Raw genomic sequence first — 66,062 nt, 5'->3', positions numbered from 1 at the left:
ATTATTGTTGGATCGTGACAGATTGATGAGGCCACTGAAACACAATCTTCGGGAAGCTCAGCATTGCATGGCCCAAAAAGCCAATGCCAAAAGAAGCGAAGTGGAATTTTCAGTAGGAGATAAGGTCTGGCTTCGTCTATAACCATATAGACAGATATCAGTAGCACGTAGAAGCTTTAACAAACTAGCACGACGCTATTATGGTCCATTCAATATCTTGGAAAAAATAGGGAAAGTTGCATACCGCCTCGAGCTACCACCACAAGCAAGAATTCATTCAGTATTCCATGTCTCACAACTCAAGAAACACATAGGAACTGAAGAAAATATAGAGGTCCAATTACCGGAAGAAATTGTGGGCCAATCACCAATTTCAACTCCACTAGCACTATGTGGGGAACGGAATGTTCTAAAAAATGGAAAAATACAACGCCAAGTCTTGGTGCAATGGTCAGATAGTAATCCAGAAAACGCCACTTGGGAAGTTGCTAATGAAATGGAACGATGGTACCCGAATCTCCACCTTGAGGACAAGGTGGTCGTCGAAGGGAAGGGGAGTGATACGAGTATATCCACAGTAGAAGAAGGTGAAAATCAAGAATTGGGAGAAAGAAAAGAAACAACCCATGCTACTACGCCAAGGAGAAAACGAAAGAAACCGGCATGGATGACTGATTACATTTGTTAGACTAAGTTTATTCGTAATAGGATACATTAGTTTAGTAATATATTATTATATCATATTAATTAGGAATCATAGTCCTAAACATAATAGGAGTAACTTAGTATATAATCACCCTGCATGCTAGGCGGAAAGACATGCGAATTATTATTATCTTTTTCTTCTCTGCTATCATCTTTCTTCTGTGAAATCTCTCTCTCTCTCCCTCTCTACCTGATTTTCCCCTCCCCTAATTCCAACTCTGGAGTCTGCATCCACTCAAAGCGGTGCCGGCTTGATACGGGTTCGTATCATATATATATATATATATATATATATATATATATATATATATATATATATATATATATATATATATATATAGTAACCGTGTCGCTGGTGAGGGATCGATCTCTAGTCATTCTTCTAAAATTTCACCCTATGTGACCAGCTGACATGTCCATGCAATGTATTGATATCTATGCGATGGTGTGTTTAACCAGGTCCACTACAAAATCGAATATTTTTAATCTAATACCATTTGATATATAGAAATGAACAAAATTTATATATATATGCACAGTACAAACTAAACCTTAACTAGATCCAGTTAATGTTTGGAACAAGAACCCGACCACATGGTCTCATAGACGGAGCCAGAGGGGGGGCAGGGGGGTCAGCTGCCCCCCCCCCTCACCCCACCCCAACCCTATCCTATATTGTATATAATATGTATATATAGTACATTATTCATATAAGTATTATAAAACAGATTATGTAAACAAAAGTTGTGATAGACAAGGTGGTAGCTAATGTCTATGAGTTTCAAAATGGCTTGGGTTTGAGTCTTTACATTGACAATGTCACAGTCTTCTTCACTTTTTTGATTAACACAATTAAATTTTGGCATGATATATATAACTTTCTTTATATTAATAATGGAATGTGTAATTTATAATGTGTTTTATATTTGAATTATTTTATCAAATTAATTATGTTTCATATTTTGTTATAAATATTTTTATAAAGTTTTAATATGTTTTATTTTTCGCTATATCCAACAATATTTATTGTTATACTTTTTAAGTATTTCATTTTTTTTTAAACTTTCTCTTTTATTTTAATTTTTTTCCCTCACTAAAAAAAATTTCTGAATCCGCCATTGAATCCATCCTTACTTCTTTGCCCCCCTCAACATATTTTCTGGCTCTGTCCCTGCATGGTCTTAGTTTAGGTTCATGGGTTCTTGAAACTGAATTGCCAGTTCCGATTTTGAACTTACATTTAAAAAGGCCATGCTCGATCTAATGCTCTATCATATGATGTTATAAAAATATTTTAATATATATGCCAATAATTGGATGGACATATATATATATATATATATATATATATATATATATATATATATATATATATATATATATATATATATATAGTAAGCCCCCCAAAAGGAAATATAAAATATTATGAAATTATGTGTATAGTAGTGGTGATGAATATCGTCAAGTGGAGCATATCCTAAAGGTGGGCGTCGTCAGATATCTGAAATATATACAGTAAGTATATTGAATTGGTATCATATATATTGAATTGGCATGCATATATGATAGGGAAATGCGTCAAATAGGCTCTCGAACTTTAGCTTAAAAGTCAATTAGGCCTCTAAACTTTTTAAAGGTGTAATTACACTCATCAATAATTTATTTAAGTGCAATGAAATCTAAAAATAAATTAATGACCTGGTATTACAGGTCATTAGGGTTCAGGTCACGCACCTTCTGGCGAATTTTTCGGCAAAAAAAAAAAAGTGATCGGCAAAATTTTCGACAAAAGAAGTGACCTGCGAAATTTTCGGCAAATTTAGGTCGGTTGCTTGTCACCTTTTTTTTTTTTTTGTCGGAAAATTCGCCGGAAGGTGGCCTGAACTCTAATGACATGTGATAACAAGTCATTAACTTGTTTTGGGACTTTATTGCACCTAAATGAATTGTTGATATATATAATTGAACACTTAAAATGTTAGAAACTTAATTAACTTTTAAACTAAAGTTCGAGGGTCGGTTTGATTATTTTCCTATATGATATGATGATGCGATCGATACGATATTCATCACTTTCCAAGCTCTATTACTGCACCCAGTAAGTATATACATAAGTATATACATGAGTGTATAGTGCAGTAATAATTAAAAATAAACGTACTGCTGACGAGTGACGACGTTGCCGGTTAAGAATTGAAGCGTACAATGTTGCCTTATCCCTTTAGGCCAAAAATATAATTTGGAGTTTTGTGCTGCCTGCCTGCCTGCCTCAGCTACATGTTAGTTGGGGCCCGGAGAGCCTGCATGCAGGGCCAACACTATCGCCATGCAATTGTTATGCCGTGGCCGGAAAGGTGGACAGAGTTCTATGTTCATAATTACTGAATTCTATTTTCATAATTATAAAATTTTATGTTCATAATTTTTGAATTTCATATTCAGAATTATTGAACTCTACTAGTTCTTTTTCGGACTTTGCGCGAATAGAATAATGCTCAATGATTATTTTTAAATAAGTATTTTAAAATATATCAATGCAATATTATTCAAAAATGTTCATACATAGGTAAATAAATATTGAATTTGTTTATTTAAATTGATAATTTAAAGTATATAAATGCAAGATAATATATGAGAGATTGATTATATTGTCACTAAAATAAATGTTTGCAACTTTGTAATATTTATTATATTTGTATAAAATATACTTTGTAAATAAATAAGTATATATATATATATATATATATATATATATATATATATGTATGTATATAACATATTTTGTATTATAATTTTGATATTTAATTACAAGATAATGTAAAAAGACAATGGACAATGTATATGTAGTGAATATAATTAATTAATAAATTTGAAGGTAATGAATCTTTGAATGGTAGAAAATAAAGATAATATAACTAATGAAATGAAATTATATCTCTTTTAGATTTTTTATAATGAATATTTTTTTAAAAAAATAAAGACATATAGACATCTAATTCTAAATTAATTAAATGAATATATATTATTTTTTGTTGTAGCTGCTAGTTTATTTAATTTAATAAGAGTAATAAAGTGGCGTACATCCATTTTATCAACAATAATGAAATCATTGATTTTTTATTTTTTTTTAATTTACATTCGTTGTTGAGACAAAATGTTTTGAGAGTTTGTCAATGACAATTGTTACAATTATTGTCAATAGAGGATGATAGTAACTAATTCAAAATATATAGTTACAAAAGATATTGTTATAAAGGAAAATTGTAAAAAATGCCCCTCTATAATATGCCAATTATCAATGTCACCCCTGAATTATGAGTGGTGTACATGTTGTCCCTCAATTATCAAAATGGTGCACATATAGCCCCTCCGTAACGGACCTGTGGTTCCCCATCGCTGGTACTTCGAATCGAGGGAGGAAAAAACAACTAAATTACATATTTACTTCGACTTAACAGTGTCGTACACTAACGGGGAACCACATGTCCGTTACGGGAGGGGCCATATGTGCACCGTTTTGATAATTGAGGGGCAACATTTACATCACTCATAATTCAGGGGTGACATTGATAATTGGCATATTATAAAGGGGCATTTTTTACAATTTTCCCTTGTTATAATGATATAGTAAAAATTAACTTACAAATTTCTTTTGAAGTTTTCATGCATTGATAAAATTCTGATGTGTAAACTTGTTCAATTGGAGCCAGTGGAATGTCAACGTTGTCAATTCTTTGAAAAATGGTCCTACCATTTTAGAGTCGAGATGTAATTGTATTTATGATCAACAACTTTGTAGTTAAGTCGTGCAGATCTGACAATGATGTAAGAACAATTTTGTCCATAAAAAAAAATAACAGTATAATATTTGTAAAGTAATGTACAATTGTACCATTATAAAAATAAATACAAAACATATTAATACCATAACGACCTAAATCATAGCAATAATGCAAAAGTATAATTGAAATATTAAGTTTTGTTCTCATCTAAATAATCAAAAGAAGATTAATTAAACGAAAACAAAAAAAAAAAAAAAAAAAAAAAAAAAAACTTAACCTAATTTTTTTTATAAAAAAATGCATAAAAATCAAATGATTTTTAAAGTTCTTGATTTATAATATTTGATGTTTAACTTTGAATGTTATGTATTTATTCAGACTAATTATTTGACTAAAGTTTATGTTAAAATTTATATTATATATATTTTTTAATACATTTTAATATATTCGTAGTATATATTTAACAATTATGCCAACTCTAATTGGGATGAGGTTCGAACCTAAGACTTTTTTTTTTTTTTTTTTTTATAGAAATTAATGAGTAAGTTAATTAAAAATAACTCCATTACTAAAGTTTATACTAACGGAATTTAGGTTATTTAAGGGTAAATAAGGAAATCATTAAAAAAATTACTAAAATCTAAATAATATGAACCATTCATTTTAAAAAACATTACAACCCACATTTTTTTTGTTCTAGTTAAGGCCTAACATTATTGACTCTTATTAGAATTGTAGATGTAGATGTAGATGTAGATGTAGATATTCACAATTACATAACTCTATGTTCATAATTTTTGAACTTTATATATATTCACAATTACAGAACTCTATATGTTCATAACTCTATATTCATAATTTTTGAACTCTATATTCACAATTATGACAGTTTTGAAACTCTGTCCACCATGCAAGGTGGACAAGGTTCCACAGCATAATTTGCCATCGCCATGTTTGGTAACATTGTTAACTTATTATCAATTTTAACATATTTTTTACACTTATTTGATTATTATTAGCTATTTGACTTGGTTAAATCGTTAATATAAGTGTTTGATTAATTTGCTTTTTGTAACAACTTATTGTTCTAGAATACTAAAATTCAAAAAGTTGCTTGAAGAAACTTTTTGGGAAAATCATTTTGCATGTAATCAACTATCAATTAACAATTAATTTATCAAACATTTTGAGCTTTCATCACTTTGAGAGATTCTCATACCTTCTTGATAGTTTAAATTGACTATGGGTCAACCCACATTTTAATATGAATAATAGAATAAGGGTAACGAGGCAAAGATCTTCTACATGAAAATTAACTTGAAAGCTAAGGGGAAAAATTACAATTTTTTTTTTTCTTTTTAGGCTGGGTTATGCCAAATCCACTAGTATTATTGAATAATACAAGTTCCGACTTACTTTACTTAATGATATTCAAATTCAAATACTCCGTATATATTAAATATAAAGGGAAAAATATCGAACTACAAAATACAATCAGAAGCTAATATTTTTTTTGAAAGCAAACAAAAGTCATATATTAATGAATGAACAAAGCAATAGAGTCAGGAGTGATGGAGTCCCAATACATTAAGGCTCTGTTTGGCAACGCTAAGCTAGGAGCTTATAGCTTATTTTAAGCTACTAATAAGCTATAAGCTCTGTTTGGTAATGTTCTCAAAATAAGCTCCTAGCTTAAAATAAGAGCTTATTTTGGAACGCTACTTTAGGTAGCGTTTCAAAATAAGCTACTAGCTTCCTAACTTTTTTTTCCATTTTTACCCTTATTATTTTAAAGTAATAACATATTTTAACCTTATGAATTAAAACCCTTTCTCTTCCCCTATCCCAACTTTCACGTCAATTCCTTTCTTAGTCTTGTTTCCTGCTAAACAATTATGTTTGAAACTTTAGCTTATTATTATTATTATTATTATTATTATTATTATTATTATTATTATTATTATTATTAATGTTATTTTAAAATTAGTAATATGGCTTTAATCTCAAATTGAACAAGAGCCGCCAACTAATGCTCAAGAAGCATTCAATCGTGCACATTCTTCTCTTCAAAGTTGTATTGAGAGGTCGTTTGGAGTATTGAATAAGAGATGGAAGATACTTGCTAAAATGTCGCAGTTTAGTGAGGAGACCCAAATTGATGTTATTATGGCCACATTTACGCTACATAATTATATTCGGAAGAATTCACAAGATGACATGATGTTTAATGTGCTTGAGCAGCATCCAGATTACATACCGCCCGATGTACTTCAAGATTCAAGTAGTAATATTTCCATCAACGAAAATTTAAGTCACACCTCTATGGAGATGAAGGAGATTCGCAACAATATTGCTACTTCATTATGGGATGGTAGATCATGATCATGCTAATAGTTTTATTTTTAAAAGTGTTTACTTTTTTTGGAAGACGAAATGTTAAATTTTAATATGTAAACAAACTAATTTAAATTTTATGAAGATGTCCTTTTTAGTCTTTTTACATTTATCAGCTTATCAAAAAGCTAATTTTACCAAACACTTTCAATCATAATAGCTAGCTTAACAGCTCTTCAATTTTCAGCTCCGAGCTTATAGCTTTTCAGTTTTCGGCTCCTTTTCAGCTATAAGCTCCTAGCTTGTAACTTTTCAGCTAGGTTTGCCAAACAGAGCCTAAATAATCCTGATCTAAAGCTACCGAATGAAGCTAAAGTATGAGCATGCAAATTAATCGATCTAGAAATAACACTTAACGAGCAATGATTAATTAATAAAAACATTGACGTCCTACATCGGTCCACAACGACCCCAACATAGGACAAGATAGTCGTGGAGCCCGAGTGTAAGTAATTTCGTAACTCTGAGCAATCCGTTAGGAGATCCACATCCAATACGTTCCGTTCTCTGAGTCAAGATAAAACCTCCTTGCAAGTGAGTGCCTCCGCCATAAGAGGTGAGAAGCAGCCCGATAGCTAATATATATAGTCTAAATACATGAACAAAGAAAATTTTTCATCTATCACTGTCAAATTTTACTATATATTTCATAATATTCATATAAATACTTATATATTTTGATTTATATTTTTTTATGTTTATATTCATAATATTTTTTTTAACAACAAGTTAATAACGAACTACTATCCGCAACAACAATTTGGGCTGCAAACAGTAGCACCTTGTTGTTGTTCGCAATCCCGAATTACTACTGCAAATAATAGCTCTTTGCTTGATGCCTATCAATATATCTAATTATAATTTTTTATATATATATTACTAATATTATATTTTTGTTTTTTAACTTTTATACAACTAGTAATTATATTTTTAAATATTTTATTTGAACAATTCTGTTACTATAAATTTTAGTGTTCAATATCATTATGAATTTCCTATGAATTAGTTTTTGTTGTTGTTGTTGTTGTTGTTGATATGCTTATTAATAATATATAAGTAATTAGCATATAAGTCTCACCATACTATATAATAATGTTGAGAATGTTGACGTGGGTGAAAAACTATATAATAAGAAGAATTTTATGATATATGTCATAACATGAATGTTGGCATGGTACAAGTTGGGAAAAGAAGCCCCCTCACACTGGGTAGAATGCCCTAAAAATGTATACTAAGTGGCAAGGGGATCAGACATAATGATTGTAAAGTGCTAACATAGCTAATGTGATATCCACTGATTAAGCACTCCGATCGGTTATGCCACATGGCTATTATATTGATGTGGCGTCAGAGTTGATATATCTAGCAATGATGGTCAACAAGTCTATTGATATGTATAGAGGTTGATAAGTCTATTAGCGAGAGGTTGGTGAGTCTATTGACATATAGGTTAGTAAGTCTATTGACAAGTTGTTGGTGAGTCTATTGACATGCATATATAGGTCTATAAGTCTACAGACCTACAGGTCTATACCTACTGACATCGAAGTCGAGAAGTAAACATGTAGACCCTCTGCATTGGGAAGTGCACATGCAGATCCTATGGGTTGAGAAGTTGATTCAAAAGGCATTTGGAAGGACCCTTAAGTAGGGATGTATGTTGCGTAGGGCAAGTAGAGGCGTAGAGTGTCCTATACCCCTATCACTTCTAAACTAATTAATCTTTTGAGTTAGACATCTTTTCTTGAGCTACTAAGGCCATCCCCATTAGTTGATTTTTCACCGTTTTTGAGAATGACATTGCTGATGTGGAAGAGAGAAGTGGAGGAAAGAGAAAGCTTGGAATCCCCCGGCAAAATAGGGATTTTTATCAGAATGGTGGGACCCACCAAAATTTAACAAAATATGATGTTGCTTGCGTGCACTGCAAAACAAGCGCCCAATCGAGCGCGTGCACTCCACGCGCTCGTTGGGCGCGTAAATATGCATGTTTTATCTCTTTTTTTAAAAATTAAAAAAAAAAATCTTTCCATATTTTGTTTTGTTTTTGTTTTTTTTTTCTTTTGCCTTTTTCCCTTCTTTTCCATTTTCTCTTTTCTAATCTCACATGTTTAAACTCATCAAAAACCTCACACTATGAAGGATGCTCTACTTAATGCCCAAAAAAACTTTAATTTTCTAGGGTGCAGTAGAGTTTCCTGTTTGTCCGTTGCATGCTATATCATAGAGGAGATCAGAGTGTCCATTCCTCACTTCCACGAGTTTCTCATTCGTTCAGCAAGTGTCCATTCCTCATTTCGAAATCTGCCAACCGGAGGGATCGGATAGATTAGAGACTAAATGGAAAAAAAATCAGTCACTTTAAAGCCAGGCTCATCTTCCATTGTACTTTTTATAGAAAAGTTTATGTTAATTTTAAGCATATATAGGTGTTTTATGAAGACATAGACAGATGTAGACTAGTCTGCGTGTGGACAGCGAAACAATAAATAGAAAAATTAAATTTGTAGGGAGTAGAAAGAATCAATAATAATTACTATACATTTCATATCCTCAGATACTGCAACATAGAGATATGCATGCAGTGGGTATTATTATTGAAATCACACGCATTTCAATCAATGCTTGTCCAGTTACGACACGCCCCCACTGTCCAAACCATGCACCATTATATTGTACGGAGAATTTATTACTTACATATAACACATGTTTAGTTTACAACTATATATTTATTATTATTACAATACCAAACATATACAATGAATCAAAGTACAACTATAGATTAACTATCACATTACTATTATTTGTACACACAAAATGTTACAAACTATTTTATGTTTTACTCGATATATGCAAACAAATTAAATGGGACGAGACATTTCTTTTTCTTCTTCACTATGAGGATGCATGGAGTGACATGCTCTGATATCAATTGTCAAAATCAAGCACTTATCTCTGTCCAAAATGTATAACTAGTAATGAAGACACAACTTTATTTTCTTATACTTACATAGCGGTTATAGAGTAATACTATCTCCGTCCCATTTTATGTGTCTGGTTCGGTTAACGAGGTTTGACTGAAGTTATTTTTAATTAAATTTTTCATAATATTAAGTTTGGTATTAGTATACAAAATTTATGTATTTAGAAACTACGCTAAAAATACTATTAAACACAAAAGTCAAATTTTAAAATAAGTAAAAAATACTAAAAAAATAAATAAATAAATAAGAAAAAGTTGATTTGACCAATGAATACTAAATATGACAGATAAAATGTGACAAATGACGTAATAATTAGCACGCATTTTTTATTTTTGATTTTTAAAAGCAATCGCATTATTTTGGACACCGCATAGAGAGAGAGAGAGAGAGAGTGTGTGTTTAATGGATGCGGCTCACCTCTAGCTAGGGGCTACGCGTTGACTAGTCAATTTTATCAACCTAGCTAGTAGCTAACCCCTCTTTATTTTATTTTATTTTATTTCCATATATTCATGAACAAAGATTGACATAATTTAATTTAATAAAAGTTATAAAATAAATATGTTTTGTTTCAAATTTTGAGTTATGACTTTTCTGACAAATAGTACTCGACGTAGTTAGAAAATATTTAATATAATTAATTTTTATAAATATAAACTTGTTTATATTAAGGGTAATAAACATAAAGCCAAAATTTAATAAAGCTGCTGACAGAAAAATAATAAATATACTCCCAATGCATGCAATAATTGTTAGAGCATCCATATCAGTTGGAGATATTAGGGGAGAATGTAAGAGTGAGTAGGAAAGAGAATAATGTGGGAGGGGAGGGAAAAAAAATCAAAATTGATTTTATAAAAAAAATATATAAAAAATAAGCATGTCATTTCTCTATTGGTTCTCTTTCCTCCATCATTAATTTTTTTTCTTGGGCAGAGTAATATCCCAACATTTGCAGATGCTCCCCACCCCTTCTCTCTCTTGATTCTCTCTCTGCCACCATGACATTTTGGCCTCAAAAGTAGTGAATTCTCCCCCATTTCTCCTTTGATGTAGATGCTCTTATCTCATACGGACTGTAGTTCGTAAAAGTTCGTGTCAACAACTCAATATAAACATATGTGATATACCATTGGCTAAATATTCATTTCATTCTAAATTTGTAAAAATTATATCATGTTAACAAATCTCATATCAGTTACTATAAATAAAAGATGGTATAATTTTTTACAAATGAAATAATAATTATTTTAAAAAAAGTAATTTTCTTTATATTTATAATATAACGTAAAATTAAATATTCAATTGGCAACCACGAAGGGAAATTTATGGCAGCCAAGAACGGGCGTCTGAACTGTGACCAGGATCCCTTCACAGCGAGGCTACCGCGATTAAGGAAGCGCTCAAGTGGTTGCTCAGCTTTGGCAGAGGCAATTTGATTATAGAAACGGATTGTTTAAATTTTTGCAAAGTTTTCAATTCCAGTTCTTTAGATTTTTCTTATGTTAATTCAATTATTCAGCAATGTATTCTAGTTGCTAATGACATCGGGACCGTGTCCGTCCAGCATGTCAAGAGATCAACTAATCAAGTAGCTCATGCTCTAGCACGGGCGACTGATTTCAGGACTGACTCACAGTCGTGGGTTGATAACCCACCGGGGTGTATTTCTGCTTTGCTTCATCATTAATGAAAGTTCTTCGTTTTGCTTCAAAAAAAAAATGAAAATATTTAAGTGAGATAAATATGAGTTCTTAAAAAAAATCTAGATTTGTTGGATAAAAGTTTGGAGTGTCGAGTCTAACATCTTGTCATTAAAACATGACGTTGGCTGCAATGTTACAGGGGTAGATCCAAAAATTTTGCCAGTGGATGGGGGCGGAAAAATAAAAACCAATGAGATATTAAAAAAAAAAAAAAACAAAATACTTAGAGTTGAGCCATCAATATTGTTGACTATGGATGAAAAATTAAAATACAACAAAATGAGATTAAAAAATATTCAAAATAAAATATAAAATATAATTAATTAGATAGAATAGTTCGAATAGAAAACATATAATAAATCACTCATATCACTATTAATAGTAAGAAACAAGAAAAGAAACACAATGTTACAAATAAAAAATTTGATTAAAATTAGAAATTAATCTTACTATTAATATTAAAAAAATGCCAAAACCAAAATTTCATGTCGTAGGATTCGAACCCTTTAAGTATTTATAAGTTAACTATGTATATACAAGGGACCTATACATATAATATATATATATATATATATATATATATATATATATATATAAAGGATGGGATAGAGGAGTGGGGGAAGCTACATGCCCCCATTGCTCTCACTATAGATCCGCCAATTGCAAATTGCAATGTAAGTATAAGGAAATAAAGTTGCGCATTAACTATATATGTTGTGCAGTTGGGTTAACGTCACAAGAGGTTATGTGTTGGGCTATGGATTGGAACGTAGAGTTAAGCATCCTGCCATCAAAACATGATGATGATTGATACACAAGTATACGCAAATAAAGTTGCGCATTCTCTATTATCTATAACTTAACGTAACTTTTGGCGTAGTGATAAACGTTCGATCCTAACATCATGGTCGATAGATTTTGCACTAAGACAATTGCATCAAGATAGATCGTGGGTATATTTGATAAGCGAATTGCTAATGCAACTGTAAGGTTGAAGTAAGATGTTAACTCTATGGCTGAATATAGATTAGATATACTAACATCTAATACGGATTGCATTGTGGGAATATCGGATAATATATCATATATAATAATAATAATAATAATAATAATAATAATAATAATAATAATAATAATAATAATAATAATAATAAAAGAGGATGTTGGGAATAATTATTTATCTAGCTAGTAAATGTGGTAGTTAAAGTGAGATAGACATAATGTACTGATCTGTATCTCCCATGTATTAAAGTTTTGGCCTTTGGGCAAGCTGTGGCTGCCATCCCCATTGTACCGGAGACAGCTAATAAGTAAAAGTTGTTATTCTTTCACAGTATATGTTTATATTTCTCTATTCTTTTGGTGTAAACAATGAGGTGTACGTTTCGAGTGTTTTTCTATCTGGATTATGATCGAGTTCATTGGGCTAATATCTTCTCTCTTTGAGAGGCATAGGAGCTGGTCCAGAGAAACCAGTCATTTGTGAAAATCAAATCCGGATTATCTCAAAATTTTTTTCCTACAAAAAGAACTTATTTGTCACTTAAGCTACCCATTGGGTTGTTTATATTTCTCTATATATGCGAAAACTATTCACTTTATTCACGTTTATGCGTGGTTTTCAGTGACGAATTGAAGTGCATTCATCAATTGCATTTCTCACATTATCGGTTATGGATTAGATGACACGAATCTCTTTTAGCTTATTCAAATGTAGTGTTTTGTCACCTTTTATATGATTCTACTCAACTCAAATAGGATTACTCTGAATGTATAGTCTTAAATGACTGAAGGGGTAACCGGCCACAATCAAATTGGTCAAATTGTTAATTTAATTGGTAACTACAATGTTTCAAGTTCAACTTTTAGTGGTAATTGCTTATTGGTCTTTATGATTTGAGCTAGTCAGCTATATATGGGTAACCTAAAATGGTTTACTTTATTGTGGTTCTATACCAGCTAAAGTTACAAGATAGTATTTACTCAATGAATATTTTTAGATAATAGTTGCAGGTTTTCTTCTTTTAACCAAAAATGTTAAACAATTATAGTGAATCCCACCATTATTAGAGTATTCGAAGTATCTTATATAATATTTGTGAAGACAAGCCCGAGTCAAATTAAGGTAGTGTAGTATGAACTATGAAGTATGGTTTCCACTAACGTTGGTAGATTCTTTGACGTCATTTTTAGCCTCTAAGTGAAATTTTTTATTCATGGAATGTTTTGAAAACATAAATTAAGCGTATATATATAAGAGTTGACCTAAAAAGTCTTGTAGTCAATCTAATAGGTAGTCCCCACCAAACACCACTAAAGACAATTCGCTTATTATATTGTTACTTTTACAAAGCACATTAATTAATTAACTACGACAGAATTCAGAAGTAAAATATTAGAATAATAGATCGACTAACATGTCACGTACTATACTGTGTTTTGTCGCTGGTCCAAATTAAATACGATTTAGCCTTCATTGTCCTAGCTTAATATTAGGAGCCTCTGATCTTTATATTATTTTTTCTCTTCCTAATTAAGTATCACCATTTAGGTTTTTTATTTTTATTATTATTATTATTATTATTATTATTATTATTATTATTTTATAATAAGGTAAAGTGTCTAGATAAGATAATTATATTATATTTTGAAATTAAATTATTAAAAATTTTATTTAAAGAGATTCAATAACCCTTTTAATTGCTAATGGTTTTGATCAAAATTTAATTTTTTTTTAAAAAAATAAATAACGCTTTCAACTCAAACGGTAAGTATATTGCTACATGTCGTTTGTAAAGTATTACGGTGCATGCATGAAGAGGACGATCAGGGATAACTCGAGTTCGATTCTCACAAGTGACAATTTCTCTTGGCCAGCTCTCATGCCTTTCGGAGCGAACGATGATTAGTCGGGTGGATCCAGATTGTAAAATGGATAAAGAAAGATTTGGAACACCTGGTAGTTTAGACTCAAAAAAAAAAAAAGAAAAAAAAAAAGAGAGAGAAGGTATTACCGTGCATGGATAATGCATTGATGTCCATATCATGCGATTCATATATATATTGTCAATCTAATGTAAACAAATTTAAAGCAGGTGATAGTACAACAAGTCACGTTAATTTGTTGCAAAATTAATTACGGCTAATAGTAAACTAAACTAGGGGTTTATTTTTGACATGTGAACACACACACACAATTTCTTTGGTCGAACTCATCAGATATAGTCTTATATAGTTTACTCTCCTGTATGATTTTTAGATTATTATACATAATTATAATTTTTCAAGTAGATATATACCTGGTAATTGTGAGTTTTTGTTGTCACCGGAAAAAAAAATGCCCAATAATGCATGCATTAGAATAGCAGGAGCTAGCACTAACAACAAAACGTCTACAAAACTACAACTACACTAAATGTTTAATATTCCAATTTATTAATAAGAAGAACAAATCCATTTCTGGATAGCTAGCTAGCAAGAAGATACAGGAGTGGAAATAGTGGTGCTTTCGGCCTTGATATTGGTTGCCTGGAGGGGGAATAGTTGCAGGGTTATGGGTGTTCTGTCCACCCAACGAGGAACACAAGATCTTGTTTCCATCAACATCATCCAATCACGGTCAAACATCCTCGTCGTCATGCTACTTCCAGCGTCGTCGCAGGATGATGTTGGAACACCCATGTTCACTATCTTCTCACCGCCGCCACCCTGCAGAAACAAGAATATATGATCCTTATAAGCGATATCGAGCCATAAATAGAAAATGATACCCCATCCACCACTTCATTTTATTGGATAAAGATTGTAACTCATTTTGCACTGCCCACACGAATAACTCAGTTGGTTCATAGGTGAATTGAAAGAATATAAACAAAGACACAGAATCTAGCCTTGACAGAAGCTGTTCGAGAGTTTTACCCTCTTAGCTTGTGGAGTGATTTCTTGTGAGCACCAGACACTAGTTCTTCTACCTAATAGGATAACTGTGGACATTAAACACTGGTCCTCTTACTTATTTCGCCTTATGCGGGCAAGAAATGAGAAAGTGGAAGTTAGGTGATGAAGTATTTACTCAAATGAAGCTACTATACTATACCTGATGAAGAAATGTAGAGAAACGAGGCGATAAGTGATCAGAGAAAGCGGAGCAAAAATCAAGGCTGCTGCGCCCATCCAGCAACTGATGATGACAACAATTCTGAACCTGGGCAGCAGAGTGCGCAGGTTGTTGGGGTTCTTCTTGTCGAGCAAACACCGGTCGATAACGCAGATGTTGCTTGATGAGCGTTTTCCTGAGCCTCTGCCTGTCCCTAGCTTTGTGGTTCTGGAACCAGTAAAACACGTTCTTGGTTTCGATCTTCCCGTACAGCGCCAAGTGGGAAGTTATGGTTCGGACCTGAAAACCATTGGGGTTTCTCAGTCCTCTCCGGTAAAGCTCCTGCAACACCATCAGTTGCTCCGGCGTCGGACTCCATCTCCGCGGCCGGCACGTCACTTCACCACCAACCATTCTCTTCTCTTTCCGGCCGGCCTGTTAGTTATTGTTATCTTAGCTTCGATCTTTTTCTTTAGTTTTGCTCTAATGGCGATGAATATTCTGGGTTTCCGTAGTAGGGTTTAAATAGATGGAAGGAAGAAAAAACGGTATCAGGCTGACGTATTTTGTTGGGTGATTATATTGGATGACACACGTATATAAACTGCCAGGGTCTTATGTAATAAGGGCATTCTTGTCCAGACTCTTATATGATAGGGATATTCTAGTCTTTTCTCCCTCATGGCAGTTATAACCGCTAGCTAGCTTGCATTTATATTCTCAGTTGTATCTCCTTCGTTGATAACAACCATCAGAATAATAAACCATTTCTTCCTTTCTTCTCTCTTCAATGTAATCCGTCATGGTATCAGAGCGCCAACACTCCTATGCCGCCGTCGTCACCGGCGCCGGCAGCACCAGTCAGGGAGGACAGACAGCTACGCCTCTCGTCCAATCACCGATTCAAACAACTCCTGAAGTGATTCCGCAGAGGAGTCCATCGTCTCGAGCTCGGAGGAATTTCAATACGGAGGATCTGGAGAATCCTCTGTTTCTCAGCGCAAATGACAGTCCGTCTCTCGTCCTTGTGAGTCCGCCGCTAACAGGCAGCTCGAATTACGGCACATGGAGCATTTCGATGCGGATAGCGCTCGAAGTCAAAAATAAGTGGACCTTGGTGGACGGGAGCACCAAGCCGCCGAGCAGGGAGCAAGCTCAGTATGCCGCATGGAGGCGGTGCAATCTCATGGTCTGTGCGTGGATCTTCAAGTCCGTCCACGCATCCATAGCACAGAGTATTATGCACCTCGACAGGGCTGATGATGTCTGGGAGGATCTGAGAAGAAGGTTCTCGCAGAGGGACGCACAACGCATATCGATTTTGCAAAGTGAGATTCACAATCTACGGCAAGGTTCGCTCTCTGTTAACGAGTACTACACAAAATGCAGAACTCTATGGGAGGAAATGAACACCTTAAGGCCAATTCCTCTGTGTAAGTGCACTCCTAGATGTTCCTGTGATCTGGTTGAAACCATCCGGAAGGAAAAAGAGATTGATCAGGTAATCTTATTTTTGCAAGGCTTGAATGAGGACTATAACAACCTGAAATCGACTGTTCTAGTGTTAGATCCTCTACCTGAGGTCTATAAGGTGTTTGTGATGTCTGAAAAACTAGAGAGGCAGATTATGACATCTCATTTGAATCTAGGAAGCCTGGATATAAAGCAATCTAATGCTGTTCAAACATGCATGAATGAAGATACTGTTGCTGCTTTGAATTTCTATAATGGCAGGAAAAATAACAATGTGAAAGCCAAGTGTACCTACTGTGGTATGAACGGACACACAATTGATAGATGCTACAAGAAACACGGGTATCCACCCGGCTGGGTGCAAGGTTTTAAATCAAAAGGGAAGCAACAAGGAACAGCTGCATCTGTCAACACTCCTGATGATCTGGGAATGTCTCCTGAACAATTGCACAAACTAATCTCATTCCTTCAGACACAGCCGGGTCAAACATCTGGATCTTACAGTTCAAATAGCACTCCTAGCACTCCTGGATCACATGTCACAGCTACAACTGCCCTGATCCCAAAGTTTGATAAATCTCATAATCCTGAAGAAGGCAAGTTCTCTGTATGTTCATCAGTTTTAAATTCATGTACCTGGATTCTCGATTCAGGGGCCACAAATCACATTGTGTGTTCCCTTGGTTCCTTAGTTAATCATCACACGGTTAACAATGTTGAAGTCAATCTCCCTACGGGGCAGTCCATTACAGTTGAAAATGTAGGTGATGCTAGACTGTTCAATGGAAATCTATGGTTGAAAGAGGCATTACATATTCCTTCTTTCAAATTTAATATTGTATCTGTGAGCAAGTTAATTCAAGATGATGATTATAAGCTAACCTTCATGTCAAAGCAGTGCATGATTCAAGGGAGTCATGGCCAGATAATTGGTTTAGCTAGAGAAGAAAAGGGGCTCTATCTAATGAAGGAACCACAACAGGAGCAGAATGGACAGTTTGTTTTGCAGTGCAGTAAGTCTGAGGTCTGGCATCGAAGGCTGGGACATTTCCCAATCAACAAGTTACATCTCATTTGTGATATTGATGTTACTAAGAACAATAATAGCAAGGCTTGTGATGTATGTCATTTGGCTAAACACAAGCGTTCCCCCTTCCCAATAAGTGTTACTAGTTCACATTCCTGCTTTGAATTAATACACATTGATATTTGGGGGCCTTTCCCGGTTTGCTCCTTGAAAGGGGAATACTATTTTCTTACTGTTGTTGATGATTATTCAAGATTTACATGGCTTCATTTGATGAAAACCAAAGCTGAAACAAGGTCACTCGTAAAAAGGTTTCATGCTTATGTTCTTACCCAGTTTGGGATTTTGATTAAAACCATTCGCAGTGATAATGGTTCTGAATCCAAGATGGATGATTTCTTCCTTGATAATGGTATTGTCCATCAGCGCTCTTGCGTTAATACCCCACAGCAAAATGCAATAGTTGAGCGTAAGCATCAACACATTTTAAACGTTGCTAGATCTCTTCGTTTTCAAGCCTGCCTTCCTCTAGAATTTTGGGGACATTGTGTCATGCATGCGGTATTCATCATAAACAGGCTTCCCTCTCCTATTATTGATCTCTCTAGTCCCTATGAAAGGCTATATGGAAGAGCTCCAGACATCAATAACCTAAAAGTTTTTGGTTGCTTATGCTATGCAGCAACTCTGTCAAATGCAAGAAATAAGATGGCACCAAGAGGAAGGAGATGCATGTTCATCGGTGTTCCAGCTGGGATTAAAGGCCATATGCTATATGATTTAGAAGATGGCTCGACATTTATATCACGAGATGTTACATTCTATGAATCTCAGTTTCCAATGGCAGTGAAGGACTGTTCCAAACATATTAAGTCTCTTACTGAACCTCCTTTACCTAACATCCCTATTTCTATGGACCAGGTGGTACTTGATCATTCTCCAGTTCACTCTGGACACAGAAGCCAAACTCACAGCCTAGCAGAAGGCAGCATACCGTCATCACAAGAGGTTGATGATAACCAGCCTCATATTTCTGAAAGGGAGCTCCATAATGATCATGCAGAACACACCCAAGACTCTGTGGAGTTTGCCTTGCCATTAGAAGACGAAGATAATCCCAGTGATAATAGAAGCGTCCAGAATCAGCCCCGACGCTCCAATAGAAGCCGGATAATTCCAAATAAGCTGCTCGATTATTACTGTGATACTGTGAGCAGAAAGGGGTCATCTCCTCACTTGTTAACCAAGGTCATCTCTTATGATCATCTTTCCACTCCTCACATGAAGTTCGCCATGGCAGTCAGTGCTCTTAATGAGCCATGCTCCTACAAACAAGCTATAGAACATGACTGCTGGAAAAATGCAATGGCAGCAGAAATAAAGGCTTTACAGGACAACAAGACATGGACCATTGTTGATCTTCCACCCGGAAAAGTGCCAATAGGTTGTAAATGGGTATTCAAGACAAAACTGAGGGCGGATGGTACTGTGGAACGACATAAAGCTAGGCTAGTAGCCAAAGGCTACACCCAACAATTGGGAGTGGATTACATTGACACTTTCTCCCCAGTTGCTAGAATCACCACCATTCGCACTCTTCTGGCTGTGGCTTCATCTCTGTCTTGGCACACTCATCAACTTGACGTGAATAACGCATTCCTCCACGGGGATTTAGACGAAGAAGTCTACATGGTTCTACCTCCAGGCTTTCAAGGGCAGAAACCGGGTCAAGTGTGCAAGCTTTTGCGATCCCTCTACGGCTTGAAACAAGCCAGCAGGCAGTGGAACTCCAAGTTAAGTACTGCTCTTATTCGCAAAGGCTTTACACAATCTCAGTCTGACCCCTCTTTATTCATCAAAGGCAGTGGCACATCTTTTATTGCTCTACTGATATATGTAGACGACATTCTAATAACTAGTCCGAATTTGCCTCTCATCCAAGAATTCAAGTCTGCTTTGAATGATATCTTTCGAATCAAAGATCTGGGCTCCTTGGGGTATTTTCTGGGAATTGAGGCAAGAATTGATGACTCCGGTTTAAATCTCTGCCAGCGTAAATATGCACTGGATATATTGGCAGAAGCAGGCTTCCTCGACTGTAAGCCAGCTGACACTCCCCTTGTTCCTGGACATCATCTAAGCAGAGACAGAGGAACTCCTCTTGATGATATCTCTAGTTACAGACGGTTGGTAGGCCGATTGCTTTATCTTACTGCAACAAGACCTGACATCGCATATGCCACTCAACAACTCAGTCAGTTCATAGATACCCCAACCACTGAACACATGATGGCAGCTCACAGGGTCCTTCGTTACATCAAGAAAGCTCCCGGCCAAGGATTATTCTATCCCAAACACAATGATTTGCAGTTGAATGTATTCTCCGATTCCGATTGGGCAGCCTGCACTGAAACTCGACGGTCCATTACTGGCTTCTGTGTGTTTTTGGGATCTGCCTTAATATCGTGGAAGTCGAAGAAACAAGTGACAGTTTCTCGCTCATCCTCCGAGGCCGAATATCGTGCCCTTGCTACTACTGCATGCGAACTTCAATGGATCACTTCTTTGATCCGTGAATTGCAAGTTCAAATGGACAAACCAGCAGCCTTGTTCTGTGATAGCAAGTCCGCCATCGCCATAGCCGAGAATCCCGTCTTCCACGAACGAACAAAACACATTGACATTGATTGTCATATTGTTCGAGAAAGGCTCAACCAAGGTCTATTCAAACTTTTGCCCGTATCCACTTCTGCACAAACAACTGATGGCTTCACTAAAGCTCTTCCCACTTCAGCCTTTCAGCAATTCACATCTAAACTGGGCATTCAAGATCTCCATGCCCCAGTTTACGGGGGGGTATTGGATGACACACGTATATAAACTGCCAGGGTCTTATGTAATAAGGGCATTCTTGTCCAGACTCTTATATGATAGGGATATTCTAGTCTTTTCTCCCTCATGGCAGTTATAACCGCTAGCTAGCTTGCATTTATATTCTCAGTTGTATCTCCTTCGTTGATAACAACCATCAGAATAATAAACCATTTCTTCCTTTCTTCTCTCTTCAATGTAATCCGTCAGATTATATTTGTATTTTACTGTGCGATGCCGTCATCAACAGTACTCAATGCGCAGTATTATTTACTCACTTTGCTGGGCAGAATGCATTAAATTTGCAATAATTAAGGTGGAACGTATAGTAACAAACATATATATAGATTTATATATCGAATGCTAGTTGAGTGTTTTAGCATTTCTTCGTACAATTGTCATATATTAATGTTGCCATTTAACACTCTCAACTGCAGTTGTCAGTTCTATATGTATATATGTTTGTTCCAAACAATTAATCCCCTATTACATCCGTTCAAATTCAAATTTTTTTTATGATCCCTACATATAATAAATATGTTTTTCTTTAGTTTTATGATACTGATCAATACTGGTGTCAATTGTATTACTCATGATATAATATCAATTGTCATATCAAATGTTTACCATTACCTCATGCTATAGCTAATAGAAAAAACACAACATTATTTATTTATATTTACATCGCAGTTGACACCATATTTAGATGACAAGATGCTGAATTCGACTCTCGAGTCGCCGTGTAATAAATAAATAAATAAATATATATATAAATAATATTTTTCTCCCAATTATGAATCTCACTATAGGTTTGGACGTACAAAAGAAGAAAGGGTGATGAATTTCATTAATAACAGAAGGGCCAGGGAATCTATGACTAGAATCCTAGCTAGCTAGCTTAATAAAGTCCAAACAGTATTTAACCATATCAAGAATAGTAAACCATGGGAGCCAATGAACCAATGAGCCTCGGGCGTAATAACAACTAGCTACTTACCAAGACAACAACTTTTGGTTGTTTATATATGAATCTTCATATATAGATCTTATGCTCTACCATATACTATAAAAAGAAATAATAAATAGTTGTGGATGTGTGTGTATATATATATATATATATATATATATATATATACCATATTAAAGGTCTTTTTCAAGTAAAAATTAAACTTTGTAGGTATAATTCAAGTTGAATTTGAATTAATTTTAAAGTGAATGAATACTATATGAGAATTGAACTAACCTTTTCATGAGTGCATGAGAACCAATCTCATCCATTTAAAAAAATAGATTGATAGATGAGATTAATAAAATATTAGGAATTATGATGTGTGCATATTAAGTCTGTGCATGTGCATATAAAGTATGTGTTGTGTTCAACGTAGGGACATGCTTAATACGCAAATTATGCAGTGGACTCGTGTCCACAATGCATTGTGGACACGAGTCTGGACATGAGTCCAAAACGACGTCGTTTTCAGGAAAAACACGTCATTTCAGTTTAAAAAAAAATTGATTTTGTCTCGCCGTTAACGGCGTTATTCGTTTGTGCCACTATGAATGTACAGTTATGGAATTATGAATGTAAGTATAAAATTATGAACACAGAGCTCTGACATTATGAACTTACAATTATGAACATATAGTGATAAAATTATGAACATAGAGCTCTAAAATTGTGAACATCGAGCTTTGAAAATTATGATTTTACAGTTATTGCATTATGAATGTACAGTTACGGATTTATGAATGTACAGTTACGCAATTATGAATGTACAGTTATGAAATTATGAACACAGAGCTCTGGCATTATGAACTTACAATATGAACATATAGTGATAAAATTATGAACATAGAGCTCTAAAATTGTGAACATAGAGCTTTGAAAATTATGAAGTTACAGTTATTGAAATATGAATGTACAGTTACGGAATTATGAATGTACAGTTACGGAATTATGAATGTACAGTTATGGAAGTATGAATGTACAGTTATGGAAGTATGAATGTACAGTTATGGAATTATGAACATAGAGCTCTGATATTATGAACTTACAATTATGAACATATAGTAATAAAATTATGAACATATACTCCTATAACAAAGCGGTCTAAAGAAAAAAAAAAGAAGAAGATAACCGTGCCTAACGGCACTGTTACCTATGTCCAGCATGTATGCTGGACACGGGTCCATAGCATAACGATTGTGCTTAATATGCACATATCATAATGCCTAATATGCATTCCCGTGTTTCTAATCCCCACTTAATCTAATCCATATATTTTTTTAATAGATGATATTGGTTCTCATTTACTCATGGGATGTTATCGCATCCCCATAGAATCCTAATCATCTGGAACCATTCCCCAAGTGAAAACTTGTGAACAAATCCAAACCATTGATCTGCAAGATCGGATGATTTGAAAATTAAATAAAAAATGGGTAGGGTCATTTTCATAAATATTACATTTATATATATATATATATATATATATATATATATATATATATATATATATATATATATATATATATATATTACCTAAACCCAAACCCAACACTAATGTTGGCATGCATCGCAATTATTAAATTGTTGGCTATAGGCTACTGCTGGTCCTAATTAATGGATAGAGATAGAGTATACTAAATGTTGGTAATAATTACCAAAGTGCAGCGAGCTAAGTAGTGTCGCTATTGGATTGTAGACACCAAGCCATTTGCCTGATATGTGACAATAATTTAACTTTTCTCCTTTTAAAGTTGCATTGTACAATTCTGGTGAATCCACCTAGCTTCTTTAATATTTTGTGAATTTCTTGTCTACCTTTTATATAGAGACATACCTAGTATAGCTACCATTAATTATTATTCAAGAATCTTTACAACGTACAATAATATTGTGATTTGACAATATATAAAAAAAAAATCTTCTTTTGTTTTCAATTATATATATATATATATATATATATATATATATATATATATATATATATATATATATATATATATATATATATATATATATATATATATATACACACACACACAAAGAAGGGATCAGTGCAAAAGCTCTCTCAAGTGAAATATGCGGATTATAATCATAGCAATTGATCTTGTCAAAATCAACACTTCGAAATGATTTTTTTAAAAATACGGTGGTATTATGTTAATTTTGCGTATTGTCGAAAGCAAGTTCATATTTTCAAAGCTTAAGGTGAGTCATGAAAGTGACTTGTAGATTATGATTCCTACGTACATCTTCTCAATTTTTTAGTATTTTTTTTTTTCAATCGTATAGATTTGTTTATATCTAGTAGATTATACTTTTTAACTTGAGTCATATTTCCTTTATTTTGTATTATCTCGTTATTAATATGTGTTTGTGCTATTCTGTTTAGTTATCATTGTCTTAAACTTGTTATTGATTGCTTAACTAGTTGTTTATTCCCTTGTGCTAGTGGTTTTTTTTTTTTTTTTTTTTTTTTTTGAAAATAAAGTGGCTAGTTTTTTTTTTTTTTTTTTTTTTTTTTTTTTTGTTGGAAAGTGGCTAGTTAATTATCGTCACATATTAGGTGTCGTATCCCAAAATCACTATACAACAATATAACACTTATACTGATCTCTATGCTAAATCACTAATCTTGTAAGCTAGACTAGTAATCTATCTTGTAGGTTATCATCACTATTTTTTTTAATTATTTATCTGGCCATTGAGCATTTGAACCTAAACTATCAATAATAATATAATACCTCATTCGAAAATAATACGACATTGTACTATATATATATATATATATATATATATATATATATATATATATATATATATATTTAACCAAAAGAATTCCAATAAAGAATCTAGTATATTTTCCAAATCAGATGTCCTATCCAAAAATAATGTCTATAATTCATCGAGAAAATTTATCACTGTGTTCGACGATGAAAATTCTAAATACACCCAAAAAAATCTAGTATATGCAAATAGTAGAGTATGCAGAACTTAAAATACAAGAGGTGCAAAATTGAGTTGGAATATATTATCGATATATTCGTGAATTTTTACGGGGCGTTTGGTTGGGAGTAAGGAATTAGGGTGGAAAGGAATTGCAATTCGGTGGGAAAAGAATAAGGTGGGAATAAAGTAGAAATTCAAATTACATTGTTTGGTAGTGATGAATATAATTATTGGGTAGGGAATGAAAGAAGTGATATAAAGACTAAAATGTCCTTGTGTAATAATAATAGTAGTAATAATTAAGAGTACTTTTGTCATTTCATTACTTTTTCCTTTTCCCACAACCACCGAATTGCAATTCATAGGGGGTGCCCATGAATTGTAATTCAGCAAAAGGAGGGAATTGCAATTCTGTGGAATTGCAATTCCCACCAACCAAACAGCGTAATTATGACTTCCACTGAATTGCAATTCAACTACAGCCAAATTACGTCCAACCAAACAGACCATTAGTTCTTTAATTTGATGTATTTTATATTATTATATATACACTCATACAGAGTTTGAAATTTTCACTATAATTATTGAAAATTAGTGAAAAAGTGAGGGACGAAGCTACAAATATCAGTCCAATACTAATGCATACGCTTTGGGGGGAGATTATATCGTGAACCATGATTCACAGTGAATGGTGAATCATTAATAAATGTTCATACTAAAATTGTTTATGCTTAATGTACTGAATATTTATTTTTAAGTAATATATGAAAAAATAAACTTACAATCTATTGAAAGTTTATTAAAAATGAATTTTCAGTAGAGTAAATACCCAAAATGGTCCTCGACTATAGCTAAAATCACAAATTAGTCATTGACTTTCAATTTTAACCAATTAAGTTCTTAACTTTGTAATTTTGACACGATTTGGTCCTCCATCTATTTGACCGTTTGTTGACCGCGATCTTTGAGGATATATATGTAGTTTCACGTGTAAAGCTCAAGAAAACGCTCTTGGAGGTGACATCGTTGTTTCGAAGGGGGAAGTGCTTCTCCGCTTGCTGCTTGGGGCTCACGAGCCGGTTAAGCTTAGAGAACGCTCTTGGAGGTGACAACGGCGTTTCGGAGGGGGGAAGTGCTTCTCCGCTTGCTGCTTGGGGATCCCGAGCCGGTTCAGCTTGCCTACATCGCTTGGAGTCACGGCTTTCTCGAAGAATCACTCCAGGGACTTCGGCGATCTATCTATCAAAAGCTATAATCTCTCCGGCATGGGGTGCAGCGCCGGCAGTGGATTCAAATGTAATAGTGCGGTCTATAAATGCAACCGGAACCTTAAAAAACCGACGATGGACCATGAAATTACATATATATATCCTAAAAAGTGCAGTCAACAAATGGTCAAATAGACAAAGAACCAAATTGTGTTAAAATTACAAAGTTAAGGACTTAATTGATTGAAATTAAAAGTCGAGGACCAATTTGTGAATTTAGCTATAGTCGATGGACCATTTTGGGTATTTGCTCTTTTCAGTATACTAAAAACAAACAATATCTCAATGATATGAATAATGGTCTACGGTATAATGATCGACAGAGGCTGCTTGTCAACCTTAGCAATTATACCGTTGACCGCGGTCTAAAAACGGCGCCGTTTCTTTAAGTAAAGAAATGGCACGCCGTTACAGTTAACGGAGCGCGCATATTTGGTGTATTAATTACCAACTGAAATTATAGTGTATCTAAACTGACACTGCCTCATGTATTATTTTTATATTATCAAGTGAAACTGCAATTGAAATGAAATGAAACCGTAGTTGTGTTGAAATGAAATTGCAGTATATACAAAATAAAACTGAATAAAACTTTCACATATTTGAGTGTATATTACCTAGCGAAACTGTAGTTATATCAAAATGATATTGTAGTTGTGTTGAAATGAAACTGCGGTGTATATAAAATTAAATTGGATAACATTTCACATATTTGAATGTATATTGTGCAATGAAGCTGTAGTTATATCGAAATGATCATGTATTTATGTTTTAATGAAACTATAGGGAATATAAAATAAAATTAAATAACATTTTCACATATTTGAGTGTATAAATATTGAATGAAACTGTAGTTATATCGAAATGAAACTATAGTTGTGTTGAACTGAAACTGCAGTGTATACAAAATGAAACTGAATAACAGAATTACTTTTTGCGAAACGGGTAACGTTTTTTTTTCATTAAATAAAACGACATCGTTTAGAAGCTCGGTGTATAATTCATTATGCACCGTGGTGCACGATATAATTTGCATGTCAACCTGTGTTGGGCCAGATTGAATTTGGACGGTCCAATCAAACAGTCGAAAATTTTAGAAGCCTAATTCATATTGTTCTTGTTCAGCCTCAATTGAAATCCAAAACTAGTTTCTCCTTCTGCCCTTCCCGGTAGAGTGTGGCAATTTATATCCTACACCACGGCGCGCGTTGCACTATGCGTCCAGATGCAAAACGACGTCATTTTAATTTTTTTTTTTTTTTTTGGAAATTTTCCGCCCCAGTGAATGGCAGTAGTTTTTTCTTTAAAAAAAAAAACCCGCTGTTCAAGAATGTACATAATGTTATACTAGAATACACATAATTGTATACATGAATGTACATAATTATATAACAAAATATACATACTCTTTTTAAAAGATAATACACATAATCTAACGTAATACAAAATAAACATAAACTTTTAACATAATACACATCAACTATTAATATAATACACACAAATTTTCTGATTCGAATGTACATAATTGTATAAAAAGAATGTACATAATTGTATAAAAATGTACATAACCGTATGAACCAATACACATAACTGTATGAACAAATACACATAACTGTGTGAACAAATACACATAATCCCAGCAACTTACTACCGCGCCTCCCAAAACGACCCCAAAACGACGTCGTTTTGGGAGGCGCGCGACGCACAGTGCTATGTGCGCCGTGGTGTAGGATATAACGATTGGTAGAGTGTAGGCAAATTATTCTGTGGACTTGAGTTTAAATATTCACAATTTACTTTTTTAATGTACATAATTTACCTTTTAAAAATTTATAATTTGTATATTATGAACACACAATGTTAAAATAAATATAATTGATTACCTTATTTTGTATTCATAAGTTCCTTTCAAATATCACAATCATACAATATTAACAGATTATGATTTGATAATCTTGTATTGTATTCACAAATTCTATGTTATATATTATTGATAATTCTATGACCTTGTTTGGTAAAATAGTTAGCATATAGACCAATTTTAGCTTATTTGACCACTATTAGCTTTTTGATTTGGTTAAAAAATCAATATAAATGTTCGATTAATTAGCTTTTTGTAACTTTAAAATGCTAAAATTCAAAAAATTGCTCAAAACAACTTTTTCAATTAATTTTTTGAGAAATAAAATTATACTAAACAACTATCAGCTAACAGCTAATTTACCAAAACACCTTTTTACAATCAACTAATGTTATCAACTAGTTATACCCTCTAATTAACACAATCAACTAACAGCTATAAGTAGTAAGTATATTTGTATTCGCCGGCCGACCAATCACAGTCTGCCGCCCAAACACAGCCTTTAGCCTGGAGTTGCCGGCGGCCGGATTTATATATTTCAGTATCCAAAGTCACAAAGAATATAAACTATGTTCCACAAATAATCTGTCCAAAAATTGTTAACATAAATGCATCATCCTGCCTTGCACCTTTCTGCAAACCATGGACTCCTTCAAATTCCTCTTCACTCTCCTCCTTCTTCAATCACTGTCAGTAAATTCATCCAATCTTTTCAGGGAATACATCGGAGCAGAGGACAAGAATGTCACCTTTTCCGATGTGCCAATCCACCCGAAACTCGACTTTCACTTCCTCCTTTCCTTCGCCATTGATTACACACATGATGTTTCATCTCCACAGCCCTCCAACGGGGTTTTCAGCCCGTTCTGGGACACCGGAAACCTCACGCCATCCCGAATTTCTTCCATCAAATCCCAACATCCAAACGTCAAGGTTGGAATGAGCCTCGGTGGGGATTCTGTTGGGGGTAAATTCGTGTTCTTCCAACCTAAATCAACAACTTCTTGGGTCAGAAACGCAATATATTCAATCACTAAGCTCGTGAAAGAGTACAACCTGGATGGAGTCGATATCGACTACGAACACTTCAACTCAGACCCTGAAACATTCGCGGAGTGCATTGGCAGATTGTTGTTCTACCTTAAACAGAACAACGTTGTTTCATACACATCTATAGCGCCATACGATGATGACAGTGTGCAGCCTTATTACTTAGCACTCTGGAAGAGATACGGTCATCTAATCGATTATGTCAACTTCCAGTTTTACGCCTATGCCAAGGGCACAAGCGTTTCTCAGTTCATACAGTATTTCGAAACCCAGACCTCTAACTATGCAGGAGGAACCATTCTCGTGAGTTTTGGCACTGATGATAGTGGCGGTTTAAAACCCGAAAACGGGTTTTTCCAGGCCTGCAGCAAGTTAAAGAATCGGGGGAATCTTCACGGGATCTTTATTTGGTCTGCAGATGATTCCAAGAAGGATAATTTCCTTTATGAAAAACAGTCACAACAGTTTCTCGTCAATAATACAATTTGATCTTCATTCCAACATTCATAGTGTTGAGCATATAGTCATTAATGTGCAATCCAACTATCAGCTTAGGATTTTAGTTGAGATGGAGCACATGCTTCAATTCATAGTACTGTAATAAAGATACTTATTTGTCTTTTTCATGATTGAATGGCAACACAAAAGTACTTATATATTCATTCTCTTACAATTTATGAATAATTTCAGTGGAAAAAACAAATAATGGTACGGATAAACAGAAAAAGAATATCATCTTATATGTACATTTGTCTAATTCGAAAAGACGATAGAACGTACCATCAATTTGTGTAATCACAAAGAGCTATCTGTAGCTGAGACTCGGGCACATACTGCTTAATAAAAGCCCGTCTCCACCAGACTTGAAATGCTTTCTGAATGTTGGGGCAATCGTCGCCCTTATTAAGAAACCGGTCGAACCAATTAAGCATGATTGCTTGTTGTTGGGGCAACGGAAGGGTAAGAATCGTTTGGCTCAATCCATCCTCGACTAGCGTCTTATCGATCGATCTACACGCTCTCCTCATCCACCCGAAGTCCTCATAGAGTGCTTCCAGCCACGTCGATAACAAAGAGAATCGTGCGTCTTTTGGCACCAATAAATGCCCTCGACCAATTGCCACACAGAGCTGTGCCGTGATCCTGCTAATTTCGTGTCTATACATGGTGGGAATTTTGGAATGAAGACTCGCAAGCTCCTTTTGGTCCGCCCATAAGTCCACAAATTCGTCCCCCATCTTCCTCTCAATCAGGATATCAACGATCCACTGAACGTTATCCGCCTCGCGAGCTATCTCCCCCATCACGACTCCCCGATCCTTCCCGCTTTCATCCACACACGTTGCCTCGGACGCACAGAGTAATAACGAATTAAGACACCCGTGACAAAGATTATAGAGCATGTCCCTCGAAATAGTATTGTCAGGGACGTCTTCTCTAAGCAACCGAGAAATTACAATTTTCATCTCTTTACGGGCTCGGTCATCCTTGGCCTGTAAAACGCTGCTTAGCAATCTCAGCAAGACGTCATCAGTTCCCGAAGACGTTGAAGGCTCGGGCACTACTCTATGAAGCAAATCGGTTGCTGAATCGGGAAGGTGAAGTTGAGTCAGAAGAGTTATTACTTTCTCCTCTTCGTCTGAAGACCATGGAGCTGCCTCCAGATACTCCAAACAAGCCATTATTCCGGCATCGAACATGATAGCTGAAGATACCTGGAAAACACTAATTTAGAAACACCATTCCCCCCAATAAATACAATAATATGAACAAGAACTTTATATCCCCACTTAATCTGCAAAACTGGAACTTAGCAGATAATTCAATCAAATCAAACTCCCCCCAATTCATCATAACTTGCCAGATTATCATTACAAAAATCGATTTTGGGACAAATTGTCCATCCACGTAAATCTTGCCTTCTTAATTGAAGCATGTGCACCATCTCAACTAAAAACTTAAGCTGATAGTTTGATTGCACATTAATGACTATATGCTCAACATTCTTTACTTTCAGCCATTATTTTCGATTCTTGTTCTTGCTAATCTCAAGACTTGGAGAGTTGCAGAATTATAAAAATGGCTAGGTTATCAAAATTAGTAGAAAATGCAGTAAAGGGCATTTAAAACAGAGATTAAGAAGGAGAAAGATGATACCTTTAGGAGCCCTAGGACCTTAGAAACACCCTCACCAATCAATTTCTTCTTCAAGTCCTCACAATACATAAGCACCACAGTCTTCACATACACCTCCACGTCATCGCAATCCAGGATCTCCACCGAGTGCGACCCGCTCCGCCGGAGCTTCTCCGCGAAGAATCTGCTCCGGCCGGCCAGCACCCTCCGATGAACGTCCATAGAAACCTTGGGCCACCCATCACGCGCCGCAATCGTCAGCTTAACATCACCACCACTCCCAGAACCATCAATAAAATTACCATCGGCGCGGCTGGGGCTTTGGAAAGGTGCATGGGCCAAAACCCGGGAGATTCGCTCCTGGACTCGGTGGCGGGCCTCGGGGGATTGCCGGAAGTTGCGAGACTGCTCCTTGGACATCATATCGAAGAGGGTCTGGGTGGGCGGAGCCGGCGGAGGCGAAGCAGGGGTGTACGCCGGCGGCGGAGAAACGGCGGTGGCGGCGAGTTTAGCGGCAGGAAGATGATGGGAAGTAGGAGGAGGAGAAGAAAAGAAAGGGTCAGAAATGAAGCCTTGCTTGATCATAGTAGAAACTACTTGATTGTTCTTTAACTTGTTATCAGACGCCATTGGAGGAGTAAATGCAGCTTCTGAGCTTTCTCGGAGAGGGGAGTGGGTGGGTGAGGTTGGCCGGTGATCCAAGAAAAGTAACCAAAATTTCAAGAACTCAAGTGATGTGATGTTTTGACCGGTTGGCCTTCCGATCTATAATGATAATTAATTAATCTGTAATGGCGGGCCATAATCTCCGGCATCGAAGATAAAAAGGGGGAAATGGCGGGAGCAATTAGTGGTGAGCACTGAGCACTACATTTTTTCTTTTTATTTTATTCTTAATCTTTGCTTAACTTTTCTTTAAAAAAAGAAAACATTTTACTGTGTTTTTTTTTTGGTTGTTTTGCCGACAAGTTAATCGGATTGAGACAGAGAGCTACTTAAATGAGTATAATAAATTGAAGGGTCTGGAAAATGATAATAACCTAATTTGGAAAATCATGCGTCATTCTTCCCTTTTCGGTGGGGAATTCAACAACCCAATATTCTTTCTACCACGTAAATATTGTAATTTCAACATTAAATTCTAATAACAGATTTTAAACCATCATCAATTAATTCACATTATTTATTGTTGAAAAGCAAACTAAACGAACAATGTTCCTATATTTATCACTTACAATATTGTCACTTTTTATGTCACAAGTTTTAATAGATTAAAACAATAAATATTAAAAAGAGAGTAAGGACACATATTTGTACGTTAAAACAAAAAATAAAATCAAACATGTTAAAATTTGTCAGTAAGGACACATATTTGTACGTTAAAAAGAGAGAGTATAAAATGACATTTTAAATAGTTATTTTACAGTACAAATATTAGTATGGTCCATTTTTCCATTTGATCCGATCCAATGTGTTAGATATTCATTTTACGTATATTCAGTGCAAATTATACGTGAGATATTCTGTGTTAGCTGGTCGAAAGCCCCGGGTTAAAGACTTGCATGGTCTCCGGCAATAGCTTTTAAGGCAGTGTCTACACACACGTCACAGAAACAAAACAAATAACCTTCTCTTAATATCATACCAGAAAACACAACCGAAAACAATCTTTGCACAACAATATATACTATACGTTAGTTGGCGACCACCCTAATGGGTCCAGCAAGCATACGAGGTGGCCTAGATTTCTTTTTTTTTTCTCAAAAATTATAATACTCTAAGTATTAGAATTTTGTCTATCTTCTCTCCTCCACATATATAAATTTCATCAAAAATTTCACCAAAAACTCCTAAATGGGGAAGTTCTAGCTAATTCATTCCAAAAAATAATATTTTTAAAAAAGACTCAAATAAATCTTTAAATTGAACAAGTATTACAAATAAGCTTTCTAACTTAAATAAATACTTTACTGAAACCTTTTAAACAGGAAAAATTATAATGAAGTCGTAATCTTACATATTCAATAAGTTATCATTCATTTAACATTGATTAGGTCTTCACGTGTACTTTTATTTATAAGTGATAGTAACATGGAAAAACATCACTATGAAAAAATATTAAATGTATTCTCATAAAATAAACATGTATTGATTTGATTGAAATTATAACTCATATTTTTTTTTTTTTGAAAATTAACTCGTATTTTTCTTAAATTAATCAAAATAGGTTAGTTTCTGTACACTGTAGGAAAAAAAAAATTGTTGGGTCTTCAGTCTCCATCAACGACAGAAGAAGCATCTTTCTATCCCCGACATTTGAGCTTAAATTATCTGTCATGTTTGACGCCAACTCACCATCCTCAAACCATGTAATTTAGCATTATATATATATATATATATATATATATATTGATTTGGGCCCTCTTCAAAGCTTAAATTCACGTGTGACCAGTGGTCCACTCTTATCGTGGACTGATATGTTTTTCCCCAAGTACTAAAATACATTTTGTTCAACGTAAATTATATCGATTAATCCTTTTAAATTAAGAAATAAAATATGCCAATTAATGTAGCAGGGAATGAGGATGAAGACATCCTGAGAATCTGGGAATAACTGGCACTGTTTAACAACTTTCATCATTATATATATTGTTAAAGTAGGACATTAAGGACCCATATTGATTCCATTCCATCATACCACCACTTGTGCCCTCAACTTTTTGTCTCATTCCACTTTTTATTTTACCTTCCAAAGCCTTCTTGAATACACATGATACACATAAAACATCAAACTGTTCATGGTAAAAGGAACCCAAAAAAAAAAAAAAAAAAAAAAAAGAAACAGTGAAGATCAGATCAAGAATCTTGATTTCCTTTACAACTATCAAGAACTTGGACAAAGAAAACTATGAACAGTCAAGCTGCAGGGAAAACCCAGTTTTTTGTTTTTCAAAAAGCTCCTGCTTTTTTGCATTTCTGGGAATGATGATTGATCAGGGAATAGCTTCATTATCTGTGCAGAAGGTATGAACTGTCATTTTCAAATACACACATTATGCTGTATGTACTAGTGTAATGAGTAAAGGGCTTGCCTTTTAGAAAATATTTATCTGTAAATCCTCCATCCCAGGGTCAAATTTTTCTTCTTTCTCAGCTGCTGTTTCAAAAAGAGGAGCATCCAGTTTTGGAGGGCTCTGCAGAAACAACGCATAGATTTTCTGATTGGTGCACTGAAAATAGAACCAAGTAGGTAATCCAAAGGAGAACTCCAACCAAGTTGGTCAGACTGTTCGCTTGCTAACCACAAGATTACAAATTGGACTTCTAGCCTGAGGCCTTATTGGTTTGCGTCGTTCAATTATGAACAACCTATGCTGGTTTACTTTCTTGTCCAAAGGATCTTTTACAGACTAGGGTTATAAGACGGAGTTTATCCAATGCACACCTTTAAGTAGTGACTGTGAGTTCCTCGTAACTCAAAAAACAACGACAAAAAGGTAGGTAAATTAAGGAATTGTTGAGGTTACCACGCATCTCACTAAAGCCCAGTTTACACCTTTGAAGAATGGATGGTGCTTGATCTCATTTGCTCCTTCTCGTGATCCCAACCTGTTTTTGGGATCTCTGTGCAGCAATCTGTACATGAACTGCTTTGCATGCAGACTAACCTGAACAAATTAAAGAAACAACGTAGTAACACATTATTACCAAATGAAAAACATAATCGTAGCGATTCTATATATGTTTAATGATCTGGTGCATGTTGGACCTGTATACTTCCTGGGAATTTCAGATCCTTGTGGAGAACGTTGGCAAATGTCTTTTGCCTGGTCTTGCCCCTGAATGGTGTATATCCATAAAGCATTTCATACAAAAGAATGCCTGCCAAGAAAATGGAACTGATGCATATTAACAGAAAGAGATACATATATATATAAGAGGACTAATAAATTAAAGTTGAAAGAATATAATTACCAAGAGCCCACCAGTCCACTGCACTAGTATGGCCTGCACCAGTTATGATTTCCTGCAAGTTTGGGAATTGAATGAAGTGTGAGAAAACAATTTCTAAAGTCATTTCTGGAAATAATGGCATGTTGTGGAAGTCTAACCGGAGCTATGTATTCTTCAGTTCCAACAAACGAATTCGATGCGCGCATCGGCTCAGCCAAGAAGATTGGATTTTGCTGTCCTTTCTGATTCTTTTTCTTGTCAGTGGCCTCAGGAATCAGAAGCTGCTTGAACAATTCAAGAAAGATGGAACATGAGTACAACAACCACTATCTGAGGATGTGCACTGAGTAAATCGCGCCTTGTGGTCTTAGCCAGCAAAGGACCAGAGCAGGTAAACCAGTATAGGTTGTCCAGCTCAAACCAGGGAGCCCAATAGGCTGCTCCCACCGGGAGTCGAATTTGTAACCTTTTGGTTACCAATAAATTAAACAGTCTAACCAACTTGGCTGGGGTTGCCCCGTAGTTGCAAATTTTTGTTACAAAGATGAGGGAGTGTGAGTGTATGAATGAATACCTGTGGCTTGCAAGATGTTAAACAGGACAAATCAAAATCTGTCAAGGTTATGTGTCCACTACTCTGAAGCAGAACATTTTCAGGCTTCAAGTCCCTGTAAATGATACCTGTTGGAGAAGAAAGCTCATTTTATCTCTGGATAACATGAGGATTCTTATTGGGTTTTTTTCACATCAGGATAAAACTGAACTTTTGAAGTTAATTATACCTTGACAGTGAAGGTACTCCAGTGCCACTACTACTTCTGCAGCAAAGAATCTGCAGGGAAGAAATGTACTGTCAGTAGGCAGATTGCTGAACTACATAAATCTTGTCTTCTTTACTTTTTGCTATTTTTCGATTATTGTTCTCGTTTATCTCAGCAGTTGACTGACTTATAAGCTATAATCAGAATATGTATTGTTCTACCTTACAGCATCTTCCTTCAACACTTTTGTGGGTTGTCTGTCCAAGAGGAGGAAGAGTTCACCACCAGGGCAATAATCACTTATCAGACAAATATGAGTTTTGGTCTGCAAAAAGTACTGCAGAGTCAATAATCTGAAAAATACAGATTGAAGAATAAAAGGTAATATGGTTACATGGATTTCTTCATTTTGCTGACCTGAAATGAAGCATAAAGTGCAGGGAGAAAAGGATGGTCTAACATGTCAAGGATTTCTCTTTCTGCACAAGCCCTGTGAACCTGCAACAAACGAAACACGAAAGATTGAAGTCGAGGAAGAATTTAAGATTGGACTAAGATCATGCAACAACACTTTACCTACCTTGTTACGGTTGAGCATCATGCTCTTATCCATTGCTTTCATGGCAAAAAACTGGCCAGTTTCACACAGTTCCACTAAGTGCACACTGCCTGTATCACCAGATCCCAACGGTTTTACCGGCTTAAAATGCTTCAGACCTATTGGTTCTCCACTCTCTAGAATCTGCAATCACACCATAAACCAAATACCATAGAAAATTGAAGCATGTATTCCATTTCAATTAAAAGTCTAAGCTGATACTATAGTTTATCTTTTAGGTCTGGGTTAACTCTGATACCAAATTGAAGCGGGTGCTCCATCTGAACTAAAATGCTAAGCTGATAATTGAGATCAGAATAGTGTGGACTGAAGAACACTATATATACCTTCTGAATGGCTTTCCAAGATGGGCTGTCTTTCCTATGAGGCTTTGGGTGAACCACCTTTGAATGATTAACCCACAAATCCTCTGGTTTCTGCAGGTTGGTTGGGTCAAAGAATTTGTAAGCTTCATAGTTTTAGACCAAAAGAAATTGTGTTTTCAAGACTCTGATCTGGGCATTACCTGATTGGCATCTGGGAGCTCTCTGACTGCTTCATCAACATTTTCAGCTGTTTCTTTTACCTAAACAGACAAGAAATTGAAAGACACAAACTTTATGTTTCAGAATCCCATGAACCACAATATATTATATTATATTAAACCAAAAAACATCATGGTAGAGTTGAGAGTTAAACTAACCAGCTGAGCACTCTCCTTCGCCTTGTCCTCTGGAATACAGTTGTGAAGAGGTTCTACATGTTGGCTGCCGTCCAGTTGCACTCCAATGAAGTACTGTACCTCTCCCTACACCCAACACAGGAAGATCGAAACACATACATAATTGGCATCAAAGAATTACATTAGACCGACCTGCTGTTTTTAAGGAAAAATTAAAGTTGATACCTTTTGATCACGCATAGGTTGCAGATGGAACAAGTTCCAGAACTTCTTGCCTATATTTCAGAAGAAAGTAAAGAATTCCATGTCATCTTACTTAATTATATGAACATGTTTTCAGCATTCAAAAGCTGATAATTGGGGAAAAAACCCAAGTTAATCTGGCTTATTAGTCTTCTTAATTTAAGTTGGTCAGCTATAGATAAGACCTGTCCTTACCCTCTAGGGTCACAAGTTACCGATGTACACCCTCGAGTACTAACTGTTAGATCTAAATTGTTAGTCAATCAGACTATATAAACCTGTATTGGTGAGATACAGATATTCATTATACAGTCTGATTGACTAATAACCTCTAATTTATTCAATACACACTCTCCAATAATGGATGCGAGTTTCCAATGACCAAAAAACAAAAACCAAAAAAACTGATAATTTGTATACAATACCGCTCTTGGTGTAGTTAATGAGCTGCACGGTGACGTCAGTCTGTGTATCAATTGCCTCTCTGATTTTCCGTACCGTCGCCGGATCGGTTTCTGGTCCTTGGAGAAACCTGCAATTTCTTCCCAGAATTTCTTCACGACTGTACTCCGTAAGCTCCAAGAAGCTATCCGACGCAAATATCTGATCATAAATGCAATATATATCGAACACTAAATTAAAATGTTTAAGAACTAAAATTCTGTTGAGAATGAAACTAAAGTGGTCTTACAATGGGATTATCCGGCAGCCTAGGATCAGTGATGACAAAGTTCTTCTCTATACGTTCAAGCGTGGTGGCCAAATCAAGACCCTTTCTCATTTCCTTCTTCCTCACTCTGTCGTCAACGCTGTCCGGTCGTGCATCGTCGTCGCTCTCTTCATCGTCGTCGTCGTCATCCTCGAACATTGTAACACTTGCCTCAAATTCGTCGCTATTACTACTAGGACGAGGTTTCTTTAACATTCTACAATAACAAAAACGATAATAAAGTTAGCTAGCTAGCGTGAAAAAGATACCGGCTTAATTACTGTAATCCATACATGCATGCATGCATGCATGTATATATATATTTATATATGTACCCCATGAAGGAGAGGCGGCTAGTTTTCTTTGGCTTCTTGTCGGGAACCTCACTTATCTTCTCCATTAACGTGGTTCTGGTGCCGGCGTGGGAGTGGCGTCTAGGCGGCGCCGGCGGGGGAGGTTTGTAGTCGGAATTGGAGTTTCCGAGGGCGTCGGAACGTTCTTGATCAGTGCCGCCGCCGGACTTCCTGATGAGGGGACGATAAGTGGATTCGCTGAGCGCCCTTGCCCGGGCGCCGGGTTTCTTCACCGCCTCCACTATATCCACAACTGAACTCGCCGCAGCTTCCTTCTGCCGAGCTGTAAATAATAACGTGAATTCACTACATAAGAATTTTCATTTTTTTCCTTTTTAAAATATTAAAAAAAGTTTCAGGTTCGAATTTCATCTAACGGTAAGTTAGTTCAGTAATTTATTTGACACTTTTTACAAAAAAAATAATAATAAAGATATTACTTGGTAGGTTAGAGTGTATAAAAAATAATAACAATAATAAAAGTGGAAATTAAAAGAGTAATTTTGGAGTAGATAGCTACCGTCATAACGGATCAATGATTCAGGAAGTCCGTTTGGACGGACCATTTTTTCCTTGAAGCCCTCTGTGTGCTTGCTAACCTCCACTTGCATTCTGCCAAACATGTCCAAAATCATCTTGTCACTACATTTACTTTTTTTTTTTTTTTTCACTCCTATTATTCGTTTTTAGTTCAAAATCAACTATATTTGATTCACCCATCATTAAAAATGTATTATTCTTAATCCCCAAACTATTATGAATGTGTCACAATTCGTTCATAAAAATTGATAAAGAACTATAAGTACACCATAATCTTTAATAAATAGACAGACAAATTTGATAAATTCAACTCAAAGATCAAAAGTGACATTAAACCACAAGATTATTGTGTTCGTAATATAATTTACTACTAAACTAGTAGGTAGTGTATAAATATTATTGTGGGAACAATAATTAATTGCATGAAAATGAATACAATGGAGACATTGAAAAGTTGAATAACATGTTATGGGGGGCAATGAAACTAGTGTTTCACCTACCCATATTGAAAGTGGACCGACCGGAGGGGAGGCTCACATGTGATTTTATCAAAGAATTATTGTGGCCATTGGCATGTACAAACTTTGTATAGTAATTACTCCTAGATTCCACACAACTTTTCATTGTTCCTTTTATATACACTAAATGCTGCATTGATCTTCATCGAATCATCGTGTACAGTACAACAAGTTTGGTAGATCAATTATTACACCTTATTCATATCACTACTACAAATAACACTTTTAACATAAGTTATTTGAAACATACGACGTTGAATTTTTTTTTTTCGACGTCGTTCTGACTGACGTAATAAATAAATGATACGACGTCGTATATTTTTTTAAAAAATTTTAAATAAAACATAGGATGTTGGTTTATAGCTAATAATCATCGCCCTTAATGGTGTGTTTTTGCCTCAGTAAAAATTCTTTTTATTATTTTATACCGGAGTAACAATTAATTACTTGATTGATTTTATCTCAAATTAGTATAATAATTTCATCTTTAATTTTCAAGTATATTAAATAAATTTTAAAATATTAATATTCCATTAATTGATTAAAAGAATATAGAACCACATAATACATCAAGAATACTTAAATCTTTTATATTCCTAAAGAAAGCAACGTACGAGATAAATATGCCTTCGTCATCTTATTTTTAAAGTTTCTCACGTGAAAAAGACCAGTCATGTGGAATAGATGAAAAGGAATATAAATAAGTGGATATTTTTTTCCCTTAATATTATTTAGTGCTCGAAACCTAAACTTCCCACATAAAAGAACAATCCGATATCAGTAGACCACAAACCACTTGGTATCTAATTTTTTTTTTTTTAAATGCTACTGATTCTATAATAATGGTATGATCTAATCTAAATTAATAAATTCATAATCAATAATCAATTGACTAATAAAAATCATAACAACACGTGTTATAAATGAAATAAAATGAAAATTCCTACAAAATTTAGTGAATAAAATATCAAAATCTTCAAAATGTACGGTTTAAGCATTATAAATTCTTTTTGGGTTATGATTTCCATAAACAACCTAATTATAGAAGCAAAAAGGGTCTGATCTCCTTCAAGGCTTAAACATAAGTTTGAACCATAAAATTAAGGATTTTTCACGATGATTAATGGGGTAAATTACAAAATATATCTCAATTAATCTATAAACTCTCACAATTATATAATCGGTCCAAAATTTTCAATCTCACATGCATTGAATTTTATTAGGTATATTGAAAAGGATTTTGGAGTACGTGGCCAATATACCCCAAAAAAGGCCAAATTATTGAAGAGAGATAAGAGACAAGTTGCACTGCTAGCTACTTCCATTAATCAGCTGATTGCTCTTTTATTTTGATCAACAAAATTAGAATTTAGGACCATATGAAGCCTATATATTTACTTTTCAAAATAAATGTTGCATGATATATATATATATATATATATATATATATATATATATATATATATATATATATATATATATATATATATATATATATTTTTTTTTTAATTACCAAAAAACTGTATGTTAATTTTGGTGAAATTTGTGAAATATATAATTAAACCAAATACTTATTGATAAGTAAAGCGAAAGTATACTTACCCAATAAATTTAAGAATTTTTCCGGTTTCATCCTTGATGGGTGTAATAGTGAGAAGGTTCCAAAAAGGTGTGCCGTCTTTCTTGTAATTGAGTAGCCTTCCACAATAACTTGAACCCGAATGTAAAGCTTCCCGGATCCTGGCCACGTCCTCTGGATCTGTGTCCGCACCTTGCAAGAACCGACTGGTCCCACCCAACCAAACCAGCCAAAAAAAATTTAAAAAATAATTTTTGAATTACCGTTATGACAGTTAAAAAAGGTAATTCTTACCTATTCCTGCCGATGACTTCCTTGGAGGAGTAACCGGTCATCTTGAAAAAGCCGGCACTGGCGTACATAATCGGGTAATCGGGTTTGGTTGCATCCGACACCACGAATGTTTGTTGAAATGTGGATAACGCATCCCTCAAATCCTCTGAGATTCTTGGGATTCCTTTTTCTTTTCCTGCATTTTAATGGATATATATAGTTATTACATCCTACGAGGATTATATTCGGAGTAAAAGATTGAAAATTACGAGGTGAGGTTACCGGTTCCATCCTCGTACGTTTCACCGGAGCTTCGGACGGAGGTTCCGGAATCCCGTTTAGACCCCTCTTCGCCGGAGGTTCTAACCTTAACCCCCTGAAGTTTACCAGTCTCGTCGTCTGTCTTCAACACCAGTCCCCACTCCGCCGCCCTTTGAGCGGCGGTTCCGACCTCGTCCTTCACCGGGGACGCCGAGAGTTGTGCCGGCGCCGGCGCCGGCGGACTCGGGTCCTTGAGGGCCATCCACGACGTGATTTCCGCACCATTATTAGCTCTACCAGAAGTGCCGCCGGAGAAGACTTTGGGGTGTTCCAGTAATTCAGGACTACCGACTCTCGGCGGTGGCGGCGGCGGCGGCGGATCATCTTCCCAGCTCTTCCACGACTGGAAAACCGGGCTGGCGGCGCGTGAAGAGAAGGTTGAGGGGTTGAAGACTTCGAGCGAGCCGCGGGAATCTCTCGGCAGTGGCGGCAGAATCGCTGATTTTTTGCCTTGTTGTCCCTGGCCTGGCGACTCCATTATTTCTGCTTCCAACCAAATCTACATAAACCACACATTCATGCAATAAATTAAATATTCACCCATCTTATATATATACTTCCAAAGTACAATTAAAGACTTTCCATCTATAAAATCTAAAATTAAATCATATATTTTATCTCAATTAAAAATTTGAATGGATAACGAGAACATATATATTTTATATATTTTATATATTGAACGTTGGTTGAGGTGTATTTGACAAGTAATAGTTACATTACGGTCCAATATGAAGCGGACATATAGCACTGCTCTTTCATTGAATTTTAAGAGCAAGTGCGGGTCAATGTCATATCATATGATGAATTAAAATTCTAAAATAAATTTTTATTTGTAAGGTACTAGACAAATAGTTAAGAGCATTATTGCTGATTTTTGCCAATTGACAAGACCTAATTCATTAAATTTTTTTTCCTTCTTTATACACGGTTCATAGCTAAAAAATTTCTAATTAAAGTGATGATCATCGTCGTGTCGATTTGTATCAAATATAACCATGTATGCTTTAACACTATTTTTATTGGGCAACCCAGTCAACCCTAGACAAGTTGGTTGGGTTGATTCATCCCCTTATAATTCTTTGCTGGCTAGCTAGGATCACAAGGCCAGATTTATTTAAAAAATACTTATTTTTTATAATATAAGGTTGATGGCAGCTAGACGTGTCACACTAGAAAATGATAAGACATGCATGAAAAGGTTAAGACTTGGTGCGGAAAATGAGATTTTGTTACTGCTCTCTGCGTGTGACAATAACAAGTCAAGCAAAAGAAGGGGCCATGACGGAGGGACTTGGGAAGTCAATAACGCCATAGCTAAGGGGCAAAAGGGACATCTCAAGCAACCACAGTCAAGAATCATGTGTGCTACTATAGGTCAAAACTTTTGAAGGCCTCACATTTCCGAGGATATTTATGTCAATTTATACCGATCATGGCTTTCACAATAATAAGTACTATATATATACATAGTATAGTTAACTAGGGTTTGCTAAAACATACATACCAAAAATACATGTCTTGTAGCCGCTATTTAAGGTACATTATTATACATAACACCTCTTTTTGTTGTCATGATAATAGCGGACATAAATCTAATTTTAGTCAGATCTCCTGGTTAGTATAAAATATTGATATCAGTGTCTTTTGTATTAAGTATAATACGTTTTGTTACGTCAGATATATATTGTACAACTAAAGTTGGCATATCTGATACAAGCTAAATTATTATAACATATATTACTGAATCTAGTACAAAAAAATACTAGTATGGAATGATACCATATAAATCCTCATCTATTCATCATAACAACTTAATAAAATGTAGAGGATAACCCTAGTTAAATTGGTCAGACTATTGACTTGATAGCTACAAGGTTATAAATCTGACTCCCAACAAGAAAGACTTATTACTTCCGTAGTTTAAATAGATCAATTATAAGTAACCTAAACTGATTTACCTCCTGCACTACATCTTTTAGTGACTGTATGTTTTCTTCGTCACTCAAAGAAACAAATAAATAAAACGTACATCTAATCTCTAATATAATGCATGAGCTTAGCCTTACAATAATGTCTCTCACTAAATCACTATTTAATTATATTATAAGTTAGAGTGCCCGCAGCAACACGTGTCCAAGATACATCATGTTAGTTTAAATTACTTTAATAATTTAATAATCTAATAACACTTGGAGCAAATTAAGAAAAAGATGCAATAATAAATGACAGAATATGTTAGTTCAGAGGATGAAAAGAGCAGTATATATGTACCATATCTTAGTTGATTGATTAGATACAAATTAAATTAAATGTACTAAAAAGTATGAAGGAAGGGAGGAAGATAATAATTAAAATCACAATAAATGATTGAAAATTCCATGAGAGTATATATACCAGCCGAATATCAGAGAAGATGGTGACGTGGGCTTGCTCTGAGCCTTAGCTTTCAAATGAAGAATTTGAAACAAAATTCTGAGAGAGAAGCTAAGCTACAAGGCCTATAAATTTGGGAACCTCAATTATTAGGAAAAACAAAAAATAAAATTAAATATATGAAAATTATGAGGGTATATACTCTCATCATAATAATGAAAAATGGAAAAGTAAGAAGATGCATGGAGTGATTGTACTGTGCAAAAGGGTTTGGGTTCCCATGCTTGTACAACCACAAGTTCACATGGCAAGATGTAATGTCATGGTGACATTCTTAGTTAGGCTTCTCATGCTTAATTATGATAGCCTTTCAAACCCATCATGTCCACATGCATATGAATATAAGAACCACAATGGCTGAACTTAATTTTAGTTTTGTCAAATTAATCTGTCAAGTGAGAGAAAAAAAGTTAGGGTAGTCACCTGTTGGTAGCTACCATGACCCCTATTGGGTAGCAGTGGTGCGAGCAATGCACACTAGCTCTATAAAAAAAAAAATTAAAAAAAATCATGTTTTTTTTGCTCGATCTCATTTTATCTCTCTTTCATATAATCTTGATTGTCTTAAAATTAGAAAAAAATTCTCATTGCCGGGAAACCTAATGTTGTTTATTATGTTTGGTAAAGGATAGGTAACCTAGCTAGCTTTTATATGTAATGTTGTTGTAATATACATTGATGCAACACATTAATGGGATTTTGAACATACTCAGAATTGTCGTTAAGGAAAAAAGAATCCAAATATAGTAGTACTTAAAGTTTAGTCTAATAGGTGCAAGATCGAACAACTTTTATAATCTTGTACTAGATGGACAAAGTTAGGCCAAGAAACACGGAATTGGTTTCAAAAAGGCATAAACATCTTTTTAATTATTACCACCAATAGATTTTTAGTCAAAGTTCACCGTTACTATCCGAATGCACATTATTAAATTAATTATTTGAACAAGTTAACCGGAAGTTGTCCTGTTTTGTAATTATTCTGATATAAATGAAACTATATATATATATATATATATATATATATATAGTGCTACAGACTCTGTTACAATGTAGTATTTGTTCATAAGTACATATTTAACTTATTATTGCAAATTTATTTCAAAAGTTACTCAACTCTAAAATTTAGTGGGTAAAAATAGTTAATGTTTTGGGTGTAAATTTTTTATAAATTAAGATGGAAATACATAATGTACAAATGTATTATGAGGGGATTGAAATGCCCCATACAGTGTAGATAGGACATATATTCTTAACCTTATTAGGACAGCAGCATGTGGATACATCGTAATAGCTGTAAATTTGTATTTTCCGAAATTATTTGAAATGGGAGATTTTTATATTTCATGGCAACTCTAATCAGGTCGGTTAGATTGTTAACTTAATAACTACAAGATTATAAATTTAATTTTTATAATTTTAATTTAAATCAATCAGTTATGAACAACTAAAGAATAACAGTGATTGTGAAAATTTTTATTTTTTTTATTTAATCATATATATTCTCGATGAGTTGAAAGACACTCGTGTCATATCATTCCATTCATGAATATTAAAAAATAAAAAAAAAAGAAATTGTGACTTCTTTTTTTCTGTAACAATCAGCATTCATCACATCAATAAAAAAAAAAAAAAGTATATTAATCCCATATAAGGAAAATATCCAATGCAGTGTGTGATTTCCAAGAATACCCCGATAATTTAGGGACAGGCTTTCTCTATTGATGTCGCTAGTAATCTAGTAAAGTGCCGAAAATGAGAATGGTGGGCTTAGCATGTGGTGGGCCCGGCCCACGTGATTTGCATTACGGTTAATCTTATCTGGTTTAGAAGCAGAGGCAGGTCGGGTCACATCGGATTGCCATTTGGCCCAATAATCTCTTCCAGATATGTCCTTTGTGGGCCCGAAATCCACCCCAATCTTCATGGAACGGTCTACACAGATATGTAGACCAAGTTCTAAAACGACGTTGTTTTGATATTAAAAAAATTATTATTTCATGTGTGTGTTAGAATCAAGAACATTCTGAGATAAAATAATATATTTTATGAGTTAGGATAATGTACTTTATATGTGTTAGAATAATGAAATTTATAGGGTAAGATAATGTATTTTATGAGTTAGAATAATATACTTTACGTATTAGAATAATGTATTCTATGAGTTAGGATAATTTATAATATACTTTATGTGTTAGAATAATGAAATTTTTAGAGTAAGATAATGTATTTTATGATTATACAATCCAGTAGTATTCACATTTTAGAATAACACAAACAATCGACGATGTTAATGATATCAAACATTAAGGAAAATGCTGTCCCAAATGATGTTGCTTACAAGTGTTAAAACCTTAAGAGGACGGTTGGTTCACAGAATGTTACATTATCCTATAAAAAATGTTAAATTGTTGGAAATGTTAGACTCTTGTGTTTGCTTTTAAACTGAGGTATATAAATAAGGCAATGGTAATAAGAAAAATTGATTACAATGCTAAAAATTCATAATTAGTAATAAGATAAAGGAATGTGAAAATACCTATAAAAAAAATGAAGAATATCTCACATTCCCTTCCAATAGGTAAAACCTTTATGTGAAGGTTATGTGACATTCCCTGAGAAAATTACATAACATGAACCAAACATGAGAATATTATATTCACCAACAAATATAACCTTAGTTATCTTAGGGGTGTTTGGTTCAAGTTATACAACATAATCAAGGAAATGTGACATTCCAAAGCTTACATTCTTATCTCTGCTTCATATTATCTTACTTTCCTAAGGGAATATAACATTCCCAAAGGAAGGCGTGCAACCTACCATCTACATAGAATTTTGAGAAGAATGTGATTCTCTTATCCTTCTTAGGTTATCTAAAATTACATTGGATATTTACAATTGTTGTCATTTTAATTTTAATTATTATAAAATAAATATTATATATATATATATATATATATATATATATATATATATATATATATATATATATATATATATATATATATATATAGTTATTTTGTAATTGTATATTTTATTATTACGTAATATTAGTTTATAAAATAATTTTATTTCTTAAGTTTAAGATTTTAATTAATTACTTTTAAATCATGTAATTATATGATATACCGTTATCTTATTTATTTATTTTAATTTTTAAGTTTATTAAAATATATGAAAATATGTTAAGGGTATTAAAGTAAAAGAGAGAGAGTGTGTATATATATATATATATATATATATATATATATATATATATATATATATATATATATATATATATATATAAAAGATAACCCCTAAATCAAAGAGGTTTATATTACATACCTCAATATTAGCCAAATATATGAATCTAACATTCTCAGTAATCTAACATTTTCAGCAATCTAATATTTCATGAAGCAAACGACCCCATAAAAATGATATTTTGTTTTATATCTCTTAAGAGCAGCCCCAATAGAGTTTTTAGGGTGATTTTTGAGAAAGTTTTAGCTTAAGTGAAAGAGAGAAAGGGAAGAGAAGATGGAAGATCCTTGAATAAGAAACTGGTTTTTGTCTCTAAATTAGTGGGACCAAAAAAAAAAAAAAAAAAAAAACAAAGTACTACTAGTGCGCACCAGTCGCGCCCACTGAGCGTATTGAGTTGGCGACCACCCTCAAATTTTTTTTTTTTTGCTTTTTATTTTTTTTTTGCCTCTATTCTATTTAGCTCCTAAAAACTTGTGTAAAAACTATACATTGAGAATGCTCTAATAATTCTCGAGTAAACATTGTCTTTTAATTTTTACAAATATGCTTTTTTAATTGTCACCTGAGCAAAACATCATCATTTTGTCAACTTTGCAGCCCATGAGGAGCAAGAGTGGGTTGAACGTGGCTTTCCCCCCACTCCATGCAAGGAAAGCAGTCCAAGATGACAGGCTGGGGAATGGGGATTGTGAGAACTAGAAGGATTATTAGGAGAGGTTATTAGATTATTTGGGTACCCCTAAAAAAAAAAAAGATAACACATTTAGTCCATTGACTAATCGAGATTGACACTAAGCTCTGTTTGTATGACGAAACTGATGTCTCAATTAGTCGATATACTAATTACTAAATTTACAACTCGTTTAATAATTAAATTACCATTTGTAAACATTTAAAAAAAAATGTATAGCTCAAAACAATTAAAGGACTGAAAGGAAGATTTTTCAAACTATTGATATTAACAAATATTGTATATGTAATATGTTTAGTATCCTTGGAATTCACAACCAAGAATAAATCGACACAATGATGACATTTTAATTTGTATTTAGAAAACTTGTTAACTGACCCTTATTTTTTTAAATTTAATTTTTAGATTAACATTATAAAATTAACATATGTTTAATTTTCAATCATCTTTGGACTTTATATTTAAACTATTTTATAATATATTTGTTTTAAATAGAGTAAATATAATTGTACTTTTAAGTCTAATATATGTAAGATTTTTTATATTTAATATCGAAACGAAATTTATAATTGTATATAAAATAACTAAAATATATAAACTAATAACGTATTAAATTTATCTAAAATTTAGTTTAGATAATATTAATATTATATTTAACATATTTTTAGATATATTCATTTGAATGACATGTATATAAATATATAATTTTTACTTTGAATTCTAATATAGTAATATATGTAAAATTTCAATATTTGATATCCAGACCAAAATTGTATTACGATATAACATAACTAAAAATATCTAAACAAATAATCAATTGAGTTCAATCAAAATATAAATGTTGATATGTAGTTCAATTTTTAATTTTGATAATGTGATTAATGCCTAACTTTAAACATAAACAAATAAGTTATGTTTAAATAAATAATGCAAGTATAAAAGATAAAAGATGGTGATAAGTAAAAGAAGATGATAATGAATGTAGTGATAGACTGATAGTAATAAATATGTAAGTAGATAATGGTGAGAATATAGTTATAGTGACAAATAGCCAAATAGATGATAATTGATTCCGTTTTTCATTTAAGAAACCGTTTTTAATAGCTCTAGTTTTCAAGAACTAATTTTTCAGTTGGTAAACGAGTCCAATTGTCTAGAAAATCTAATAAAATCTGAATATTAACATATCTTATCCCTACAAATAAAATAAAATGAGATGATGTAAATGTGTCGCGTACTCTGTCGGTAGCAATGCCACAAATAATAAAATGCAAGTAAATATGTGTGTGCATATGATCTGATTTGTGTGTGTTTTTTTTTTTTTTTTTTGAAAATATATGATCTGATTTGTGAATGACGCATTGGTGGTTTGTATAACATACAAACAAACAAACATGTTTCTCTCCTCCCTCTCTCTGTTCCCTATAATACAGAGAATATTCATAACACTGGATCTTGAAAAATCTAGCCTAAAGATACGTCATCTGTCATCAATCATTTTTTGTATATCAAATTTCTTAAAGATAGAGAAGTTCCTACCCTTTTTTTTTTTGTAATTTTTATTGTTGGTGTCAAAGTCCTAAAATCACATTTGCTCGTGCAAAAAGAAAGCTCGATCCAATGATTTTCGAGCAGCCTGCCTGTTATCATCAAATGTTGCACAAAACTGATAACCAGGCAAAGCCTTTCACCATTTGCAGAGAAAATGGTGTGTCCTTTCAATCTTCTCTCTCACTCTTTTCCACCACATCACAGGGATTAGAAAACTTCTCGGCATCGCTTATGGACTTGTAAGAAGACAACGTTCTTCGGGAGGCTTGAGATGGCGGGTTTTGTGGGTCGTACTCTTGGGCGGCCAGGTAATTCAAAGCGGTCACTATATCAGCCACCAGAGGCCTCATGTTCGGTTGCTCCTGCACGCACATTGCAGCTATTGCTAGCGCCTGGTATAGTCCCCTCACTGGATAATGACCTTGGAGCGCTGGGTCTGCCATCACCGAGAATTTCTTCCTGTCTTTGAACAATGGCCGTGCCTGCAAACAAAAACCGAATTTTGGATGGTTAGTCCCCCACCCCTACCTGTTGTTTGCATATAATATAATCAAATAACAGAGAAAGGAGAAAAGGTTTAATCAAGGAATTTTGCAGATGCATTGTAATCAAACCAAGACATTGTTCAATAATTTAGTATAGAAAAGGTTTAAGAAAAGAATCATAAATCTTGCTTGTATACCATCCATGAGAAACCCCGTCAGCAAGTTAAAACAGTTACAAGGTTACAAAAAGTTCAGAAATAATTATCAGCCACAGCTCAAGGTAAATGGTGATATTTCCTGGGTGAAAACAAGGAGGGATTACTGATTACCTACTAGGTATGAACCTTAAAGCAAGCTCTTTAGACACAAGTGAGATGTACTACAAAGGTAACAGAAATATGTTTTTAAAAAATAAAAAAAAAAAAGGAGAAGAAAAGGGGAGAAGGGAAAAGATATGAGTAACTTTGGATACTTAACATGTGGCCCAAGTCTTTAAATCAACTGTGCTGAAAAACTCATTTTGTATGGCACAGAAGCATGTGGACTGCCCAGAATGTACTAGAATGTGTAAAAGAAAAGATGATTCCGATACATGAACTTACTCAAGAAGGAAGCTTTAAGCTTTAGTGGTAGCAACACTTTTTTATCTTGTCCTGGTCACTAGAAACAACAACCTTCACTTGAACAAGCATTATCCAAGTGGCTAAAACACTACCGATCAAAAGCAACAAGAATTGAAAAGCAAGAAAGGACTGGAGGAGTGGAGGTTAAGAACAAACAATGTTGTCTTATCACAGTAAGATCAATAAAAATGTGGTTAACTGGGGATTTGGAATGATGCATAGGAAGTAAATAAAACTTACCCATGCGACAAGATTTTGCTCTGCAGAACATTTCGTGTTGTCGATTGCTTTCCTGCCGGTGATGAGCTCCAGTAGAACAACCCCAAAGCTGTATATATCGGATTTGAATGTTAATTGACCAGTCATAGCATAATCTGGTGCACAGTACCCATATGTGCCCATTACTCTGGTGGAGACGTGGGTTTTGTCTCCAATTGGACCAACCTTGGCCAAGCCAAAATCAGATAATTTGGGATGAAACTCCTCCCCGAGCAAGATGTTGGAGCCTTTCAAATCACGGTATATCACAGGAGGCTTCATCTTGTCATGCAAATACTCAAGGCCTCTTGCTGCACCAGCGGCTATCTTCATTCTTGTATTCCAATCAAGAAGCTTTCTACTTGGTCGACGGTCTTCAAATTTTTAAATAAATAAATACAATCACCCCAACCAAACAAAAAAAAAAAAAAAAAAAAAAAGAAAAGAGTAGCAAGCAGCAAGAGCACTGAACAGAAAGGAACAGCAGAGTTGACAACAAAATATTAAGGTATGGGCATACCATGTAAATGGTCTTCCAATGAACCAAGAGGCATATACTCGTAAACCAAGAGTCTTTGTGGACCCTCCACACAATAACCAATTAGCTTAACAAGATTAGGGTGGTCTGCCATACTCAAGGTCAACACTTCAACAACAAATTCCCTAATCCCTTGACATCCATTGCGATCAAGTTGCTTAATAGCTACCTCCTGCTAATACCAAAAAAGTAGTGTATACATGAAAAGCACCCACCAAAAGGGCAATAAGAGAAATACCAATCAAAGCAGTAGTTGCAAGTCACAAAATCTACACTTGAATGACAACTAACAAATTCCATTAACTAACCTCGCTGGTATCTACCAGTCGACCTTTATAAACTTTGCCAAATCCTCCTTCACCCAAAAAGTATTCCAGGTTGAAGTTTTCTGTGGCAGCCACCAATTCGGAAAAATTAAATGGCCTTGCCTTGATATTCTCTGTATCCACATCTCCAGAATTCCTTTGACAGCAACCCTCTTCCTTGCCAGAGGTAGATTGGTTTGCATCATTAGGCTCCTCCTTCACACCCTTTAACGGGCTCACCCTTGGTGTATCTAAACCAGAAACACAAAGTCAACACATAAAACACAAAAGAGAATGGCCCATTTCAAGAACAAATAGTAAAAGGGCATAAAGCCAAAATAATGATTCTAGATTGATTCTCATAAAGAACAACTGTTAAGGAGTATAATCAAAAGAAATTGTAGAAAAAAGGCAATCAATCAATCAATAAAACACTAAAAAAGAGAAACTTAAATTGGATTTTCACTAAAAACATTATCAGCAAAGGCAACAATCACTCCCTCTAGAACATCCTAGGAAAAACTAATGGTACGCATAGAACAGGCTCTCCCTAAAGGAAACTTATGAATCAGAAGTCGAAACACAAAACTTACCCAAAATTCAAACTGGGCAATGAACCTACACAAATACAGATCATAAAAAATCAACATATATAAGTTACAGTTGGGAATTAAACAATAAATGAAACGCAAAAGCTCCAGAATTATAACTGTGAATTCAAATGAGCTTCAATATACACATGATCCAAGAAAATTCCCAAACAAAATCACCAAAAACGAATGCACTCGTACAAATTAAGAGCAAAGACGAAACAAAACATCTCCCCGAATTGAATTTCACACCCCGGAAATCAAAATGCACAATAAAATGAACAAAATTCTCCACAGGAATTAACGTTTCCTTCCATCAAATTGAGGATCAAATCATACCCGAGGCCGGCTGCGCTTGATCGTCCCGCTTGTTTTCGCCCCTTTTGCTCGTCGCGCTTCTCTTTTTCCCCTTTTTATCTATTGATGGATCACCGCAACAAGAGAAACAGCCCATGCCTCTTTCAAAGAAGACTGCAATATCTATATATATACATATATATATATATATATATATATATATATATATATATATATATATATATATATATATATATATATATGCCTTGGATTACTTCTTGTGTATTTATCTTTCTTTCTTTCTTTCTATGCAGTGTATATACGCGTCTCTCTTTTATCTCATTTCTTTTTTTCCTGTTTCTCAGCGATAGAGAGAAAACAGAGCGCAGAACAGAGAGAATGAGGAGAAGAGTCACAAACCTTTGTCCTGAGAGAGAGAGAAGAGAGAAAAGAGAGAGAGAGAGATGGGGACACACAATACACAACACCCCCTCAAATCTTCTTTATATTTTCCCCTTTTTTTTTATTTTTAGTATGTAATCCGCGGTTTTGCTACGGTGGGGTTCGGGAGAGGTTGTTACGGTACACCCGCTTTGTGGCCGCCGCCACGTGTTGCGGTTTCGCGGAGTTCGGAGAGTTAGTTGGGTAGTTGTGCCCATGTGGCGAATGGTGAGTGGTTGGGGATTGTGGGGGAGGGTAGGGTCGCGAGTAGCTGAAAGTGGCTCGCTTTTGTGCGACAAGGCTTGTTTCACTACCGTGAGGTGAAAAATGGGCATTGATTCGTCTGTGACAGACGAATTTAAAACCGTTGATCTACTTCGCACGCACGGTGGGACCCATTGCCGGTGACATTCGGTATTGCGACGTACAGTTTGTGGCACGCTAATCACGCGCTTTCGCGTGGAGGGTAGCTCGACGTGCTGTTCCTCAAATCGGTGGGCATGGGTCCTACACTTCCTTTTCAGTGCACCCAATCAGATCTCCACACGTCTTTACCACCATGCAAGAGTTCTATGCTCCCTAATCTTACTTCCTAAATTTTATTTCCTGACGTGACAAATTTTGATAAGCTATTTTTTTTTATGTGGGATCCAATACAAATGTCTACATCAATATTTTATGTGTGGGAATACAAGTTGAGAGTAAAAAAATGAAAGTACATATAGTATTTTTCCCGTGCAATTATGTAGTTTCACTTTGGGGTAAATTTTCGATGTATCAAATACTCTCTACTCTATCTTATAGATTGATGACATCATATTAACTATCATGACATTCTGATGATCATTCTAAATTAGTGATCATAGATTCGAATACAGTAATGAAGGTTTAGAATGTTCAAAAAAAAATAATAATAAACTATTGATGGCATCATAATTTATCTTTATTGTATGATTTACATACTACTATGCAGAAATAATGTTTGATTAGTTTATATATATATATATATATATATATATATATATATATATATATATATATATATACTAATATTTTTTTATGCGTGATGCGCAAAAAATATGTGCTCAATATTAGTATTTTATGTTAAGATTTTTGATATTTAAATTATTATAAATAATAATAATAATAATAATAATAATAATAATAATAATATAGTAAACATTTTTATACATTTGATATTTATATTGTAGGAAATAACTCCAAATTATAATGTATATATATTATTATTATTGAAGAATATAAGAAAATATATGATGGATGCATGTGCATGGTAACAATTGTGGAAAAGATAACGGAAATTATAACGGTGTGGGTTTATTTGTCCAAAATATTATAAAGCACAACATTTATAGCATAATGTATTAAAAAACTTAACGGAAAAATTGGACATAAATGAAGGGTATAACCTTCATTCACACTTATTATGTTTTTAGATATATATATATATATATATATATATATATATATATATATATATATAAAAGCATACGGAAATAAATAAATTAGTTTTTCATTTAAATTATTATTTTATTGACCTAAAGGATAACTTTTGACCAAACACCTATGTGGAGTAATTTTAGAATGAAGAAAAACATGCAAGTATGGCAACTGGCAAGCAAGCATTACACCTACCCAACAATAACATAGTCCATATCATAACTTCACACATTTTTTTTTGACTTCTACTACATAGACTCCCAAATTGTACTCCCTGAGGTGGCAAATCAGGATTGATTATTTTCAACATGTGGATCCACATAAAAATGTCTACATCAAGAACATGTGAGAGAGAGTACAAGTTGGGAGTATACCAAGTATTTTCCTTTTTTTTTTATGGATTTCCGTAACATCATTTTATACATTTATTAACAAAGTGCTATAAGCATTTTATATATAAATAATTCAGAGAAAAAAAAGTATTATAAGCATATAACTCAAGAAAAAAAGTGTTATTTTTCTTATATGTAATAACATTTGTTAATACGAAAATATTTTTTAATCTAACTAATAAATACAAACTATTCTTTATTATTTATTTATATAATTAAACTAGATTGACAAGTTACGTTTAATAAGATTAATTCAATATCGACCAACGACCATCTAGTTAATTGAGTTTTAAATATGATATGTTACTCATGAAACAGTTGGGTTGGTTAGCTTATACATATGTTCAATTGACACACTAGTCTAATTGTCAATATTGATTTGTTAATTTAAATCCATGCTATGATTAAAATATCGCACTCTAATGATAACATTGAGAAATTAATTTGACAATGATAGATTCAAATGGTGAGGGGTTGATCAACCAAATATACCATGAAACAGTATATCCAAAAGTGATATCAATTAGTGGAGAAAAATAATAAGTGGTTGTGTATGGTTTGTTAGTATTATTACTCTCCTAAGGTGTGCGTGACCAAGGTCTATCATTCTCTATGTTTATATTTCGGTGAATTCAAATGGTGAGGGGTTGATCAATTCAATATACCATGAAAAAGTCATATAAGTCACTCAACTATACATGAAAAGGAATTTGGGTCATCAAACTATAAAAAAAAAAAAATTAGACTTACCATTTAACAAATTAACATCGTGCAATTATACACAAAAAAAAAAAAAAAAAAAAAAAAAAACCTGCATAAGTAAGGTGATTGATAATTTAGCATGTGTCATTTTAGTATTATTGCACGATTTTAACTTGTAAAAGGGGTTAATTGCACTTTTAAAAAGTTTGATGACTTCATTATATTTTCATGTATACTTAGGTAATCAATTTGATACTTTTTCTAAACATTTGTAACGGTTTGTTGAACAATTTTGTATGTTGTGAACAAGTTATTGTTCGCGAGCGAGTCGAGACAACACTAAACTATTGTTGCAAATAACATCAAAATTTTGTTGATCTTTGCATTAACAAATTTTTGCTAGAACACAACTTGTTCGTAGCAAAAATCGTTAAAAATTCATATAAATATTTTTTTTTTGTTCAGAGCTGAGGGGGATACCCAAAAAAAACAAACACCCTAAGAGGGGTTGCGGGAGATACGCCGCTTGGAGGAGGCTCCAATTTTGTCAAGCTGAATCACACACTCCAGCGTTTGGGGCTGCTCGTGGAGGATGCGTAGTCCCTGTTGATCCGTAGTCACCATGGATGCCAACCTATCAGCCAAAACATTCTGTTCTCTATATATGTGCTCAAATCTAACTTCTGAGAAGTTGGATGCTAGACTTAGGCACAGCCTGCCAAGGTTATCTTCTACGCCATGCCAGTTTCTCTCTTTGCGCAGGCTCGCAATGGTGGTTTTGGAGTCACATTCTAGGATGATTCTGGTGGCTCCATAATATTTCGCCATGCAGAGCCCATGCAAGACACCCCATGCTTCTGCAGCCTCACTCGAACACCTTCCAATTTTGCATGTAAAGCCGCAGAGCCAATCGCCAAAGTCATCCCGGAGAACACCGCCGCAGTTCGCTATCCCATTCGCTTTACAACTTCCATCCACGTTGATTTTCACCCACTCCCTTGGCGGCTTCTTCCAAGCCAAACTGGTTTCCACGGCCACCTGCTTTCTGCTGAGAGGTCGTCTCTTTTTCCCAAACGCCCCGGACGTCTCGGCATCGTATTTCCGTAGCCAGTCCAATTTTTGTGCGATTGGGATAGATTGATGACTAAAAACTTCATCGTTGCGCCAACGCCAAATCCACCACAGCCTACTTCCGAAGCGCTCAGGCCATCCATCTTCGAAACCATGTTTCGCGTCACCCTGCAAATTCACCGTAAACCATTCCTGCCAATTTAGGTGTCGTAAATTGTCCGCCACTCGCCAGTGAAGACTCTCGCTCCAAATTTGTCGCGCCGCTGTGCATTCTCTAAAGAGGTGATTTAGATCCTCGCGTTTCCCTGCACATTTAAAACAAGAATCGTTAGTAGTAATGTGTCGCCTAGCACGTTCTGCATTGGTTAAGACCTTTTCATGCTTTATGAGCCACATAAACATCGAGACTCTTGCCGGCACCCGTAGAGCCCAAATTTTCTTCCACTCCTTGTCAGCTACGTCCTCTGATGCATTAGTGATGAGGCCATACGCGGACTTGACCGAGAACTGTCCCCGGCGGTCCGGGCCCCAACCCCATTCATCCTGAACACCAGCTTCCGTCAGTCTATACCCTGCGATACGCTCCATGGCTTCCTGTGGCAAAGTATTAGTTAGCTTCTCCCATTTCCATCCTCTATCCGGATCCCAGTAAGTGTTCACAATCGCGTATAAATCGGGGAGACCCAGAGGGGCCTGGAGCTGATCGTAGAGAGGCCTGGATGTGAGCCATTTGTCCATCCAGAACTGAGTGGCACTCCCGTCACGGACTAGATGAGTTAAGCCGTTGTCAAGGAACTGTTTCGCCATAATAATTCCTTTCCAGACATTAGAGGTCGTCCTTCTGCCCACTGCATGATCCATGCTACCATACTTGGACGTAATAACCTGCGCCCAAAGAGAAAAAGGTTCAGTATGTAGGCGCCATCCTAGTTTTACCATGCATGCAGAGTTCATATCATGAAGGCGGCGTAGTCCTACGCCACCCGCCTCCTTTGCCCTGGTGACCACCTCCCAACTAGTAAGGCTCATTCTGTCGCCTCCAGTCTGCTCATTCTTGCCCCAGATGAATCGCCTAGTTCGCTTCTCAATCTCGGTGCAGATTCCTTTAGGGAGGGCTACAGTTTGCATAGTATACACAGGAATAGCATTAAGGACCGACTTTGCAAGAGTTACTCTTCCTGCTAAAGAAAGGGTTTTGGCTTTCCACCCCTCAAGGCGAGCCGCGATGCGCTCGAGGAGACCAGCGTATGTGTTACAAGTTACCCTCCCGTGAATGGATGGCACCCCGAGATACCGTCCCAAGTCCTTGGTTTCAACAATGCCAAACTTATTTGCTATTTCGGTTACAAGGCCCGGCTCCGTATTATTGGAGAAGAAAATCTGGGACTTTTTGAGGCTGACTTTTTGCCCGGATGCCGTACAGAATCTTTCAAGACAATTTTGAACGATTTCCACCTGGTCCATAGAAGCTTCCGTAAAAAGAACCATGTCATCCGCGAAGCAGAGGTGCGACATGGTTGGTCCAGAGGCAGCTAGTTTAATTCCTTTCCACCTAAGGTTTTCGACCTCAGCGATGATCAACTGGCTCAAGCGCTCCATACAAAGCACAAAAATAGCAGGAGACATGGCATCCCCTTGGCGGATGCCTCTTTCAGGCCTGAAGGGATTAAGTCTATCCCCGTTCCAAATTATAGCAAGCCTGGGAGTTGTGATACAAGTCATGATAATATCCGTCCCCTTTCGCTGAAACTGGCCTGCTCTAAGGTATCTTTGATGAAGTCCCACGATAGTCGGTCATAAGCTTTTTCTAGATCCAGTTTGATGGCCATGTACCTTTTGTTGCCTCTCGACTCCCGCATTGTGTGGATGACTTCTTGGTAGATAATAACATTGTCAGAGATTTGCCTACCTGGGACGAAAGAACTCTGGAACGGTCCCACCATCCGAGGAAGGATACTTTTTAACCTGTTGGTAATGGTTTTTGTAAGGATTTTGTAGCTGACGTTGCAAAGACTGATAGGTCGGAACTGTTTGATGGTTTCCGGAATCTGCACTTTAGGGATGAGAGCCACAAGGGTGTCATTGATCCCTTCCGTTATCCGCCCATGCCTGAAAGCCTGCAGAACCATCTCATAAACACTATCCCCCGTCACTTCCCACGTGTGCTGATAGAATCCTGCGGGAAGCCCATCAGGACCTGGGGCTTTGAAGGGCTTCATGTCACATACAGCCTCATATACCTCCTCTTTTGTCACTTCCCGATTAAAGAGGGTCCAATCCATGCGCCTGAGCCGGGGGAACCGGGCTTCCAGATGCTGGGCGTTTGACACCTCCCTGCAATCAGTGAACAGGTTAGTGTAAAAAAACTGAATATGGCTTTTGAGTTCAGCTTCATCAGTGATCCAAGCGCCGTTGTTGTCCCGAAGTCTCGCAATCCTATTCCGGGCTCGTCGGACTGTAGCGGCAGCATGGTAGTAAGCCGTGTTCCTATCTCCTGACGTTATCCAGTCCTCTCTGGATCGCTGGAACCACATCAATTCTTCTTGGTACAAGATTTCTTCCAACTGTAGGTGCAACTTGTGTTCCAGCTTAAATAGGCCTTTGTGCATGTTTTCGGCCAGGATTCTTTGGATGCCGCTCAGTCGTGACATAATGACCTTTTTCCGTTTGTGGATGTTTCCGAACACTTCCCTATTCCACGCGTTTAGGCCTTCGGCCACCTGTGTGACATTTGCCAGGAGGGTTTGGTCCGATTTCCAAAGTTGCTGAACTGTCGTGTCTAGATCTTCGTGTGTCAGCCAGGCAGCCTGAAAAAGAAAATGCTTAGATCTAGTATGCGTTTGGCCCCTTTGTAACCTTACCAGGAGGGGTGCATGGTCGGAGGCAATTCGGGGCAGGTGCTCGACGGTCGCTTCCGGGAACCGAATACGCCAATCCAAATTGCATAGAGCCCGGTCGAGGCGGGCCCCTTTGTATGTATCAACTGACCCATCCTTCACCCACGTAAGCTTGGGTCCCGAGAAGCCCAGATCTATAAGGCCTTCGTCTTGAATCCAAGTGACGAAGTCCGAGCTACGTTGGGTGGAATAGGAAGTGTAGTTGCTGGTTTCCGCCTTGGAGGTAACGGAGTTGAAATCACCAGCCACGAGCCATGGACCAATCAGGCCCCGCTTTGATTGTGAAAGCTCATTCCATAACCGTCGTCTTAGGTGATGAGTCGGGCTCCCATAGACTGGCGCAAACACCCACGGTATATGGCCAAATTGCGTAACCTGTAACAACATAAATTGGGGGTGAGTGTGCAGGATAGACACGTGTACTGGGTCTTTCCAGAAGACCCAGATACCTCCACTAAAACCAACTGCTTCCACCCGGACCCAATCAGAGAACCCAAGTTTTGAGCATATCGTGTTAGCCTGGTGGCCAGACACCTTAGGCTCAAAGATGCCCAAAATGCTGGGCTTATAGACCTGAAGGAGGTTCTTAAGAGCGCGGTGGAATGGCTTTCCACTCGCCCCTTGGCAGTTCCAGAGGAGCAAATCCATAAAACCAAAGGAAAAAAGAAATTAAAGAGCCAAAAACACCAAAAAGGACCATAAAGCACAAAAGCAAAAAACTCATTGGGCAGCAGCAGCCCCCACTTCATCCTCATGCACTGGCAGCTCATCTAGCTCCATTACTGCATCACCTTCTGCATCCACGTCCTCTGGCGGGTCTGAATGGTGTTCCTTTGTGGGTTGCCATACAGGCGATGGCACATCTCCTGTCCCCTCCCCATGGAACACCCTTGATGCCTGAATGACCAAACCGCCTTGTTGCCCGCGAATGACCACGTGCTCATCCTCCTCCGCTGCACGCCTTGAAACCGATCCCGATCCCCCAATTCGACGCATTCTCATTGGTGCCTCTCCACCTTGGCTCTGTGTTTTGTTCCCTTCTGACGGGTTATTCATGATTTGTTTCTCATGCACAATCACGTTTGGTCTCCTCGTTCGTCCTTCCACCTCCGGCCCCACCTTGGCAGTTTTGGCATGATCTGAAGGCGTCCCCTCCTGAACTTCCCGAACCTCAACCGCACCTTCTTCATCATCGGGCTCATTAACAGCCAGAGCCATAAAACCGGAAGCCTGAGCTCTGTCACCTTGGCCAGTGCTGCGCGACAGCCCTTTTTCTCCCACCACCCGTTGTTGCCGATCTGGGCGTCTTGTCGTGGTGCGCTGCCTGCGGCCTGGAGCGATCATCCATTCCCCGAATGGTGCTGCACCCACCTGGACTCCCCGCCTCGGTTCTGCGGTCCGGTCACCCTCGTTGTGATGCCTCTCCTTTTCCTGGGATCGGTCGTCACCCGAATCTGTCGCTGCTGTAGGCTTCTTGGGACAAGCCTCTGGTGCGTGCCCGTAAACTCCACATGCGAAGCAGATCATGTGGATGCCTTCATAGGAGACAGACCTGACGCGCCCTTTGTATTTAAATTTGGAGATCAGCGGCTTAGTAATGTCTACCTCAATGCATATCCTCGCGAACATCCCCCGAGAGAAGTTGCTTGTGGCCTGGTCGACGCGTAGAGTTCGCCCGACCTTGTTCCCCAGTTTCCTTAGAAATATTAAGCTATAATACTCCGCTGGCAGGCATGGAATCCGGACCCACACCACCACCTTCTCTGTGACATCCGAAAAAGGATCGAAGTCCGGCACCCAAGGCTTGACGATCAGGTAATGATCTAAAATCATCCATGGCCCTTCGTACATGGCAAACGCCATATCATCCATTGATCCGAAGCGCACGATGAAGTAACCGTTGTCGATGGCGACCAGATCCAGACTCCCTTGGGGCTTCCACATGGCCGTGATCCGCCTTAGCAAATACGCGTACCCGACTGATCTGCCAAGCACCTTAATGATGAGTGCATTCCTCCAAGGTGCCCTGATCTGCTCTACCTCTTGCTTCGTGAGGCGGATGGTTGGACACAAAGGGTCATCATCCTCCTCATCAGATTCCACCTCGGCGTCGTCATCCGTATCCACCGGTACGTCCGGCGGTCCCTGTGAAGACTGTCCAGTGACGCTTTGTGCATACGTCCGCGGCTGGCTCGCCTGTACCTGTGAAAGGGTGGGATTCAGTAAGGGCGAGACGAGATTTACCGAAGATACCTGCATGTGCGTCGGTGCGAGAGCCTCCCCCATCTCCGCTACAGGCGTCTCTTTCACGATCTCAACATCGGCCTGGGCCATCCCCGTCGCGTTCTCTGGTTGAGAAGGCATCGCATCGCCAGTCCTTTTGTGCTTCTTCGTGCTCCGTTCGAGCAGATCGCGATCTTCCTCCGATCTTTGTCCAGAGAGCATTTTCTCCGTTCCGTCAATGTAGTTAGTTGTTTTAAATTCATATAAATATTGATTAAATACAACCTTATTAAATTTATTTCTTCTGCGACAAAAACAAACAAACAAACAAACAACATTGTCATGTGAATTTTATGGTTTTCATTAAAAAAAAAAAAGGAATAAGGTTCAAATTGGCCACTGAACGTAACCTGAAAATGCAATTAGGTCACTGAACGAACAAAAAGTGCAATTAGGCCACTGAACACTTCAAAACGTGCAATTAGGCCACTGAACTCTCTAAACGTATGCAATTTCACCGGATAGCAGGTTACCATCAATTTTAGCAGGTTACCTGCTTACGTGGCAGCTGAGTTGGCATTTTTAATAATTTTTAAATAATTTTTAATAATTAATTTTAATAATAAATTTTATAAAAAAATTGAAAAAATTTAAATAAAAATAAAATAAAGTCGTTTTTATTTTTTTAAAATGTTTTTAAATAAAAATTTATTATTAAAATTTATTAAAAATAATTTAAAATTTATTAAAAATGCCAACTCAGCTGTCACGTAAGCAGATAACTTGCTAAAATTGAGGGTAACCTGCTATCAGGTGAAATTGCACATTTTTAGAGTGTTCAGTGGCTTAATTGCACTTTTTTTTCGTTCAGTGGCCTAATTGCATTTTCAGGTTACGTTCAGTGGCCATTTTGAACCTTATTCCAAAAAAAAAATTAATGTATTACAAGTTTAAGTACATGATTTTATAGGACTATGTGGTCCAATGGTACTCGGGTTGGACTTCCATTTGGAAGGTTGTAAGTTCGAGCCTCGGTGGAGGCGTTATTAGCTCTTTGTGTTTCAGTAGGTTGAGAAAGTATATGAACGCTCTTTGTGTTTCAGTAGGTTGAGAAAGTATATGAACAGATACTACAATGTAATAGAGCTAGTAGCATTCAAAAAAAAAAGTACACAATTTTATCTAATCAATGATTGAAAATATATATCCTCATTGAGAGTAGTATAATTGGATTTTAGAGCTAGTAGCATTCAAAAAAAAAAAAGTACACAATTTTATCTAATCAATGATTGAAAATATATATCCTCATTGAGAGTAGTATAATTGGATTTACGCTTCGGCGCCATGTGTCCAAATATACATAAATACTTCGCATAAACAAAAGGAATGAAATCCAATCAACCACGTTTCTTTTATTTTTATTATAGTTGTTGTTATTATTATTATTATTATTATTGATTATTGATTATTATTCCAACAGGCTGAACCCCAACTCTAATTGATTATTCGGCGCCATGTGTCCAAATATACATAAATACTTCGCATAAACAAAAGGAATGAAATCCAATCAACCACGTTTCTTTTATTTTTATTATAGTTGTTGTTATTATTATTATTATTATTATTGATTATTGATTATTGATTATTGATTATTATTCCAACAGGCTGAACCCCAACTCTAATTGATTATTGATTGACGATGATGAGGACATGAGATCCCAAATTTTTGGGGTTAATTTTATTGGAAAAGTGTTGGTTCAAGTAGTGTTAAATTTTAACAAAATAAACAAAGATGTGTTGCTGGAGAACATTTGAATTCAAGTCTTTCAACATAACAATACAAGTAACCACCACTCAAGATTTTATATACAAGAAGGTATGATATATATATGCTCTATTTATCTATGTGAAGATCATTGACATCCAGGTGGTTAGGGACACGTGTATAACCAATATTGAAGACAAGTTGATGTCGTCCATTTGTCAACCACCCGGAAACTCTACAACAATATATAACACAAGCTTATTATATATCATTATATCTATTTGTTCACAACTTCTATCCTTGTCTAGTGGTCTATGATCCTAACCTTTAACGCATACACCAAGATTTAATTTGTAACAAAAACATTATTATTCATAGTCTATTTCTTAGGGTTATAGTATTTTCCTGAGGTAATAAAACTATTATTTTTTTTTCCCATTTTATATTTTTATACTCGATTTATAATGAACCTGACCACGACAAAACAATCCATTATTATTTTGGGTGTTTGTGGTTTCTGTCGGTTCACCGAATCATCCCTTCTATAATACTAATAACAACGACTAGCCGTCCAATTGATTTTTCTGGTTGCCAGATGTGGATCACTACGCTGTGCCTAAACGAATTATCTAAACCGCATTTCCATTATTTTAATTATTATATATATATATATATATATATATATATATATATATATATATATATAATCATAATATTAAAATATTTTTAAATAATAACAATAGAACATGAACCACTTATATCTCGAACTTGAAACATTCCTTATAAAAAGCAATATTACATATACTATCAAACTGCTTATATAATACTCTGTAATTAAGAATTTTAAATATTTTTTGTCCTGAAAGGGATGCCTAAATTGTTAGAGCTTGATTATCATACCAAAATATTTTGAGTTTAATTATTGTTAGCGCTTAATTTCTTGGATAGATTAGCCTATCGCACAAATTATTTTTTTTCTATATAGCGTCCATCCAACGCACACCTTTGAATGTAATTGCGAATTTTCCTCATTACTCTAAGGAAGAAATAGCTGAGTGGGTAGAAAGTGATTCCAATTTTGATTTTTGCTAATAACTTTTTAACGACAACCATGCATGAATCCAACATCTCATTGTCGTCCCAAGAGACATGCATCACACTCCCACGGAAGATTATAGTACACTAGTACCATGATTGGTAGTTTGGAGCATTATAGTATTTTTCTATTTTGTTTATATATATTTAATACAATTTATTTTTATTAAAATTATATTCTTACAATTGATATTAAATTTATGGTTATTATTTTTGAATTCATACAATAATTATATATATATATAAGTTCAATATACTAATTAAACATAGGGAAATTTGATAGATCTGGCACTGGTTGCAATGAATATATATATTTGATCTTTAATGAAGGTCGCTGGCATGGAGGGTTCCTTTGCAAGTTTTAGGCAGAGCATATGGTTGAGGTACATGGAAGGATGGGCTATTTTGAAGGGCTAGAATGGACTTAATTGGCATAAAGGAGTCCGGAAGATGAGTACATGAAGTGACTCCAAGATGATTGTTCATTGAGTACAAGGTCTCATATCACCGGCCTTTAGGATCAATTAAAAATTTCATTGAAAGGTGTAAAGACTGAAGAATGGATTGAACGACCTTAAGAGGTGTCGTGACATATGTTTTGCGGGAGTAAAATCAAGCAGCGGATCTTTTGGTAAATATGGCAACCCATTGCACCTTGGGTTGGTGGAATTGTTTGTTGAGCTTTTACTAAGCCTCATTATGGTGTACACTGATATCGTCCTTTGTGTGTCAAGAACGAGAAGAGTCATACAGAGAGGCACTTAAGTTAGTGTTGAGTTCTTAGGTATCCCTTCCCTTTGATGGAAACTGTAGCATTACTCATCTAATATAGGGTTGGGTTCTAGTGAGGCAATCTCCTCCCAATATATTTCTTGTAAAAAGTGTGGGCGTATACGCATCCTCTATCTTTAGAAATCAAAGGTTAGAGTTTTACCATTGATGGCGTCATTGGCTCGGGCGCCCATTTTATTGGGAAAGTCTTGGTGCAAATGGGGGTCAATTTTTATTGCTAATGAGAAAGCTAAGGAAGATAACAACACATGCGCTAACCACCCAAGCTACTCAAGATCTCATATACTAGAAGGCAAGATGCTCTATTTACCCATGTAAAGATCGCAGACATTCAGGTAGTGTGGGACATGTTTATGGCCAAGAT

General features: G+C 35.5%; 5 protein-coding genes across 11 annotated transcripts; 1 reads left to right on the top strand and 4 right to left on the bottom strand.

Annotated features, from left to right (window-relative positions):
- Positions 1-15,042: 15,042 nt before the first annotated feature.
- On the bottom strand, positions 15,043-16,081 carry LOC109192873 (WUSCHEL-related homeobox 3-like). The gene is made up of 2 exons (XM_019343582.1): positions 15,668-16,081; positions 15,043-15,279 (listed from the first exon to the last, which is right to left on the bottom strand). Exons 1-2 carry the CDS (start codon positions 16,079-16,081, stop codon positions 15,043-15,045), a joined length of 651 nt encoding a protein of 216 aa, XP_019199127.1.
- A 12,496-nt stretch (positions 16,082-28,577) lies between these two features.
- LOC109192979 (BTB/POZ domain-containing protein At5g60050) lies at positions 28,578-32,189 on the bottom strand. Of its 5 annotated transcripts, XM_019343713.1 has the most exons (4): positions 31,330-32,189; positions 29,953-30,887; positions 29,179-29,584; positions 28,578-29,110 (listed from the first exon to the last, which is right to left on the bottom strand). In XM_019343713.1, exons 1-2 carry the CDS (start codon positions 31,936-31,938, stop codon positions 29,955-29,957), a joined length of 1,542 nt encoding a protein of 513 aa, XP_019199258.1. In that variant the 5' UTR covers positions 31,939-32,189; the 3' UTR covers positions 28,578-29,110; positions 29,179-29,584; positions 29,953-29,954. The 5 variants fall into 5 exon arrangements, with proteins under 5 accessions (XP_019199258.1, XP_019199259.1, XP_019199261.1 ...); XM_019343714.1 differs by lacking the exon at positions 29,179-29,584; XM_019343716.1 differs by lacking the exon at positions 28,578-29,110 and having other exon boundaries at positions 29,449-29,534.
- LOC109192871 (chitinase 2-like) lies at positions 28,765-29,808 on the top strand. Its single transcript, XM_019343581.1, has 2 exons — positions 28,765-29,674; positions 29,758-29,808. Exon 1 carries the CDS (start codon positions 28,765-28,767, stop codon positions 29,659-29,661), a length of 897 nt encoding a protein of 298 aa, XP_019199126.1. The 3' UTR covers positions 29,662-29,674; positions 29,758-29,808.
- A 2,066-nt stretch (positions 32,190-34,255) lies between the features above and the next one.
- On the bottom strand, positions 34,256-42,381 carry LOC109192978 (phototropin-1). 2 transcript variants are annotated; one of them, XM_019343710.1, is made up of 22 exons: positions 41,801-42,359; positions 41,540-41,714; positions 41,269-41,451; positions 39,129-39,220; positions 38,591-38,891; positions 38,238-38,472; positions 37,972-38,149; positions 37,529-37,578; positions 37,325-37,429; positions 37,148-37,207; positions 36,969-37,058; positions 36,604-36,765; positions 36,441-36,521; positions 36,245-36,348; positions 36,045-36,094; positions 35,837-35,943; positions 35,421-35,543; positions 35,284-35,335; positions 35,078-35,190; positions 34,836-34,976; positions 34,401-34,502; positions 34,256-34,321 (listed from the first exon to the last, which is right to left on the bottom strand). In XM_019343710.1, the coding sequence occupies exons 1-21, from the start codon at positions 42,315-42,317 to the stop codon at positions 34,404-34,406; spliced, it is 3,018 nt and encodes a 1,005-aa protein (XP_019199255.1). In that variant the 5' UTR covers positions 42,318-42,359; the 3' UTR covers positions 34,256-34,321; positions 34,401-34,403. The 2 variants fall into 2 exon arrangements, with proteins under 2 accessions (XP_019199255.1, XP_019199256.1); XM_019343711.1 differs by lacking the exons at positions 34,256-34,321; positions 34,401-34,502; positions 34,836-34,976; ... (1 more) ...; positions 35,284-35,335; positions 35,421-35,543 and having other exon boundaries at positions 35,927-35,981; positions 36,013-36,094; positions 41,801-42,381.
- A 7,319-nt stretch (positions 42,382-49,700) lies between these two features.
- LOC109192981 (serine/threonine-protein kinase CDL1-like) lies at positions 49,701-53,319 on the bottom strand. 2 transcript variants are annotated; one of them, XM_019343717.1, is made up of 6 exons: positions 53,112-53,319; positions 52,905-53,053; positions 51,979-52,226; positions 51,653-51,842; positions 51,115-51,506; positions 49,701-50,248 (listed from the first exon to the last, which is right to left on the bottom strand). In XM_019343717.1, the coding sequence occupies exons 2-6, from the start codon at positions 53,017-53,019 to the stop codon at positions 49,934-49,936; spliced, it is 1,260 nt and encodes a 419-aa protein (XP_019199262.1). In that variant the 5' UTR covers positions 53,020-53,053; positions 53,112-53,319; the 3' UTR covers positions 49,701-49,933. The 2 variants fall into 2 exon arrangements, with proteins under 2 accessions (XP_019199262.1, XP_019199263.1); XM_019343718.1 differs by having other exon boundaries at positions 52,905-53,045.
- Between the last annotated feature and the right edge of the window lie 12,743 nt (positions 53,320-66,062).

This window comes from Ipomoea nil, unplaced genomic scaffold, assembly GCF_001879475.1.
Source record: "Ipomoea nil cultivar Tokyo-kokei standard unplaced genomic scaffold, Asagao_1.1 scaffold1834, whole genome shotgun sequence".
NCBI lineage: Eukaryota > Viridiplantae > Streptophyta > Magnoliopsida > Solanales > Convolvulaceae > Ipomoea > Ipomoea nil.
The sequence above is the reverse complement of the archived record's forward strand: the minus strand, read 5'-3'. Positions and strand labels throughout refer to the sequence as shown.

Bases quoted from the DNA above. Each gene is read 5' to 3' on its own strand.
- LOC109192873 (XM_019343582.1), bottom strand. From the start codon at position 16,081: ATGGTTGGTGGTGAAGTGACGTGCCGGCCGCGGAGATGGAGTCCGACG. The intron at 15,280-15,667 runs GTATAGTATAGT...TTGTTTCTGCAG, and splicing joins TCTCTACATTTCTTCATCAG to GGTGGCGGCGGTGAGAAGAT.
- LOC109192978 (XM_019343710.1), bottom strand. From the start codon at position 42,317: ATGGAGTCGCCAGGCCAGGGACAACAAGGCAAAAAATCAGCGATTCTG. The intron at 41,715-41,800 runs GTAACCTCACCT...ATTAAAATGCAG, and splicing joins AACGTACGAGGATGGAACCG to GAAAAGAAAAAGGAATCCCA. The intron at 35,944-36,044 runs GTATAATTAACT...CTTCTCCAACAG, and splicing joins GGAGTACCTTCACTGTCAAG to GTATCATTTACAGGGACTTG.
- LOC109192871 (XM_019343581.1), top strand. From the start codon at position 28,765: ATGGACTCCTTCAAATTCCTCTTCACTCTCCTCCTTCTTCAATCACTG.
- LOC109192979 (XM_019343713.1), bottom strand. From the start codon at position 31,938: ATGGCGTCTGATAACAAGTTAAAGAACAATCAAGTAGTTTCTACTATG. The intron at 30,888-31,329 runs GTATCATCTTTC...AGTGTTTTCCAG, and splicing joins AGGTCCTAGGGCTCCTAAAG to GTATCTTCAGCTATCATGTT.
- LOC109192981 (XM_019343717.1), bottom strand. From the start codon at position 53,019: ATGGGCTGTTTCTCTTGTTGCGGTGATCCATCAATAGATAAAAAGGGG. The intron at 52,227-52,904 runs GTATGATTTGAT...TTTCTGGTTTAG, and splicing joins TCAAGCGCAGCCGGCCTCGG to ATACACCAAGGGTGAGCCCG. The intron at 51,843-51,978 runs GTTAGTTAATGG...TGGTATTAGCAG, and splicing joins GACTGGTAGATACCAGCGAG to GAGGTAGCTATTAAGCAACT.